At 33.0% G+C, this 72,089-nt stretch overlaps 3 protein-coding genes across 3 annotated transcripts; 1 reads left to right on the forward strand and 2 right to left on the reverse strand.

Moving 5' to 3' along the window:
* Positions 1-4,195: 4,195 nt before the first annotated feature.
* LOC120077339 (putative F-box protein At1g53370) lies at positions 4,196-4,687 on the reverse strand. Its single transcript, XM_039031221.1, has one exon. The coding sequence runs from the start codon at positions 4,685-4,687 to the stop codon at positions 4,196-4,198; it is 492 nt and encodes a 163-aa protein (XP_038887149.1).
* Positions 4,688-11,765: 7,078 nt separating this feature from the next.
* Positions 11,766-28,296, forward strand: LOC120077818 (phospholipase A-2-activating protein). The gene is made up of 22 exons (XM_039031880.1): positions 11,766-11,925; positions 12,103-12,425; positions 12,781-12,884; positions 13,944-14,012; positions 14,975-15,035; positions 17,082-17,221; positions 18,060-18,249; positions 18,498-18,559; positions 19,011-19,099; positions 19,999-20,071; positions 20,694-20,753; positions 22,924-23,070; positions 23,161-23,199; positions 23,361-23,398; positions 24,166-24,252; positions 24,474-24,639; positions 24,763-24,837; positions 25,576-25,712; positions 26,179-26,255; positions 27,293-27,362; positions 27,522-27,587; positions 27,809-28,296. Exons 1-22 carry the CDS (start codon positions 11,866-11,868, stop codon positions 27,947-27,949), a joined length of 2,274 nt encoding a protein of 757 aa, XP_038887808.1. The 5' UTR covers positions 11,766-11,865; the 3' UTR covers positions 27,950-28,296.
* Positions 28,297-28,835: 539 nt separating this feature from the next.
* LOC120077820 (transcription termination factor MTEF1, chloroplastic) lies at positions 28,836-29,912 on the reverse strand. The gene has a single exon (XM_039031881.1). The coding sequence runs from the start codon at positions 29,793-29,795 to the stop codon at positions 28,950-28,952; it is 846 nt and encodes a 281-aa protein (XP_038887809.1). The 5' UTR covers positions 29,796-29,912; the 3' UTR covers positions 28,836-28,949.
* Positions 29,913-72,089: the final 42,177 nt, after the last annotated feature.

Below are 72,089 nucleotides of genomic sequence, written 5' to 3' on the forward strand. Positions count from 1 at the left end.
ATAGGTTTTGTTTCAATTAAACAGTTGCATTTATGTTTCTGCCAGTTTAATTGTGATTGATTTTCAAGTGAAAAGTGGAGTTGTCAACTCATTTCGAGATTTATGTATATGATCTTTTGTCACTTCCTTTATCTCTTTCAGTTTCAGAGTCATGACACAGACTCGATTTCCCTCTCTCTGTCTCTCTATTGTCTCCTTTTCCACCGGTTTGCAATACAATCACAAACTAGACCATAAATCTCATCTTCTTTCTCATAGTCAAGGTCTTGGTTGTTTATCACTATGAGATATGTAAATTTTAAATGTGTTTTGAGTTCAAGGGTTCTAATTAGGCCTTTTCTATTTCACAAATGGTTGAAACCGATAGATTTAATTTATGTGTAGCTTTTATTTTTCTATAAATTAGGAATATGCATGAATTGAAGTGCTCTATTTAGACTAAGTTTCTTGTTTATGTTTATGCATATTATCAAATGAATTTAGTTGTTATTAGTTTTTTCTCTTAGTTTTGATAAGTTGACTTGATTAGATTGATGGATTTGTTTATTGTTTCTGCTGAGCTGTTGTGTTTTGAGGCACATTCAACAGCATAATGAATTATTAATTTTCTTGGCTCAAATCCTCCTTTACATCATTATAGAAATCACAACCGTTGTCACAATTGTGGAGTTCTTATGAACAATGGCTAACTACAGAGAAGAGTAATCCACTTTTATGACCTTCTAACAAAGTTTTAATTTGTACGTATATCTAGTGGTTATTTTATTTTTTATTTTAATATAATTTTACTTGAACTTTTTATTACTTAATATATTTTGTAGGTTGATGAAGGACTATCAATGTGTGCGATGTTTGGATCAAAGCACAACTAAGTTGGAATTATTTTAGATTTTTTATATCGACATATTTTGTAATTTATAAAATTCTTGTTTTGTTTCATCTCCAAGTCAATAGTACTTATTATTATATCTCTTTTTTGTTAGGATATATGAGTATTGTATGAATGCTTATTTATATATATACATTTTGATTATATTTATTTTGTGGGTTATGTATATTTATTTATTTGACTAATAATGTGTGCAATGTATGAAATACAATAATAGCATTATGAACATATTTGAGAAGTTATTTAAAATATGCAATAATAACATTCATTAAAGCTATAAAAAGTTTGCAAGGCTTATCATTGCTTTCATTAAATATAAATGATCCTAGTTGCAAATAAATTTATAATAAATTCTTTAAAATAAAATTAAAAAAAAAACTATTATAGACAAATGACAACCATATATTTTTGTTATAAAAGTATTTTTATAGCTTTTTAAAAAATATATTATTCATTTAACAAAGTTCATGTGATATTCGAAGCTATTATTTATAGCATTTACAAAATGCTATCAAAGGAAACTTTTAATAGCATGTAACAATATGCTATAATAAGTTTGACTTTTTTTTTTTTTTTGAATAAAACTCTATAATAGACCTATTATATCGTTTTTTTCGAAATTATCATATATCTTTTTTCCTGCCGTGATTATTGGTTAAATGAGAATGGGAGTATCAATATAGGAAAAAAAATGAGAGTATTTTTTTTAATTAGCCATTTTTCAACTCAAGATAACTTCAAATAAATTTACCACTATACTATCGAAAGGAGCATTTCTAAACTTTTTTTTAGGGTTAAGAATATTAGTGTAACTTTTGAAAGTTCAAATAATTTTGAAAGTTCAAATAATTTTGAAATGAGGTATTAACTATTTTCGTCCATATATCAACGACAACAATATTTTTTACTTTTCTAAAATTTAGAAGTACTATTGAAACTTTTGGAAGTTTAAGGGTATCTTTTAAACAAATACTAATGATTCCATTAAAAAATTAACAGTGGGTATTATTGATTTTTTTTTGTTGAAAGTTTAGGGGTTTTCTACACAAAGCATAAAGTTTAAGGATATTATTTTCTATAATTTAGCCAAAGCAAAAATTATACATATGAACCCTTTTCCTAAATTTTGCAAATAGATTTGGAAAGATTTTCACAAATTGTACCTGGGCAAAATGTCATTAAACAATATTGTACTTTTGGTCAAAAGTACATTCAACTTTCAAAAGTTTAAATTCATAGACTTTTTAAAAAGAGATTTTTTTTTTTTTTAAAAAAAAAGAACTCAATTTTGAGTGAAAACTGTTAGTATTTTGTTTTAAAAATACTCTTAAACTTAAGAAATAAAATAGAAAATATAAAAATAAAAATATTCTTAGTGTTAGTATGTTGAAAATCACACATTGAAAAAGTCAAGAGACCTCACACTCTTTGAAAGATAAATAGGCTACTCCTCTCATTTTTAATTGTTTTGAGATGGAACCACATGCTATCAAATCCCATAAAGCCTAAACGGGTATTTGGTCCAATAAAAAGACATTGAGATCCAATCAAGAATGGTGAATCCAAAAGAGACACCATCTTGAGGGGCATAAATCAAGGGACTCCAGTACTATCAAATATATTAGGTAAACAAAAATTGATAATACCTCATTGCAAAAATAAATCTAAAATTTAAAAAAAAAATTAAAAATGCGCATACTATTAGTATCTTAATCAATTTGTTTGAAGTTTTCTTGAGTTTGAAAATAATCAATGTTAAAATAAATTATATAGGTATCTTCATTCTTTTCACGTAGATGCTCTCATTTTTATCATTTTTCCAATTCTTACACTAACTTTCTTAGAAATAAAAATAACAACTATAAAACTTTAAAGTCATGTTTGGTAACCATTTCATTTTTTGTTCTTGGTTTTTACAGTCTATTTTCTCTCAATTTCTTACAATGGTTTGTATTTTCTTAAGTGCAAGACTTGATTTCTTTGCCAAATTTGAAAAACAAAAACAAGTTTTTAAAAACTATTTTTTAGTTTTCAAACTTTGGCTAGGTTTTTTAAAATATTGATAAAAGTATATAACAATGCAAGAAATTTAGAGGTAGAATGCACGACTATAAATGTAATTTTCAAAAAACTAAAAACTAAGACCCTATTTGGTAACTATTATTTCGTTTTTTGTGTTTGGTTTTCCTTACAATAATTTGCATCTCTCTTAAGTACTACAATTGAATTCTTATCCATATTCCAAGAATAAAAACAACTTTTTGAATACTACTTTTTTTTCTCAAAATATGGCTTGATTTTTTAAATTATTAGGAAAAAATAAATAACAAATTAGGAAGAAATTTGGAGGTGGAAATAGTATTCATAGACTTAATTTTAAAAAACAAAAACAAAAAACAAAATAGTTCCGAAACGAGGTCTAATAGTTACCAAACAAGGATTAAGTTAAAACATAAAATCTCACAAAACCTCATAATCAAAATATCTCCCTAAAACATACCAAAATGATAAACAAACAAATAAAAATACATATTTGGCTATTAACACGTAATCAACTATTAATGTACAACCTTATTAAAACATTTAAGTCCTTAGATCCATTGATAATTTCATTATTCTTTTTCTTCTAAGATACCTTAACTAAAGTGCGCAGTTTGATCGATTGATTTATTTGAGACAAACAAATGCCAAACATTTAATAATAATAATAATTAAAAAAAAAAAAAAAAGGAGTTAAAGGGTATTGAAGAAAAGATGGAGAAAAAAGAGGGAAAATAGAGAAGCAAAACATATTTTTTGTGTATTTCTTTTTTAGCTTAAGAGTATTTTTCTATATACTTCTTGAACTTCATGAGTTATTCATTCTAGTGCATGCTGAAATATTGATTGAAAGAATGAAATGAAGAATAAAACAGAGAGACCAATGAAAAAGAACGATGGATTCATTCAAAACCCCTAAACTTCTTTCGTAACCTTCCTCCTTCCTGAAACTTTCGGGCACTGGAATTTGGCCGAAAGGCTCTTGGCTCATGTCAAAACATAGAATAACTTCGGCTCTTACTGCATCTTTAGATAAGGCCAACCAATAATAGAATCCTTGATAATACATCATAAACGAAGGCATCTTAAAAACACGTTTCAATTTTTCTCCATTTATCTTTCTTCAAATCCTACACTTCAACTCTAGAAGGGAGAAAAGTATTGAGATAACAATTAAACCACTTGGATTTATGCAAAACCAACATGTCGTCGTATGAAAAGGAAATCGACAACCCTAACCACCTTGAAATCCCTGGATTTGGGATCCTACCCGAATCCGACGGCATTGGTGATGGAATAGACAGCTTGTTCGGTGGAATAATCGGTTTCAATGTGAAGAATGGAGGCAGGGAGCTTGCGGATCTCTCCGGTGGTGGGGTTATAGAGAAATATATGGTTGTTGCCATGGGAGACGAGGCAAACTAAGCCTTGAGAATGGCCATGGATGCAGAGATATGGATATTCGTCCTCAACAAAACATGGAAGTTGGACATCCTCAAACTCAATGGATGAATCTTCATCGCCTCTGAGAGGATATTTCAAGAAGGAGAATCTAGTTTCCATCTTCCCAGTCTCATTGTTCTTCACAACACGCTTCACTAAAACGTTTTCGTTTCGAAGAAAACCGCAAAATTGAGGGTCGTTTATTAGAGCGTACCAGGATTTCGAGACGCATTTGAATCGAGCCAAAGACTCCGGCGGCACCCGTGACATGATCTCCACCATTACTTCGTTCGAAAGCTTTACCAAATCCGCCATTACCTCAACCTCAAGCTCAACCAACGCAAACTAGCGCCGTCCGTACTGTCTAATAATCAAATTCTTTACACAACAAATCAGCCGTTAATTATTAAACTTACTTATTGGTTTCATTTATGGAAATAAACTGTAAACTGTGTAATTAATTACAGAATCCATATTTTAAAAAGATTATTTACGTTTTCATTTTATTTCATCAATTCTAATATATTTTCATCAATTCACATAACTAATTTAAGAATGATAGTATATTTTCCTAATTTTTCGCCTTTTTTAACCCCTTTATTTCTTATTCTGAATGGGATTTCTCCTTTGTTTTCCTTTTCTCCCTTTGCCATTTTGACTTTCTATCTAATCTACATACAAATTTATTCTAAGATATTATTTTGCTAATTTGTATATCAGTGAAAGATTGTGAAACCCTACCCCAAATTCTAAACGAATGCAAACAATTTAGGAGGCGTTTGGACAATGAGTTAGTTATTATAGTCTTAGATTATTATAGTTGGATTATGATAGTTTTTGTTTGGGGTATAGATTATTTTAGTTTAGGTTATAATAGTATGTGTTTGAGATGTAAACCATTTTTGTTTGAGAAAGAAATAGTAAACATTGTAGCAAATAATTAAAAAAATGATGAATGTAAAATAGTAAAAACGGCAATAAATAATAAATATTGTAGCAAATTGGGGTTTTGAAATAGTGTTGATTGTAACTAATTGGAGGTTAGTTTTATTATGGGTTTTGAAATAGTGTTGACTATAGTTAATTGGAGGTTAGTTTTTATTATATTTTGATGATAACACTTGCCCCAAACGCCCCCTTAGAGATATATGTATAAAAGAAAATTTGAAATTTCAGACATGTAGATAAATTTAAGTAAAATTAATTTATGTAGTCAAAATAAGCCAATTAGCATCGTGCTTATACTACTAATCTTGAAGGTTGAGAATGGTCCCCAACCCATATATGGTTAAAAAAATAATCAATAAGAAAGAATTTGTGTAATTTGACAACAAAAGTAGGAATATGTATACATATAAAAGAAAATATTATAAATAGAAAAATCTCAAAAATATTTGACGCTATATATAATCTATTTGGCCCCTATATATAACCGAAGTAAAGCTTTTTAAACTTTTTCCAAGTATTACAAATCTTTTATCAAAATAAAATCCAAAAATTTAAAATCAATTATCTTCCCCAATTATCTCAATCTTGACTCCAAAAATCTAAAATTAAAAGAAATCAATCTAATTAAGGCCAAAATTAATTCTACTCAACAGTTACATCTAAACGAGCGTAATCCAAATAATGAAATCCAAAGTAAACTTAAATTTATAGAAATCAATTATATCTAAAAACATAGAATACCATCCTTTAGGGGATACTCCCAAAGTGCCTCGAGGTCGAGGATAGATCTCACGGTGTGAACATAAAGGGAGAAACGTGAAGAGGTTTAAATGAAGCATCATATACCCCAAGTATCTCCCACTGAATGTTCTATCTAGGGGTTCATTAACTTAAACCATCCGACTATTGATTTTATCGAAGTCGATTTAATTTGCTAAAAAACAACTATTGTCTTTGAAATTAAATAAGTTGAAGTCAAGTCCCATTAAACTCTTTAACGGACTATCCTCAAATTTGCATGCATGCCTCAAATCTATCTAATTCATCTTTCCAGGTAGGTTACCAGGTAGGGGTGTTTCGTTTCCATCAGCTTAAGTAACCCAGCCTAGACAGAACTCGCCTTAGACAAAAGGTCCCTTATAGATAGATTTGCTATATATTTAATCTTTTATTAGTCAATTTAATCCTATTAAACTGATCAAAAGATTAAACCTTAGGTTGCTAATCTCATTAGAACCGTGATCTTAGGTTTATCTCCACCAAATTTTAAAACTCTTCTAAAACCATGATTCAAGCCTAAGTTCACATGCATGTTTTTCTTATCGATTTTAGTTCTAATTTCCCTTATAACTCTTATAAAAGAAACAACCAAAACCATTCACATTGTTGTGCATAACTAGTTATTTATAACTCTTATAAATTTAACCTATGTGTCATGCTTCGTGCAATGTCCATTCATTACTATATATAACTCTTATATACTTGGTAATGAACTAAGCATACATGCTTCCATACACCCTTATATTATAACATTTATAATATAAAGATGATGCATGCATAATATAACTCTTATATTATATGATACATGGACATGCTCTTATGTAATTTAATCATGCTAACTACTATATCATAACTCTTAAAATATAGAGATGATGCATGACCAATGCATAACCTTAGGTGGGATTTCAATTATATGGCATACCATATGCCATATAATAAAACATACACCTTATGTACATTCATAGGACTAATGGACCAGAATGATTAGCCTCAAAATCGGAAATTAAATTCTATCTATCACATAAATCCATCGAGCAAACCGGTTCACAAGTGAACCAGGTCTTGAACCCCCCGAGCGATGTCTTCCTTGATCGTTTAGTAAATTGGGGGAGTAACCACGATCGCTTAGCTACGATCGAGTACCATTTACAATACAATGAAGCATGAGACCACTCAATCGTTTAGCGCACTAATTTAAAACAGTGAAAGTCTAAACAATCATTTAGACGACGACTATGTTGTGAGGTATGATCATCTAGACGATCGAAGAACAAACGCTTAAGTAACATGTACCCTGCGATCGTGTAGTCAATGACTAAGCGATGAAACTTGCTGAGCTACACGATCGTTTAGTGCGCGTGTGTTTACCTTGCTGCCGAGTATCCCATACTCAACGATCGCTTACCCCAATCGTTTACACAATCTAACCAACGTTTGGTCTTCTTCTTCCTCGAAGTTATTCACAATTCCTTGCTTTGAAGCTTCATCATGAGCGACTCACGCTGACTCAAACACTTTGAATTACAGACTCGATAGCAAGTTAATATGCTCAAAAACACAGGGGCCTTTACAATTAACTTTGAATGTAAAAGAATTAAATAACCAAAGGCAACCATCCCAGAAACTCCATTAATCCACATCCACAAACTTATTTAACACTTAAACATAATGCAGACATGCTTACATCTGCTAAGAATGTAAATGCTATTCTATACATCAATGGATTTGGAATATCAGAACTTGGCTCTGATACCAATTGAAGGATCTCTTATCAAAGAGAACCTATGAGTGGAAGCAAGATTGTTCTAAACTCATTGTGACAGAATTACAAGCATTCACAAAGATACAAACTAGTTATGCATCTTCTAACAAATTATGGTTAAAGAAGAAACCGCCTATAATTATCTCATAATTGTTTTATTATAAATAAATACAATAACTAACTTATCATTCAAGCCTCGAAATCAGCCCTTAAGGGAGCAATCTATCTACGCTTCGGGGAAGGAGTAAATTCTACCTTGTGTAGCTGAGTTCTCAGTTCCCCAATCAGATGAATCCCAAAGTGGTAAGTTTGAGTCGGCAATTTGGCCACTCACACTCATGCAAATCAAATGACCGCCCTCAAAGGCAAGAGTTTTCAATTCACTCAGGATTAAGGCCATGTTACCTATAGTCATCCTAGTGAAGTGAAGTCACTGTCATGAACGACGTTATACAACGAGACTAAACACTTCGTGGTCCGGTCTTATATAAACTCCTTTGTATAGGACACCCCCGCTCGCATGTCTCCACACGAATGATCAGGATCAAACCATCTGTAGCACGTCACAACACTTGTAACTATCTACAAAGCGGGTCGTATTCGTAGTGTCACCAGGATAAGGTTTCCTTCCTATATCTATATACTACAGACCATTTTGGTTATCACTTAAGACATGATTCACTTGTATATCTCCACATATATGCTTAAGTTACAACGACAACCAGGGATCTTAGTTTATTGGTTTGTAGTAAATGCAAATAAAACATCTCATGTTTCATAGATAACAGTGAAGAAAATATATCATATTATTACATCACAAGCGTTTGCTCATACAGGTGTTTACAAACTACAGGATCCTACGAGAGGTTAGGGCATCAACCCCAATAGATAGCTTAACGATTCGTCATTTATCATCTACGAGAGTTTACCAATGTGGGATTCTCTAACAGGTTGGTTCCCTCTTATTTTGAAATCTAAATTTTCACCCAATAGAATGTATGGTGTATGGTTTGAAATTTGAATTTAAGGTTTAGGATAAAAACAACACAATCTATACATTTTAATTGTGTCATTGGTAAAAATATTACAATTTTCTATTCGTTAAAGAAATATCTTGAAATCTAAAAATGAATGTTAACCTCATATATTAAATTCAAAATACACTTGAATTCTTGATTTTATAATTGGTGAAACCAATTTTTGTACATTTTATTTGATTTCTTTTCCTCAAACTTACAAAACACAAATGGTTATGTATTTTCAAAAAGAGCAATGGAATAAAAATATGATCATTCTTTAATTAAATTAAATTACAAAAACACTATCGTTGGTACTTTATTTCTAAATATATATTTGATTGTGATGTCATGAGAGAACGAGAGGATATGAGAAAATTTATTAAATACATAATAACTTTTTCTATCTTTTTGGACAACAATTTTTATTTCACATTGATTTTTCCCATATTTGAATCAAATTGATTTATATTTCAGGTATATAAAAGAGAGAGACTTGTGAAATGGCTGATTGGTCCAACCAAGAAAGGCATGGGTGTCTTTGGACATTGCTTGGATCGAGTTAAGTAAAACGTAGTTACTTAGTGATCTACCACTACCCTCACTGCACACCTTCTATATATCTTTCTCCTCCCTTTCTCTTTCTTACAACTGGTTGTTGCATGCTATCAGATCTCAAGCAATAGGAGGTTACAATTTTGGATCCTCTCATACCGTCTTTACAATGGAGTAAATGGTAATTCAAGTACATACAAAATTTGGTTTTCCCACGTTAGCCTTTCAACTTTCATGGAAGTATCACAATTTTATCGTTCAACTTTAGATTGTAATGACTTAGTTTGTAAGCTTCAATTTAATAATAAGTGTACTTTCAATTTTATAACAATTCATACCATATGATAAAGAATATTGTTAACATTGAATGATGTTTAGTGTTAATACTTAATGAAATTTCTTACCTATGTAGATTGATAAACTGATAACAACTTTATTTATAAATTATGAAGGTTAAATTATTAAATAATAGAAGTTAACGCTTAATTACGATGGATATTTTCTCCATGGGATGATCATGTTACAAAGGTTTAGTTTAAGGATCAAGGGTGCATTTGGAATACCTTTTCATGTATTCAATTTAGAAAACAAGTCATTTTCGAAAAATTTCTAGTATTTGGCAACAATCAAAATAGATTTTGTGAAAATGAGTTTATAAAATAAGTTGTTTTAGAATAAAGACTTGAAATCAACTTTTAGAAAAATGACTTTGAAATGTTTAATAGTTAATCTCTCTCTAATTTATTTTATATTATCAAAATACCCAAAAGTCATCTATCTCACTTCCACCATGTTATCCTGACTATCCTTGCTGCTGACAACCTCCAACCACCACCACCGACAGCCAAGTCCACCGACCATTATTTTAAATTATTAGTTCATAGTATTTTATAGTCAACTTTCATAGTAATTTAACATTAATAAAAACATTTTTTAGTATATAACAAATCCAAACTTGTAATAAAAACAATACTGAGAAAGAGTTGCCAAATACATGAGCGATTTTTTATTTTAAATAATTCTCTTATCAAAAGTGTTTTGTGGAATGCCTTGAATTTGTTAGCTGACACTTTGAACAACCAAGTATGGGGATCTCGTTGCCTGGTCAGTTAGTCGGGGTCCAAGGGCAGCGCGTCCTGGTTGGGGTTCGGGGGTAATACCCCCAAAACCTATTCATAATTCATATTTAGCATATTTACTTATTTGTGGTTATTTACGATTATGACTCTAAGATTTAGAGTAGTGCGCTATATAAACTCTCTAATCCTAGAGGCACCATTTGTGTATTCAGAAAACATTGTCTCTAATAATATTGTTCTCTTGCTGTCCCATGGACGTCTCTAACACACTGTAAGTGAACCACGTATATCTATATGTTGATTCTTTTTACGTCTTTTTGTATTCTTTAATTGTCAATTTCATAACATGTTTAAATGAAATGACTTTCTGGAAAACAATTTTTTTTTTTAAAGTTAATCTAAACGTGGCCTAAATTATTAATATTTTTAGTACAATTGTTACAAAATTGAAAGTATAGAAATTAGACGGTTTATTAAGAGGGTTACTTGTTTTAAAGATCAAGGACCAAAATCATTTTTTAACCTAATGGGATCAAACCAAAACCGTTTAACTTAACTTGTAATTTAATGCCAAAGTGAGCTGAGCTCAACTTATGTGTTAACGACCAAAAGTTTTGTGGTTCGAATCCCTTTCCTTATTCCAATCCCCTTCCTTAACCCTTATCGACCAAAAGCTTTGTATCAATTTAAATCCTGAATTTTTGTAAGTGTATTAATTTACACCCTTTATTATAGTTTGTTTGGAAAGTCTTGTGTAAAACTTATAATTATATCAATTAAAACTTAAACATTTATAAAAATCAATTTAGACTCTTAGTCAAAATTTTCTTTGAGAATCATATGTAGATTTACTCTAATAATCAATTTTATAAAATCGACAGTTGAAAAAGTCTATACATGTTTGAAGATTAATGCATGAATGATTTTCAAAACTAATCGTAATGAAGAGTCTAAACTAGCTTACTTATGAATTTTTTTTAATTTAATTAATTTAAATCATAAATTTCATAAGATATTAGTTAAACTAAATCTAGAAATAAATATCAACATTTATAAAAATTTAGAGTTTAAGTTGCTACAAGTATTATTTTAAGGTTTTAATTGAATCTCAAAGTTTGGATGAGTAAATGGATATTTGCCAATTTTTTTTTTTTTTTATATATATATACTTTTGTAATTTATTACTTAGAAATAAAAAGAAATGAAGAAAAAGGAAAAGCCTTCCTAAACATGGGGCAACTATATAAATAAGGGAAAGAGAGAACTGGGTTTGTGAAAAGTTATTGTGTAGTTGAAGAGACTTCTTCCTTACCAAGCCAACTCTGATTCCTCCCGCGTCCGTCTCAGGCTGCTATGGAGACGGGCTTCAATGATTACAAATTGCGGTGCGAACTCACTGGCCATGAAGACGACGTAAGAGATGAATTACTCTATTCTCTTTCACCTGTTAATTGCTTTCTCAGTTTGCAACAATGTCGAACTCCAGCATTTGCTTGCACAATCTTCTCTTAACAATGTCGATTTGATTTGAATTGCGCGTTTGTTGGAGGTAGAGTCTGACCTTAAATCTTACTGAACTTGTATAATTAGGTTCGTGGAATTTGCGTGTGTGGAAATGAAGGGATTGCCACTTCGTCGAGGGACAAAACTGTGAGGTTTTGGAATTTGGATGGACGGAAGTATGTAGAATCGAAAATCCTGCTAGGGCATACGAGTTTTGTGGGTCCTTTGGCTTGGATTTCGCCGGATGAGGAGTACCCGGAGGGTGGAATTGTGTCTGGTGGAATGGATACACTCGTCATTGTTTGGGACTTGAGGACGGGTGAGAAGGTGCAGACGCTTAAGGGCCATCAGCAGCAGGTTACTGGCATTACGATGGATAATGGTGACATTGTGTCATCCTCTGTTGACTGGTAATTTAGTTCCCTAGTTGTGATCTTCCTCTGGGTTTAGGAGTAGAATTTGCAAGGTGTTGCAAAGTGTAGCATTATAAGATTTGGTTGTTTTTTTTCAATCGTTTAGGTGAGATCTATATCAACATACTGAGTCTGAAATGTCGAGGTTCTTGCATGATTTACTTGGAAGGTGTTTTAATGTGGGTTTTAACATGCATGGATTAGCTTCTAAATTTGATTTTCACCAAAATTGAAGCTGATTTTCCATTAGTGCACAAATATTTTGGGTGTACTAGGTTTTCTGCTTAGTGTTTGTGGCCTTTTACTTACTTTATACAAGGCAAAACGTGTGATATTGGCTTCTTTACTCCAGTACTTTAAGGAGATGGAGAAATGGCCAAGTGATGGAGTTTTGGGGTGCTCATAATGCTGCAATTCAATCAGTTATAAAGCTTCCATCAGGCGAACTGGTCACAGGTACTACTTCAAATAGGGACTGGAGTTTGTTTGAGTTATAATTTAGATAAGCTTTGCCCCATTCTCCCTTTGTATATCCTGGTTTCAAATTCGTCAACGCTTCCATTACGTTTTTTTTTTTTTTTGAAAGGAAACAAAATTTTCCATTGATTTAATGAAAAGAGATTAATACTGGGATTACAATTGCAGTGCTTTCATTACAATTGAGCCTTGATCGAGCAACATTTATGTTATGTTTCGAACCATATGATATTGGTGCAATCTACATTTGACATTATTGAACTACCGTTTAGCGTTTACCTCACTTATCATCATAGTTATTATTTGTCTAAAATTGATCTTTGTTAATGATTTTGATATATATTTTAATTTGTCACAAAGATCCACAAGGAAAATAATTTTGATGGCCTTTAAAGAGAAAACATCCGAGGAATTCTTGGAATGAGTTAGTACTCTCCATCCAAGAGAGGAAGCGAGAAGGTGACCATTCTCACCTTTCCTATCTAATTGGTTCGTGCTAGGTCATTTTGTTTTTGGGATCACCCAAGATAAGAATCAAGTTGCGCCCGAAGTTTTTTGGCCGAGGGCACGTCTACTTGGGTGTCACTCATCGCTGCCAAAAAAAGATTAGAGACAAATGCTTCATCTTAGATTAAGGATCTTGGTAGATGGGTGTTTGAACTCTGAGATCGGTGGAGACAAATCTTCTTCTATTTTTTTTCTTTATTAGGGGATGTTGTAATGAACCAAAGGTTAGAAAAGTTTTTGCCAAAAAGAGAAGAGAAGAGATGACTCCCTATTGCCTCAACTATGTCCTTCGTTGGTTCTGTTACAGACTGACATTTTTTTAATGCAAGAGGGCTCTTTTGTGTGTTTACCTAAATTAGAACTGTCGAGAAGTTATTGTATTTGTCATTTGTGCTTCGGTTCTTGCATATGAAAATTCGTTTAATATAAGTTATTTACTTTATTACCTCTTTTGTATGGCCTGAGCACGTTCAAAAGTATTTGACTTCGTCTTAGGCTCTGACATATGATATTGGGTCTGTTCTTGTCTAGGTTCAAGTGATGCAACTTTGAAGCTTTGGAGAGGGAAATCATGTTTAAAGACATTTTTAGGACATACAGGTACTCCCTCCATCCCCCTCATGGGTACATGTGTATGCATTTGATTTTGAAGTTGCAAATGGTGGATTTTTTATCTTATATCATTGGGGGAGAATGGTACCCTCACTTTTTTTTCTTCCACATATGATACATTATTTTTATGGTGTTCTTAGCTTGAGTATATTGATGAAATTTGATTTTTCCGTATAAGATGTGACAAACGCCTCTTTACGTCAGGATTTTGGATTTTAAGGGGTTTAACTGCAGGAAAAATGTTATAAGGATTGCCATGGGGTATTTGATCTGATGTTTTTTTTTTAACTGGGGAAGAGACTGAGGTTTTTTATGACTAGAGATTGCTCTAAAATATGTGTTTATTTTTTTGATTCTACTTAGTTGGAGCTCTTCTTGTAAATAGTATCCCTCCTTTTTGTGGGCTTGGTTTTTTGTATGTCGTTGTGTTCTTTCATTTTTTTCTCAATGAAAGTGGTTTTTTCATTAAAAAAAACATGTGTTTATTTTTTAACCTACTTTTTTTTAGCTGACTCCACCACTCTTTCAGTTATAATGTTTAATAAATTGAACTCATGTCATGCCATTCGTCATCCACCTATAATTGACATATATTCCTTCTTATTTTGTGGAAGCAGCTATTTGTTAATTTATCTGTAATTCACTGCTTTTGTATTAGGACATGAAGCTCAACTTGAAAGATCAATTGTAGAAATGACTATTTTAATCTTGAATTTTTGGCTATTTCTTAAAGTTATATACTAAATCATGAACTCCAAAGTCTTCATAATATTTTAAGAGTTTTAAAAGATCGTGGACAAAACTATCGAGTATATTTTGTTTTTCTATGTAGCCCATGATTTTTTTGTGTCGATTGTTATATTTATACCATTCTCGTTTATACTTCTGTTAGCTGGAAAAGTTGATCATGCAAGTAACATGAGTTTATGCGTTTTGTTTACATTCTATAGATACTGTTCGAAGTTTATCAGTGATGTCCGATCTGGGAGTGCTCTCCGCATCTCACGATGGGTAAACCTATACCTATTTATCAGTGTATATTCTTATTCTTCTTTGTATTTCTTATTCTTTTTTATTGTTTTTTTTTTAAGTTATAATTTTTTTTAAATAAAGAACTTGCACCTATTTATTAATAGATTGGATAAATCAAAATCCGTCAGATTATGCTCCAATAAACAGCTAAAAAGCTGCATGTTTCAAGGATACACTATATTATTTTTTTTTATTTTTTTTTTTCTTGTCAAAATAGTATTTTCAGTCAAATGAGTTATGAAATTGAATATAAGTTTAATTACCATTTTGGTCCCTGACATGAGGACTTATTTCATTTTAGTTCCTATAACTTTCAATAAGTCCTAAAATTAGTCGTGATCTCTAGTTTGAAGTTATTTTTATTTGACACTGACAAACATATGATAAACATTTTTTTTCAAAGAAAAAACACCCGGTGAATATGTTTATCAAATTTCTAGAAGAAAGATATAAGGACTAATTTTTTTCTATAGCAAAAGTTAATCATAGATTAACAGTTGGGGACTAATTTTAAGGAAATAAAGTTATCTCTTTCAGTTCTATCCCTCTAGACTGTGAAAATTGAGGCTAAATGATAGGGTTCTGACCAAGCATACATTTATATGAAGTTTCTTCCCTTAAAGCTTAGAAAATAGCACGCCAATTGACATAAAAAATATTTTGAGTTGTCGACTTTATGATAAAAAGGACTAGTTGGGTTCGGTCCAAAAGTTTCTTAACCCAACCATGAACCCCCTAGATAATTTATGTTGCAAGTTGGTTAAGGTGAAGTTACTGTACAAAATAATTCCTTTGAGGTAGTTTGGGTTTGATTATCATGCACATTGAGGAATACAACCGTACATGGCCAATCCAAAATGCCATGTCAGCTAATCATACCCGCCTTTAGGAACTAATTTCGTTCTTTCAGAATAAGAATCATAACTTTTGATGGATATGTGAAAAGTTACAAAGTAATTCCAACCTTCAAAAAAACTAAATATTTAAACAAAAACAACTCTCCAACATGCCTTTGTAGAAATTTTTGGAATTAATTTCACAACTACCTTATATTTTATTTTTGATTGAATACAAGAAATAATTTATGTTTATATACTGAGGAAGCAAGGCTATCCAAGGTTGCTTCTCATCTAAGATATATTTATGTTTATCCAATTAGAAGAGTTTGGCATCCTAAGGAGCCTGAGAAGACTTTAGTCTTTGCTCATTGGGGATTGCTAACAATGATATATTGTGAAGAATAATATTGAGAGGAACCGTAGGATCTTGGATGTAGAGGATAGACAATCAGCTTAGTATAAAGCCCATTTTCTGGCTTCTTTGGGGTTCTTAAATGGGAAATTTCAGACTATTCCTTCAATTTAATTTTTGTTACCTGTATATAAGTTAGAAAGGACCATTCCTTTGTTCAAATAATTCATTTTTTTTTATATCCGTGAGTGTTGGAGTCAGCTTATGTGCATCTAGACTAATCTCATGGGACAACCCACCCGACCCTACAACATTTGGGTGTCAAGGAAACTCGTAGAAAATTAATTCCTAGGTAGGTGACCACCATGGATTGAACCCTTGACCTCTTGACCATTTATTGAGGTTATGTCTCCTTTTTATCACTAGGTCAACCCTTGATGGTTTGTTCAAACAATTCATTATCTCATTAATTTTGTGGATCCAAAGAGAGAGAAAAAAAAAGAAAGAAAAGAAAATAGGATCATTTTTTTGTTGTTTTGTTATTTTGATTTTTGAATTGGACACCTTATTTCACGGGCGTTTTAATAGGAAAACTTTCTCTTTGTTTCTATATTCTTGAATCATATCAAATAATTTCACTTCTTTAGTAGGAAAGAAATAGAGCAATAAATTCTATAGATTGTTGCTGAAATATTAAATGACCATAAAATGAATGATTTCTATTGCCTTCTCTGAATCTGTAGAACCTTTGGAGGAACATCTGTTATATTCTTTATATTAGAATATTGAATGAATTTAGGATATTGAATTTGATTTTCTTTTCCATTCTGGCAGTTCTATTAGGTTATGGGCTCGAAGTGGTGAAACATTGATGGAGATGGTTGGTCATACTTCCATCGTGTATTCAGTGGGTTCACATGCTTCCGGACTCATTGTTAGTGGGAGTGAAGATTGTTCAGCAAAGATATGGAAAGGTTACTACTTCTATCTATAGGAGTTTACTAGTCTTTTTTTCCTTCTTTATTTTTCCTTTCATTTTTAATAAGAAAATTTAAAAATATACTAAGGGATAAGAAAAATTCAACAAAAGGATCCCAGTAAAGCTACAAAAAAGGACTGCAATCTAAAAGAATAAAACCTAATTGATAATTCTTATCCTCTGAGCTTCGTTTAAGACCCTCCATTGTGCCCAAATTGAGTTTGTCGGTTGAACCTTTCATGTATTGATGATAAGTGTTCCTTTATATATACATACTTTTAAGTCTGTTCTATGGAGCATTTGGTTGGGAAGAAATGACTAAAGTTTCAGTGGAAAGGCAAAGGAAAGGTGAAAAAGGTGTTGAAGTTGGCTAAATTTTCTGTGATGAATTGGATTTCTTTAGATAGTGAGTTGTTTATTTCTTATAACTTGATTTTAAATATGAAAACTGTTTATTGTATTATTATTTTTTATAAACTGTTAATTTAATTGGCTAAAAACACAATAGTTCTAGATAGTGAATTTATAAACTGTTCTCTTTTTTAATAAACTTAAATCAAGGTGGAGTTTTGTAGGAATTCTTAACAGATATGTAGTTTAATGCAATATTCGATCCTTTAAGCTTTGTGATTTTTACTTTCAATTTTCAACTTATTACTTATCCATGAATAGCGTGGTCCTTGTTGGAAAAAATGATATGTTGATTTATGATTTTTAGTGTGCTATTGAAATTGCTGATGTTTGGGGTTGTTGGAATAATCCAGCATCATAGGAGTATTTCTTTTATAAAAATAGCATATTAGTATCACGAAGTTGGATTATTTGTGTTGCAGATGGAACTTGTGTCCAGAGCATTGAGCATCCTGGTTGTGTTTGGGATGCCAAGTTTTTGGAAAATGGAGATATTGTCACAGCTTGTTCAGACGGAGTAGTACGTGTGTGGACTGCAGATCAGGAAAGAATTGCAGAGCCCCAAGAATTGGAGTCATTTGCTTCCAGACTGTCTCAGTATAAGTTGAAGAGGTACCCCTGAACTGCTGCCACCACCCACCATCCACCCACACACACACACACACAAAGAGGAAGTTCCAATAATGTCAGTATATAATTTATTCTGTAGCTCTGCGTCCCGTATGATTCTCAGTATTAATATAGCGACTTATATACACCTTTAATTTATTTGTTTGTCCATCATGATGTCGTGCACTTTTATTGCTATGTTGACTGTCTGTCTTGTATTTCATAAGTTCTCTCTAATTTACTTGTGACAGGAAGAGGGTTGGAGGATTGAAACTGGAAGAATTACCTGGGATGGATGCTTTACAAATTCCAGGTCTGGTTACAATATTCCATTTTAATAAGAAACCAAGATGTTATCCAGTTCTCTACCTTTTGTCTTTTTTCCTTTAATTTCATGAATCTTTGTTGCAAAGTGGATGGGTGGGAGGTTTTTATAATTGCAAATGTGGATAATACCTGAGTTATTTTCTCCATGACTTGTTAGTTTCATGAAGTTCACTGTACTTTTGCATCGCAAGTGAATGTTCAAATTTCACATTTTGGATTATGTATTGTACATTCTTAGTGCTAGATAAAAATTTTGGTTTCATATTAAGTATACAATAGTGTAATGAATTGTTTGTACAAGCTAGAATATCTTGCTAGTTTGTAGTTAAAAAATATAGAACCAATTTCAATCCCCTTGAGCCTAAACCATTTGAGTAGTTTTGGTATTCAACGGCATTGGTAGGATTTCTAATATAATCTAATCATCCTGACATCAGGAACCAGCAATGGACAGACAAAAGTTATCAGAGAGGGAGATAATGGTGTTGCTTATTCATGGAATTTAAAGGATTACAAATGGGATAAGGTAAATTTAGTTTTGGAGTGTCTGTATTTGAGCAATGTACATCTGTTTCCTTTTGTAAACTTATTGTCCACAACTCCTCATGTCTTTGGCAAATTATGTGATTTGTGTTGTCTTATGATAGAGGAGATTCTTCTTTTCTTTTATGGAATATTTGGCTTGAGAGAAATGAGGAAATTTGTTTTTGAACATGTCACAACTTTTCATTGATTGAAAGAAAAGAGAGACTAAAGCTCAATAGATACAAAACTCCACAACTCCACAGAGGAGAAAAAGTAAATGCAATACAATTTCAAAAATTGAAGCATGAACATTAAAGATGCAACGGCAAGTAAAGCATAGTTATATGGATGACAAAAATTGAACTAACAATCGAAGAGAAAAGCTGGCCAGTTAAGACTGGTGTCCTGAGAGGAATGAGGAAATTTTTAGCGGGTTTGAGAGTTCGTGGGAGTAGTTGCAGGCTCGTGTCAAGTTTACACCTTTCTTTTAGCTTCTGTTGCCATTTGTTTAAAAATTATCCTCTTGGTTTTTTATTATTTTTTTTGGGAGCCCTTCTTTTGGCTTGTCAGGACTTTATTTTTTCTTTTGGCTCCCGTCTTGGCTGTTCCTTTGTAAGTCCTTTTTGTTTTCTTTCAGAATTTCAAAAAGCAAGCCTGTTTTATATATTTTTTATTTTTATCCTTCTTTTCTTTTTTGCTGTTCTTCAGATCGAGGAAATGAGCATTTTGTAATTATTCATTTACTTCGAATATTGCATACCCTTCTAGCAAGTCCCGTAATTATTATTTTTCAGTAAGAAGCAGGTTCTATATCTGAACTTGGTGCATATGGGCTTTTCTGGCATCTGAATTATTTTATAAAAATTGGAGCATCGTTTATGTATATTCTTTAATTTGTAGATTGGTGAAGTTGTTGATGGACCTGATGATGGCGGGAGGAAACCTGTTCTTAATGGAGTTGAATATGATTATGGTCAGCATTCTTTTAATCTACTAATATTAATTTCATTCGCAGTGATCTGAAAACATTAATTGAAAATAAGGAATTCAATAGAAAATAACATTTTATGTTTGTAGTGTTTTTGAATGTGTTTTGGCAAATTTAGTAACTAGATCCAATTTTATATGGCATTCAAAATGTGTTTGATAGTATGTTTATAAACCATAAAAATAGTCATCTAACTTAATGTTATTAATTTTGTCTAATTATTATTTTACAATACCATATAGATTATAATATGTTATATTATACATATCTTAATTTAGTTCATAGCATGTAATACTATATATATGAAAGTTTTATCTCTTATATTGTAATATTGCATTTTGAGGTTTCAAATTCATAATATAGATACACTAAAAACATAAAAACATTGTTACAAAATCTAAAACAATTTTAAAAAACAAATCTGCTAAATGAATATTTGTTGAATCCAATCGACTCGGTGAATCTGAAAACATAAAACAAAATGTGGATTGCAAATCCTAAGAAATCATCTTTAACCGCATTTTCATTTATTTCTTCAATGACACGATTCAACTTTGTCTGCCTTTACCATATTTTCATTTAACCGCTTTCTCAAATTGTTGCTCAGTATTTGATGTTGACATTGGAGATGGTGAACCTATTCGCAAACTGCCTTACAATTTAGCAGGTGATTATTATTATTTTTTCTTTTTTTGTAACTTTATTTTCCATTTATTTTGAAATAATCAATTTTGCTGTCACAATACTTAATATGGTTCAAGTTTAACTCAAATAAAATGGAATTGGAAGGCTTTCAAATTCAATAAGAGTCATGACTTTAATAAAGGACTTAGAGAGAAAGAATTCAGTCTATAGTGGTCACCTACTTAGGATTGGATATCCTACGAGTTTCCTTGGCATCCAAATATTGTAGGATTAGGCTCGTCTTGTGAGATAAGTCTGAGGTGCGTGCAAACTAGCCTAGATACTATAGATATTTAAATAATAATAAAAAAATGAAATTGGAAGGCTTTCAAATTCATGGTTGGGTGATTATCCCCCAAAATACACTTCTAAAGGTCACTGTAGGTTGAGAGAACGAGTCTAAAAAATAGAAAGCATCGTGTTCTTCAAAATTTATCTGATTCTCTTATCACAACCTTTAGCAGGGAGGAAACTGATGTAGTGAGTCAGTTTAGTAGTTTTAGTTAAATTCTTTTTAGTTTGTTCAAATACTTAATTTGTCATTAAATTCTCTACAAATAAAGGGTTAGTCAATTTACTTCACAGTGTATCTACTGATTTGTATTTTTCTTTTTCTTTTTCTTACTTTGGGAGTTGGTATCCCTCAACATTTGCTCTTCATTATATCAATGAGAAGTTTCTTATTTCAATAAATAAAGGATTAGTCTCTTGTCTTGGTTATTGAACACTTGAGAGTCGCAAGAAAATCCTTTGAGCTATATTTCTGGGACAATTCTCTCATCCATCATATAGGGTGCCCCATTTTTCGTTACTTAGATTAGCTGCCAATCCTCCTAACTCCCTTAATAAACTGCACTGATGCACTAGGAATGTACTATTGCTTGGGATAGGTGCCTTTTTTCTATATGGTAGCCTGTATTGTTGAACTCATTACCAATCGGCCTAAATTTGATAAAAAAAAGGTTGGAGGCATCACCTTATTGTTTTTTCTGACGACCAAATACCTTAACATCAATCCTTTAGACATGAAAAGATTAATTCTATTCAGTGACATGTTTTTTAGTCCTCTAAGAAGCACAGATACAAATACAAGACATGGATATGACACAACCGAACATGGACATAGTGACACAATATTTTTAAAAAATGTTAGACACGGACATAACAAAAACACGTTTATTAAAATATACATTAAAAAAGTATGTATATAATTTTTATACAAGAAGGAAATTCGTAGTCAATAATTATATGCTAAGAAGTGAGTATTTTACTCTTAAAATTTATTCAAAATCAAGTGTTCGATACGTATCTAATAAATGTCAGATCTATATTTACTTTGTACAAGTGTTTAGTGTCTAAGTGTCTAACACATGCTAGACACGGACACACTAGTTAGACTAAAGTGTATGTGCTTCTTAACTAGTCCTTATTCGATGGTTAATTATGAAGTTATATTTTCAAATTCAAACTCTAACATTAGTCTCTTTATATTTATTCAATGAAAAATTTTCCTTTCTTGTTAAAGGATAAAATGTATTCGAAATATATGACATCTTGCATCAATTATTTGACGATCATTTTTTTTGGGAGTTCAAAAATTTTTCTGACTGATGCATGAAAAGAGGACAACTTCTTATCTATTAAGTTGTGTTCACACTGCTCAGAGCCCTAACCAATGTATATGATTGTTGTTCATTGGTGACATTTTGTTGTAGCTTCACTTAGCTTTCACTGAAAAATTTTGTAGGACACCTTCTTATGACTTAGTATCCTATCCAAATTTTTGAAGTATATATGTTAAACAATAATGCTTTAGAAAAATCATGTAGATCTAGATGTGGGAGTGCGTAGTTTCTCTTTTAAAGGCTCATAGCTGTCATGTTTAGTGTTGCCTCATTTGAATTTACTCATTGTCGAGCAATTTCTAATGGGAGCAGCACTACTGAACTTCCAATGAATTATCCGAGAAATTCTGCATGCCCAAAGAAACTCTGAATTTTTGTAATAGTAGTAGGGGCAGGCCACTCCTTGATGGACTTATTTCTACCATTTGGGATTTCATGGCACTCGCCCACATGAAAACCTAAGAAAAGAAGGCAAAAGTACCGGTTATATTGATGATTAGTATTAAACTAACTATGAAACTTTTCCAGATGATCCATATACCACTGCTGATAAGTGGCTTCTCAAGGAGGATCTTCCTCTCGTCTATCGGCAACAGGTGGTCGACTTCATACTCCAAAATTCTGGAAAAAAGAATGTTGTCCTTGATCCATCCTTTCGTGATCCTTATACTGGCTGTGAGTAGCCTTCCATGACATTACTTATGTGAACCATTATCTAGTTTGAATTTGAAACTGATCTCTCTGTTTTTTTTCTTTGGGTACCAGCTAGTGCTTATGTGCCCGGTGGGCCTTCAAATGTTTCAGGTACGCACTTTTTCTAATGCCAACTGCTCCATGTTTTTTTGTAGTTTAGGAGGAGGTATAGTGTGAAGAATCAAAATCAAGTTTATATTAAATCGTTCTATCTTTGGTAATCTTTAAGAATTCTGAGCCTCTGATCTTTGCATATTCATTTTCTTTAACAGCTGAATCACGCAAACCTATTTTCAAGCATATCCCTAAGGTATGCTATTATGTCACTTGGGGATTATGATCATTTAATTTATACACCACACCTAGAAATGTTCACTTGATTGGATGCTCATCTCTCTTTGCCATTAAGGATCATCAATTGGGTGCGTTTTAAGTAAGCCTTTGTATGGCCCCAAAATCCTAATTTAAGAAAGTATGTTTCATTTTGAGAATAAAAACGCTGGAGATCACAAGAGCAGATATAAGTTATTATTATATGCTAGTTGGTGCGTAGTAATAACCCTCTTCTATTTTTTTCATCTTCACTTTTATCCATCTGGCTTATTAGCTGAGATTTCTAATTTGGTTTATTAATTCAAGTTAAATGAGGTTATTTAGGTCTATCATTTGTTCTCATGTTGTGTAGTCATTGTTTGGTTATGAATTTCAACTTAGTTCAAAACAGGTTGTTTGCGTCTTCTTGGTGGTCTGTTTCACCGGACTTTTGTAATTATGATCTGAGTCAAATTAATGCCAATTGGGATCCCTTTTTGTAACACCTCCTTATTTCGTAAATCTTCTCTTTGATTAATTAATGTTTCCCCTTTCTTTTAAAAAAGAAACAACTTAGTTCAAAATAGATCTTTTAGATAGTGATTTATCTTTATATTAACAAATTATAAAGTTCTCAAGTACATTGTACAATGTGTTGCTGGTTATAGTACTTATATCTTTAAAGTAGTTTGGCCAGTTTTTCTTGTATAGTTTACTTATTTGTTTTGTTATGTTTTTTTTCCCCTGCAAATCATTCTTTTCCAGAAAGGAGTCCTTGTGTTCGATGTTGCACAGTTTGATGGGATACTAAAAAAGATTGTTGAGTTCAACAATGCATTGCTTGCTGATTCGGTAGGCTACTTTTTATTGGCCATCTTTTTTTCTTTCTAACAACGGTGTACTAATTTGTATCAAGCGTTCTACACACATTTGCTATAACTCTCTGGCTAATCAAACACAATCTCATTACTTGAAGGCATACCTGTTCCTTCTTTAAGTATCGTTTCTTAAAAATTTTTCATGCTTATTTTATTTTATCTATTTTCTCTAATCATATTTGTTTCTTTTTGAAGGAAAAGAAGAACTATGCTTTGCAAGAACTTGAGGTTTCAAGACTCGGTGCTATTGTTAAAATTTTGAAGGATACATCACATTATCATTCTACCAAATTTGCAGATGCTGATGTTGTATTGTTATTGAATTTGCTCAGATCATGGCCTCGTGAATCATTGTTTCCGAGTAATTGTGTTCTTTTCCCCTCTCTGTCTCCTTCATACTTAGTCCATGGGGCTAAAAAAGTGATTAGTATTTAACCCATAACTTTTTATTTTAAATGCTGGTTTTTCTTATGCTGTTCTGCAGTTATTGACATACTACGGATGATTGTTCTGCACCCTGATGGAGCAATACTGCTTTTGAAGTTTATTGATTCTGATGGTAATTACATGAAGACATGGCTGCTCTGCGTTTTTCCCTCCTTTCAAAATTCGTAGTAACCCATACCAAGAATCAGATTCACTAATTAAAAATTTTCTTTTTTGATAGAACTATATTTTGAAAATTATGTCATGCATATTTTATATCCTTGTCCAGCAACTTATTTATTTAAAAATGGTGGATGAATTGGACACAGGTTCGATATCTAATTAAGGAAGAGTGAAAACTAAAAAAAAAAATGTGTACGTGAATGTATTTGGTTGTGTTTGATTTTAAAATTGCAGAAACTATTTTTGGGACCAATTATTTGATATTGAAAAATTATCAATAACTCCAAACACTTGTTACCTTAGTTTCTTATTTTTCCTTTTGGATTGGTAGGGCCTAGGGGACTGTAGTTTTGATAACATACACCATTTTGTGAATAAGAATTTCTAAAAAAAAAATATTTTAAGATTAATAGTAAAGTAACTTTAACTGAACTGTTTAATTTGTTGAAAAAGAAACTCTTTAGAACTTCTGCATTTTGAAAATGAATTTAGGAAACCGTAAACAAATACATGATTTTAAAGAATTTCCAAGCGTTTTTTTTCCTTATTTGGTCAACTTCAAGAAACTAGTTTTGCCAAACAAACCCTTATTTTGAAGAAATGATGAGAAATTTCAAGTAGGACCCCATGCGTTTTTTCCATTGTAGTATTTCTTCCTAATGATGATATTTGCCTTGAGTTTTGGCAGGTTTTCTTCTGGAACTGATTCAGAAGGTTACAACGGCTCCAGTGATTGCTGCAAATCTTTTGACAAGCATACGGCTCATAGCTAATCTATTCAAGAATTCAGGGTATTACAACTGGCTGCAGAAACATCATAGTGAGGTTTGAATTTTAAACTTAATTTTATTTTGCCTGTTTGAAATACTTGTGTAGTTTAGATATATATTTAAGATATAAGAAACAAGAGATCCTAAAAGAAAAAGGACCAAAGCCAACCAAAGAAAAGAACGACTTTAGAACAAAGGGACAAGTTGTCTACTCTCCGATGAAAAAGGGGTCTAAGAACAATCTTCTCGTGTAGTTTGTTCACTACTTCACGTTCCGATAGGTTCTGTTTTTCTTTTTTTTTTCCTTGTTTTTTTGTTGTTAAATAATAGTTTGTCTTGTTTGCCAAGTTTAAACTAATATGTGTCACTGGTTGTCAACCTTACATCTGAGACTTGGAAAGAAATGAAAACTGAAAACTCAATATTGATCATTGTGCTTCTGTGATAGATTTGTTATGCGCTTTAGTGGGGTGTTTCCTTAAATTCTGCATCTTAACTACTCATGTAAAATAATTCTGCAGATTCTTGATGCATTTTCAAGTTGTTACTCATCTGCTAATAAGGCCGTACAACTGTCTTTTTCAACACTGATTCTCAAGTAAGTCTATTTTTAAATATATATATATTTATGCTTTTTGGTTTGTTATCTTGGATCAAGTGGAACTTAAGTGATCATTAGGTTTATAGCTTATTGGGTGATCCACTTCCATTGTTTATCATGAGAAATATCCCCCTTTCTGTTTCTAATTGAAAATAATCTACGCTGGTCCCTTGCCCAAAAATGAAAATGAAATCTATTATTCAATTGAAAATAATTCAGCGTTTTAAAAGCCTAAAGGCGGCCTTGAGGCTTTTCCACTTGAAGAGGTAAGATGTAAGCCTCAAATAATGGATTAAAAACATTTTGCAAATCCTAAATCGGTATGACCAATTACAACTAAACATGATAATCATGTAAAAGTGGAAAGGAAATTCACCTCATAGTTTTCACTTAATAAAAAAATTTAAAAGGATTTATAATATCCTCATTACTACTACTACACCTACTATCATTAATAAGATTGATTTATACTATAAATTGTTTCCAATATTTTTAAAGCACAACAGTAAAGGTATTCCTAGTTCATATTGTCACAACTCAAACTTTAATACTTTTGAAGAATTTGACAAACCACTATTATTTTTTTAATCATTAAACGAGGCTTAGCACGTAGAGATTTTAAGCTTCAGGGCGTTTCTACAGAGGCATAAGCTTCTTATGGTTCAAAGAAAGCGTAAATCTTGAGGCTAAAATATAGTCTCTTTTAAAAAGTTGATATAATTACAAAGGTATGAGAAAGAGAAATGTCTCTTATTGATTATTATGATGAAACGTAAACTTCTTTTTATATTAAAAGTTGGAAATGATGTAGGATCTTGGATAGTTACGGAGAGTTTTTGAAAAACCATATTTTGATATATGTTTTGTCGTCTCTTTTATTTTTCTGATGAAACCTAGGTTTTTCATCTTCATCTTCTTCATGATCAGTTGTCATGGTTGGATTTACTATATTATTTTCCTCTTAAGTAATGCATAGGTTGATTGCTTACTATGAGTGCTCCACTCTTTCTTCTATTCTCTTGTGAACGTGTCAGTTCCGCTGTGTTGTTAATTGAGAAGAAGGATCTTGATGGTCAGGGTCAAGTTCTTTCAGCTGCATTTGAGGTACTTTTTTCTGTCACACAATTTTATATGTACATAAACCTGATTTCTTTCTGCTCTAGTTCTTAGATTTTGGTCATTTGGAACTTTGGTGTCTGACTAGTGTTCTGTGTGAACCTTTCTGGTTCCATTCATCATGATACCATAAATTGCTTTTGGCAGATTGCAGAAGAGGAAAATCTTGAAGCTGATTCAAAGTTCAGGGCCTTGGTTGCCATTGGATCTCTGGTATTTTCTTATTACTATGATACTTACATTTCCTTGTTACGATATTTACGTTGAAACCGTTTTCAGGGATCAATTCCAATTACTTTCTTCTGATTTGATTACTTTGAACCGTGTATCTGCTGAAAATTTTGCACCTGAACCTAAAGCATGATTGATATATCTGATGTCTCTTGTGTACTAATGGCCAAATTTCAAGTAATTTTGCTATATTTTTTTCATAGATGCTCGAAGGGTGTGATGATATCAAAAGAACCGCACTGGACTTCGATGTAGAGAGCATTGCCCGAAAAGCAAAGACTTCTAAAGATGCCAAGATTGCTGAAGTTGGAGCTGATATTGAACTGTTGACAAAAGAAAGATGATTTGTTCAACTGAGATTAGATCACTAGTTCTGCTTTTCACTTTTTGCCATAGTTTTGACCAATTGAGTCAATAGATGGCAACGACGGGAGATAAACTAGATAAAAAACCAAGCTCATTGAGATGCTCGTTTCAACTGTGGGTTAGAAGGCTGCTGGGACCCTTTTGTTCAAGAGTAATAGACGATTGTCTTGATGAGCCCCTCATTTTATACCCCCGTAAAATGCAAAGTTTCATAATGCTTGCTTTTTAGTGGGATATTGAAAAAGGGGATACGATAGTAAAGTTTCAAAAGTGTTTGAATTTGCTCAATAAAAAATGAAATGAAAGCCAGTTCATTCAAAGCGCACTTTCTATTCCCCTTCACTCCCCCAGTTCTGCTCCCAACCACATTCTCTCAAAAGAGGGCCATATCTCCTACTTCTTCTCTTACTTCGAGGAAGAAGTCTCCAAGTACAGTGCCAAGTAAAGTTTAAATTGGGGTATATTCTAAAATTTATAGAGAAAGAATATAAACAAAAAACAAGGAAATTATTTGTTCATACATAATTAAATTACAGAATTGCCATCAAGAATTTGTTTTTTTAAGCCAATGGTTTTGACTCTTGTTTAGAACTACTAAACTTACTCTTCACCATTAGATCAATATTTGATTATTAATGAGATAACTATCACATAACCTTCAACATTTGCCATTTAAATGGCAAAGCTATTCTTTCATCATGTATTCGATAGAAATAACAAGAACGATCATTAAAATCTCCTCTTATATGGAAAAGATTGTTATATTCTCTTCTTGTTTAGGGATCATCTTTAAAGCTGATCATTTTAAATACATTTGAAAAGGCTGACATTGGTGATATAAGTGATATATATATACATTTTACATTTATGAATTAATCCATCTTCCATAAAGGAGCCGATTCCACTGCATCATGAATTATAAATAAATGAAGAATACATATTATATTACAAATCATCATTGTGAATAATGTTTATGTTTTATTTCCATTTAGAGTAAAACCTGTTATCACTCCACAACAGCATTCTATTAAGAGGAATTCGGAGATTCCTTTGTTTCAAATGCAAATGACGAGGCATAATTCGTGCTTCCAAGCTGAACCCAAAATACTGAGGAAACCCCTTCAATTCCTCCAAATCCCTCTCCATCTCCTTCACCAAATACTCATACTTAGGCTTTAAATTCTCCTCCACACTGTAACCGAACATTGCCGGCATTCTCCCGCAAATCTTCGCCGCCTCCTCGTGCGAGAATCCGATCTCCTGCATGAATCTGATTTTGCTTCTTAGCTTCTCCACTCTAGTGTTCAGCAGGTGCGAATTCAAATTACTCGGCGATTTCAGATTCTCGATCCCTAATTGCTTCAGGAACTTATGCGTCGGCTTCAGACACAACTCGACGTCGGATAACAGAATCCTAGGGCACCGGAGGATCAGTCCGCGCGATTCTTGGACAGAAGCGGATAGATCGGCGGCGAGGAAGTGGAAGACGGGTGCAATGTCGGTGGGATCGAAGTTGGGAGTGAAGAGTTGAGGGCAGAGGAAGGCGAGTCTGGGGAAATCAGAGTCGGAGAAGCCCTTGGATTTGAGGAAATGGACGGTGGTGAGGATTTGATCGATGGCGTCGGGTGAGTGGAATCTGGTTTGGGAATCGATGATGTGGAGGGATTTGAGGTAACGGAGGTTTTGTTGATGTGGGGTGCGGAAGTTGATGAATGGAGGAGGAAGATGAAGGCGAGATCTGGTAGTGGGAGTTTTGAAGTGAGAGAAGGAAGAGACGGTGGTGAATGGAGCTGCAGCTCCAACCGCCATGGCTGGGTTTTTCATTTTCACAAGGTTTTAGCGTCAATGGCTGTGGCTTCATCGTGGCTTCCAAAGATAAAGGTAAATTAAATTATAATGATTAAACTAGTTGATTTCGTGAAAGAAAATTATTTTAAATGGCAAAAATTTCTAATTTCAAGTCATTATTAAGTTTTTTTTTTTTTTTTTTAAATGATTTATTTTTTAAATTAAATATAATGTTTTTTTTTTATAAAGATATCGTAATTAAAGGATGAGGTAGAGAATTAAATCTTTGAACCCGAGTCTGCACCCTAGTTACGCTCATGTTGGTCGTGTGTGAATTTTAAAAAATTTAAAATAGATATTTTCTAATAATTTGGATAAAATATTTTTAATAGATTTATTTTAAAAAGTAGTTAGGATTCATTTTATATCTTCTTATAATATATTACTGTTTAATTATTAATATAATATGGTTCATGTGTAATTAGTTTCCAAACTACGCCCAACAAATACACTAAATTTAAAAATAAATATATTGCAACTGAAAATCACTCAACCAAGATGTTGAATTTATCCAAAATTATGCAACAATATTTTTTCCTTGGTTCTAAACCAAAATATTAGTTTAGAAAGTGAGGGTTGGACCAATAAAAACTTTATTTAAATAATTGCATTCACGAAGAAAACCGATTTAGATTAGCGTGTGAAAAATCCCAATTAAAAATCGGATGGTACTTCCTTCCTTGATCGAATCAATCAAGGTGGGTATAAGACCCCAAGGCGACAAGTTAATACCAACACCGTCTATATGCTTGGCCATCACCTTGGAAAAAAGAGACTTAGACTTGTCGTCAAATGTCTTCCACGATTCTAATCAAATTAGGATTTCACATCTTTGTCTTCCAAGATTCTAAGGATTTCTGCAGCCATAAAACGTCGACAAGATGAAGAAAGCTAGGGCTACGTGTTGGATTCTAATATTTTAATTTTGAAACAAAAGGACAATATTAAAAAATATTTTAAAACTGTGAATTTTGATTACGTTTAATAGAAAGTATAATAAAAAAAATAAATTTTAGTTGGGATAATTAATGTAATATGATAATTTAAATTTCAAACGAAGATTTTAAAATTTGTTGTCGTAGAAGATTTGAAAATTCAAAACAAATATTAAGTTCGATACATAAATTCATAACGGCTAAAATCGCAAGATTTAAAGATGATTATCTGCTTGAAATAATCAAAAGTCTGCTGGATATATAGTTGAATTAATTATAGTCTAGATGTCGAATTAATTACACTGCAATTAAAAGAGACGATAAGGGCGTTTTAGGATTTCCAAAGTTTGACTCACGTGATCTCCATGCGTTTTGCTATAATTCAAAATTACTCCACCTTTTGCTATTTTTCTAAATGATAATATAATTTATGATCTGATTATTCCAATTTAGAGATTGCCAATTAAAGGTCCTTTTTGCCACAATTGAAGTGTAATTTTGTTGATGTATGCCCAACTAAAACAACCCAAGATGACTTCCACTTTCTTTAAGTGTGGATAATAAAAATAGCAAATTTTAAAGTTTCATTTGGAAAAATGGTAAAAAGGTTTCAAAATTATAAAAATAGTAAAAAAAATTTATATAATAGAAAATACTAATTAGTAAATGATAAAATTACTCTAAAGACAACAAAATTAAGTACAAACAAAGATACACTGCTTAAAAAACAACTCGAATACCATAAATATATTCTAATTAAACATTCTAGAACCACAAATGCACAATATCTAAATATTCCATAAGCAAAAATTAAAAATCACCCAATATGGTCTTTAATGCTTCCGGCTGCCTATAGAACGCGTGTATTTGAAGGAATTCCAACTTCAGAACGATGTGGCTATTGGAAATATGATTGTGTCTGACACCAAACTAGTTATAGAGAGTTTCGTCGTCTTCATTCTATGTGACCATTTTGCTCATAACATCTTGAAAACAAACTTTTAAACACTATCAATCTCAAAAAGTCATTGTTGAAAACAAACTTTTAAACACTATCAATCTCAAAAAGTTATGGTTGAAAACAATATTCAACGTAGAAACAAAAGTAGGAACATGTGTGCGAGCGAGAAAGGTCGGCAACCTAGCGAGGGTGGTCATCAAAAGCTAGCCAAGACGATGGAATTCAAGAAGGAGTTGCGGAACCAACGATTGCAGACATGAGATTGAGAAGGAAAAAAAAGAGATTTTAGGGATGACTAATTGAAGAAGATGAGATTCAACAACAACACATCCACCACAACAATAATAATAAACTGAACTAATACACATACACATATATATATATATATATATATATAAGTTTCAAACATTTAAAGTTTAATTTCCATTTATATTTTCCTTTTTAAGTACAACAAGTCATTTGTATGTGTTTCTATATGAAAAATTGAAAACATCAAAAACATGAAAAAATCAAATTAATTTGATAATAATATATATAAAATAATGAAAAAATATTTAGATACAATTAAATTTGTAACAAACATTAAACAAATCGAAAGTTGGTTAGATAAAATCAAATTTGATAATAAAAGATAAATTCAAATATAAGTTGTCGAGAAAAATAAGGAAGTTTTTATTTATTGTGATTAATTCGATAAGTAATTAGATAAAATCTAATTTGATAATAAAATATAAAATCAAACATAATTCGAAAGAGAAAAATCAGTAAGGGAGCTCGTTTATTTGCAGTTACAGTGTTCATAATTTCATTTTCATTTAAACTTCGACAATTATTCTGTATTTTATAATTTCAACAACCACAAAACTTGCGAAAGTAGCCTAATTCGTTGTAGAGACATAGCAAAAAGTAAAAGTGAATACTTATTTGTTTGTCAAAAAGACAAATTAATGGTATAATAATGAATAAAGGTGATTAAAAAAATACAAAAAATATAAAATTTAACTGAAATATACAATTTGTTAGATGATAATATGTATAAAATATTAAGTAAAACCTTGATCAGGATAAAATATTTTAATACGAATTTAAAATAATAAAAAATGAATAAAATAATATAAAATCTAAAGATATATTATAAATTAAAATCAAAATAGTGATAAACAAATTAAAGATTGATTAATTCTGAATATCTTCGAAAAGTAGTTAAATCAAATCAAAACATATATAAAATCGCCAATAAAATTTTAAAATGGGAGAAAAATCTAACACCTACGATTCAATTTACACTGTATTTCTATTGAGAATTGATATACGGTCTCATAGTAGACATTCCATTTACCGTGTATCTTTATTGAGAATTTATACATGGTATAGCAATTATATAGTTCTTGAAAAAGTGTTGGTCAATTATACCCGGAATAATTTGGGGATTAACAAAATATATGTGACGCATTTTTATCCAAAAAAAAAAAAAAAAAACCATTATTTTCGTTTGTTTTTAGCAAAAATCAAAAGACACATTTGATTGTACTATTTCCTCCGATTTCTCTTCTTTAATTAGTACATAATTGGAGAAGTTGGAGATGTAATAATTGTTGGTTGCTTTTTCCGTATTTAAAAAAGAAAGTCGAACAAAAAGGACAAAATAACATCCACTTTTTTTTTCTTTTTCTTTTTTTTTTTTAAAAATAATATATATTTCTATAGTGCTGAAATAAGATAATAACGTCAGGTGCTTGAATAATGTGAACCAGAAGGAACTGCTCAAATATCATCAAATTTGTCACAATAATACCTATCTCTCAAATGTAGAAATTATTCAAATATAGTAAAGAAATTAAGGGAAGATGAAGTAAATGTTGGTTTATTTTTCCTCTTTTGTGTTTTCTTCAATAATATGTTTTTTCCTCTTTTGTGATGTAATTATGAAGTGAATATGTGGTTTTCCACTTTTATTTTTTTGGTGAAGAAATCATTCTGAGATGATTCTAAATATGCAGTGGTTTGTTTGAAATGATTTTTGCAATGGATAAAAGAATAATTCCATTGTTGGAAACAAAATAACGTATGAAGTAATCTTAATGTATGACCCTTTAATTTCTTCCCTCTATAAATAATATTTGTCTCCATAAGTTTAATTTCATGCTCGTGAGTTATTTTGCATTAGAATTTTAAGCTTTCTTATCTCTTTAATTTCTTTTTGATTTCTCCCAACGTATTGTTAAGATGGCAATATTATTTCTCCAACTTCTTGCATTTTTTTGCTTAAACTTCATTGCACTTGTTTGTAGCATTATGCAACAGTATCGTTGGACAGAAATGGGGATTTTGCAAGTATAGGTGCCGCTATAACTACTGCACCAAATAATAGTAACTCTGTGTTTTACATCCACGTAAAACCTGTCGTATATAAAGAACATGTTGACTTTACAAGAGAGAAAACATTCATCACATTAATAGGGGACAATGCTACCACCACTGTCATCGTTGATAATAGGAGCAATTGCACTGATTTTGTAACCGACCAGTCTGCCACTTTCAGTAAGTTAGAGCTACATCTCCATTTTTCTTGTCTTCTTTCAATTCATTCATTTCAAATATTAATTATTATGTTGAATTTTGCAGTTGTGGGTGGAAATCATTTGTGGCACAATCTATAACTTTTCAAAATTCCGTTGGACCTGAAAATGGCCAAGCAGTTGCCCTCCTCAATGACAGAGTGAACTATACAGTATACTACAAGTGTATATTTCTTGGTTTCCAAGAAACGCTTTATGTAAATGGAGCGAATATATTTTTCAAAGATTGTGAAGTATATGAAACGGTAGATTTCATATTTGGAAATGCACATGTTTTGTTTCAGGACTGCAAGGTATATGCACGCCTACCAAATAGTACTATCACCGTGACTGCACAATCTAAAAACAATAAATATAAAAAAAGTGGCTTCTTGTTCCAAAATTGCAGAGTGATGGCCTCTCCTGAATTTGGATTAAGAGATAAACATAACTTTGATGTTTATCTTGGTTGGCCTTGGAGAGACTATTCGACGGTAGTTTTTACGTAGTCATTTCTAGACTCTATGGTCAATCCAGCAGGGTGGTTAGTTTGGTTGGCAAAATCTCCTCTAAACTTGTTATTTTATGGAGAATTCAACAATACAGGTTTAGGGGCTGATTTATCTAAACATGTCAAGTGGCCAGGTTTTCACATTATGACGAATCCATTAGATGCCAGTACTCATGTACACTGTAAAATTTTTCATTGAGGGAACTAAGTGACTACTAGAAACAGGAGTACCATTTTGTAAAACCCGAATTCTAAATTTTCTAGACAAGTATGTTTAGCCAAAGAAATGATATATTAAATATCTAATAAGTGAAAATCCATGTTATTTATAGGAGTTGTGGAAAAAGGAAAAGAAGAGCATATTAAATAGGGAAGCTCACTTATTGGTTTGGACTGAAGGCACTAATTATGGGGTGATGTGGCGGTTAATCCTTGAACTCGGGAGGCGGCAGGAAGATTAAAAGGAAGAGGAACTTCGAAAGCTTGGTTTCGGCAATCTACATGAGCAAATTTAGTGAAATCGGTGCCATTTGAAAGCTGGGAGAATCTAGTTTTCGAGGTTGTCTTGCCGAAGAAAGATTGTAGGAGAAGAAGAACAAAAAGTGAGGAATCTGCAGAAGAGGCAAAATTTCAGATTAATCAGCGCTTGAAGTGAAGATTGGAAGCTCCAGGCCAAACCATAAGGACTTTTCCGCTGAAATTTTGAGGTAAGAAAGTAACTCAATTTTAAACAAGTTTGTAGAAGGAAGTTTCTTGAAAAGAGTTTAGGATTTTGAGTTATGAATGTTTGAAATTAAAAATAGAGAGTCTGTACAGAAGCAGAAAGCTGCTTGGGAAGAACAAGAAAACAGCTCACCGTGAAGAGCGAGAGCGAGATGAGGAGGATGAGGATCTCGCTCAGGATGATAATCTCGCTGATTTTGTGATGAGGATCTCGCTCAAGAAGGAAATCTCGCTAGAAATTGGGTTGAATCTCGTTGGTATGGTGAGTATCGCTAGATTGAAGTTTATTAAAGAAATGCTTGATCTCGCTCATGAGGATCTCGCTTATGAAAATGAATTCACTCATAATAGTTGTATCGCTAGCAATGTGATTTTGTTGAGGAAAGTTCTACTAGTAAATGAACTATTTGAGGTATTTTGCTAAGAATTCTAAGGAATTTAACTGGGAATTATGTCCTTTCAGGCCAAGAAGAGCTAGGAGAGGCGTATAATCCGTTAAGAGCCCCGACGAGCTATGAGTGACTATTTGATGATTTAATGTTTTAATGATTTATAAACTATGATTTCTTTGAAGTTATTTCTCATGCTAAGTGTTTAAATGAAGTGCCAAGCAACTTATGTTTGAAGCTATTTCTCTTGCTAAGTAAAGCATGATTTCCATGGAAATTGACATGATTTAAATATGTTATCTTGTCTAAATACTTTCAGCATGTTTTAGTAACTCAATTTTTATGATGAGCTAGTATGATGGATGAGTTAGTATGATGATTTAAGTATTAAGCCTTAGTTTTAAGCTAAATGCTTATAACTAGTTATACGATGGATACTGAAGGACAATGAGAAGGTATCCTAAGGATACTGAAGGACTATAAGAAAGTATCCTAGATAAGTACTTAAGGTATGACGGTACTCAGTTATGAGCACGTGCATGTAAGTAAAACGACGTCGAGGGATTGAGCAAGGTTATTCTCATACTAAATTTTATGTGATTCCAAGCAACTTATTTCTATGATTGAAAGCATGATCAACGCATGATGTTACTAATGTGTGAGTTTTCCAAGTATGTATTCCATGTCTAACGCATGCTAATGGTTTTTACAAGCTAGTTCAACACGATTTAAGTCAACTTATTTTACAAAGTATGAAGCATAAGTAAGGGTTAAAACTAAGGTTGAATGAAGCTTGATGTACTATGTTTAAATACCTAAAATTGCCAAAGTACATGCGTGGGTATTTCTAAACATAATGAAAAGGAATATTGAAGGTAAGAAAGGTATCTGAATAAATGTACCTAAGGTTTTGATGGTACATAGAAACCTCCAGTGCACGTAGGTAGTTCTAAAGGAGAGGCCGAAGTATGGGTCTCCTAGGCCATAAACAACAAAGAGAGGCCAAAGCATGAGTTTCGTGATCGATAACAGACGTTGGGAGCTAGAGCGATGTATGCTCGTTCTCAACTAGGGAATAATGATTTTTAATGGTGTTTAAGAGTAGTTATCCATATTAATGTTTAGAGGAAGTTGCTTGAGATGCACATCGGTACATTTAAAGAAATCGACATAGGGATCTCTCCTAGCCATAGTTCAGTATGAAGAGATCGAAGTAGAGGTCTCATCTGGCCATGTCTTGGCACTGGGAATTAGAGCGATGAATGTATTTTCTCAGCTAAGATTCAGGTTTTAGATACAATGATTTTAAAGGTTTTATGTACACGTTTGCTTGGTATATTTTAGTTCCAGTATTATGTTTTCGAGTTTTCAGTTTAAACATGAGATTTATATTTTATTAAGTCACTCACTGGGCTTCTAACTCATTTTTTCAAATGTTTTCCTTTCAAGTAGTGGTTAGTTCCCAAAAGACTTTTCTGCTGCTGCTCTGCCACTCAAAGGAATAGGTTGAAGGAAGCGTATTTGAAGACCTGTATTAGTTAGTACACATGTGTCTGTCTAGAGACTAGTATTTTTGATGGGGCTCACTAAGTTGTAATATCCATGTATAAACAATGTTGCGAAACCCTGTAATGTAAATGTGTTAAGTTTTGAGTTAATATGTATGTATTCAGGGTTTGAGCAAAATTTAACAGGTAAGATAGACAGTAAGTGCCAGCAAAAGGGTTGGTAACTGCTGCAGTCACCATTCCATCCAGGTTAGGAGGGTAATTTGGTGCGGAGTGTGACAAGTTGGTATCAGAGCAAAAGATTTTGGAAAGAGAGGGGAAAAGTTTATATATATAAGTCTGAGTCCTGAGTCCTTAACATGTGTACTACTTAAGTAAAAAGAAGATGTCAAGAAAAATGGCAAGCAGAGCAAGCAGACAGACAACAGGAACCCTGACCCTACCTTTAGAAGTTCCAAGATTCAAGGGAATCCAAATTTTAGTGAACGTAAAAGTAAAGACCCGGTAAATCAGAAAACGACTTCAGATGGGGAGTCGAGGATTCCGCAGACAGGAACAGATCCTCAGTCAGAGGATATAATATTTAACAGGATCGCTAAGGGGTTGACAGAAAGTGTCAAATCAATTCTGGCAAATTCGGAAAGGAAGTACGGTATTGAGAATGACCTAATAGGTATTGATAAAGGACAGAGAGCTACAAGTCAGCATAGTGTAGGAAGGAAGAAGCCAAGACTTGTGGTTAGTATGAGTGATAGATCAAGGTTTTGGCATCCTACTGAGCTGGTAGCTAGTATGGGTAAGAAACCCTTACGTACGAATTGTGGTAAGCATCTCCGAGGAACATGTTACAGAAGGAAAAACATATGTCTCCAGTGCGGACAGGCAGGACATTTCAAGAAGGAATACCCAACCAGGTCGAAGAGTTCAGGTAGAACACAGAATGACTTTACAGACGATAGATAAGCCTAGTAGCTCAGGAGCCGAGGAAGGGATTCAAGAGAAGAAAAACGAGAAAGGAAACAAGACGACCTCAGCGGCAGGGCAGGTTTTATGAAGTGTCCTACAAGGAGGCAGAGAAGTCACCTAATGTTGTGAATGGTAAAGTAACTTTATGTACCAGTATATTTATGAAATAGTTGCTTATGGTGCTATACCTTTATTGTTATCTAGCATGTTGCACTTCTTGTAGGGAAAATTGTAGAGAGCATGTCCCTAAGTAGTTATTATTATGCTGTGGAGAGGTTGTAATAGTATAAGAGTTTTACAGGCTCTGGGGTAGTTGTTGATAATTATAGTTATGAAGTGATTTCGTTAGGTTTCCTGGAATTGGTGTCACTCTAGAGCATGGATTTCCCGAATAAATATTACAACCGTATGAATTGTTTTAAGAATAGATAATGTTCGAGAGATTCGGTAGGCAAGAGACAGTATTTGTAGGAAGCAAAGGAATGTTTCAGAAGGCTTAATAACAGTAGTGAAGGCTAGGAAGCTGCTAAGTAAAAGATGCGAAGCCTATTTAGCCCATGTGACGGTTTTGTAGGATGAGAAACTGAAACCTGAGGATGTACCAGTTGTACAAGAGTTCTTGGGTGTTTTCCCTGAAAAGTTATCAGATTTACAACCTGACAGTGAAGTTGAGTTTATTATCGATTTAATTCCAAGTACAATATCTATTTTTTAGGTACCATTAAGGATGGTGCCAGAAGAATTTAAGAAGTTGAAAGTTCAGTTACATGAATTAATAAATAAGGGTTACATCAGATCCAATGTGTCACCTTAGGAAGCGCCGATCTTCTATCAAGAAGAAAGACGGTACTCTCAGTTATGCATAGATTATAAGTAGTTGGACAAGGTGATGATCAGGAACAATTACCCATTGCCTGATATAGGTAATCTCTTTGATCAGTTAAAGGGAGCCACGATTTTCTCTAAAATAGATTTGAGATCAGGTTACCACCAGTTGAAGTTAGAGGCAGATGTTCCAAAAACTGCATTCAGGATGAGGTATGGACATTACGAGTTCCTAGTAATGCCATTTGGACTAACGAATGCCCCTACAGTATTTATGGACTTGATGAATAGGATATTCCATCCCTACTTGGATCAGTTCATGATAATCTTCGTCGATGACATATTGGTGTATTCAAGCAGTGGGGAAGATCACGGGAATCATTTGAGGATAGTTTTGCAGATGCTACGAGAGATGCGTTAGTATAGAATGCTTTTGGGCAACTAAGTCGTTGAGAGATAAGAATATGCAAGTTGAGTATGAGTGGCTCCGTACTGAAGTACACGGAAAAGGTACTGAAGCTCAGTCTTAGAAATTAAATAGCTCGATACTGAAGAACATGGAGAAGGTATCCGAGCAGCTCGATACTGAAGTAAACGGAGAAGGTATTTGAGCAGTAGTACCTAAGGTATGACGGTACTTAAACGAGAATCACATGATGAAAGAAAAGTTGTTATTGGTAGTTTCGAGATCACTCCACACTAACTATAGATTGACGTTGAGGTTATCTCTCAACTAAGGATGCAAATTATGTTTTAGGAAGTGAACAAAATGGTTCCTTCTCGATTAAGTAGTAACGCAGTAAAGAATGATAAGGACATGGAAAGGAATTGAGTAAAGGTTCTCTCTCAACTAAGGATGCAAATTATGTTTTAGGAAGTGAACAAAATGATTCCTTCCCGGTTAAGTAGTAACGCAGTAAAGAATGATAAGGAGTGAGCAGAACGGCCACTCTAGACTACTAGACTAAGGCATAGTCTAGCAAAATAAGAAAAGTACTATGTGATGTCTGATTTGTCAACAAGTGAAACCTGAAGGACAGAGGCCGACAGGATTACTCAATCCACTATTGGTACCTGAGTGGAAGTCAGAAGCCACACAGGTAAACATAGAATTTTCACTAGAAATAGAATGTATAGCAGGTTTGCTCAGAGGTTAGTGGCAAACGTGAAGTCTATTCTAGTGAATTCAGAGGAAAGGGTGTAATCTAGAGGAAGTCCTAGTCAGATTAATCCTAAGAGGAACGAAAAGATGAGCAACAGTGAGCTCGAAATGTACCAGTGATACATTGAGTATAAAAATAAGGAACAAAATGGTCAGCAGAAGACAAAAAGGAAAAGGTCCACATCTGTTGATGTTCCAGGTAATAGCTTGAAGTTTGAATTGTGACTGAGCTAGGGACTAGTACAATTAAGAAAACCTTATGTATACAGTATGGTAAGCCATAGTTGGGAAATGTTATAGTAGAAAATATGTTTTCTCCCAAGTATGGATAGAAAGGACATTCTAAGAAGAGTGCCCTTGATTAGGTCGAGAAGTCTAGTTGACCTAAATATTGATTTTACAGCTAGCAATTAATTCAAAGGTGTGACAACTGGAAAAGAATTATCCAGTGGTATTGCTGAGAAATGGAAAAGGACCACCCTAGTAATAAATGAATACTATGACTCGGTGGAGAATGGAAGAGTCACCAGAGGATGTGACAAATACAGTGAACTATGATGACCAAGTTGTTCATACGTACTAGTATTATTTACCATGAACAAAGTTAATATCAGAGTAGCGCAGCGAAAGAGTAGTAAAAAAAAAAAAGAGAAAATAAGAAAGAAAAGAAGAGGCTTGTAAAGTTTACGACCAAAGGATGTAATAAAACTCTAGTTATAAATAATTCCGAGCAAATTTCGGGGACGAAATTTCTTTTAAAGGGGAGGTAAATGTAAAACCCAAATTCTAAATTTCCTAGACAAGTATGTTTAGCCAAAGGAATGATATATTAAATATCTAATAAGTGAAAATCCATGTTATTTATAGGAGTTGTGGAAAAGAAAAAGAAGAACATATTAAATAGGGAAGCTCACTTATTGGTTTGGGATGGAGGCACTAATTATGGGGTGACGTGGCGGTTAATTCTTGAACTCGAGAGGCGACAGGAAGATTAAAAGGAAGAGGAATTTCGAAAACTTGGTTTCGGCAATCTACATGAGCAAATTTAGTGAAATCGGTGCCATTTGAAAGCTGAGAGAATCTAGTTTTCGAAATTGTCTTACTGAAGAAAGATTGCAGGAGAAAAAACACAAAAAGTGAGGAATTTGCAGAAGAGGCAGGCTCTCAGATTAATCAGGGCTCGAGGTGAAGATTGAAAGCTTCAGGCCAAACCATAAAAACTTTTCGGTTGAAATTTTGACGTAAGAAATTTAACTCAATTTTAAACAAGATTGTAGAAGAAAGTTTCTTAAAAAGAGTTCAGGATTTTGAGTTATGAATGTTTGAAGTTGAAATAGAGAGTCTGTGCAGAAGCAGACAGCTGCTTGGGAAGAACAAGCAAACAGCTCACCGGGAAGAGTGAGAGTGAGATGAGGAGGATGAGGATCTCACTTAGGATGATAATCTAGCTGATTTTGTGATGAGGATCTCACTCAAGAAGGAAATCTCGCTAGAAATTGGGCTAAATCTCGTTGGTATGGTGAGTATCGCTAGATTGAAGTTTGTTAAAGAAATGCTTGATCTTGCTCATGAGGATGAATTCATTCATAATGGTTGTCTCGCTAGCAATGTGATTTTGTTGAGGAAATTTCTACTAGTAAATCAACTATTTGAGGTATTCTGCTAAGAATTTTAAGGAATTTGTTGGGAATTATGTCCTTTCAGGCCAAGAAGAGCTAGGAGAGGCGTATAACCCGTTAAGAGCCCCGACGAGCTGTGAGTGACTATTTGATGATTTAATGTTTTAATGATTTAGAAACTATGATTTCTTTGAAGTTATTTCTCATGCTAAGTGTTTAAATGAAGTGCCAAGCAACTTATGTTTAAAGCTATTTCTCATGTTAAATAAAGCATAATTTCCATGGAAATTGTCATGATTTAAATATGTTATCTTGTCCAAATACTTTCAGCATGTTTTAGTAACTCAATTTTTATGATGAACTAGTATGATGGATGAGCTAGTATGATGATTTGAGTATTAAGCCTTAGTTTTCAGCTAAATGCTTATAACTAGTTATACGACGGATACTAAAGGACAATGAGAAGGTATCTTAAGGATACTGAAGGACAATGAGAAAGTATCCTAGATAAGTACCTAAGGTATGACGGTACTCAGTTTTGAACACGTGCACGTAAGTAATACGACGTCGAGGGATTGAGCAAGGTTATTCTCATGCTAAATTTTATGTGATTCCAAGCAACTTATTTCTATGATTGAAAGTATGATCAACGCATGATGTTACTAATATGTGAGTTTTCCAAGTATGTATTCCATTTCTAACGCATACTAATGGTTTTTATAATCTAGTTCAACACGATTTAAGCCAACTTATTTTACAAAGTATGAAGCATGCGTTAGGGTTAAAACTAAGGTTGAATGAAGCTTGATGTACTATGTTTAAATACCTAAGATTGCCAAAGTACATGTGTAGGTATTCCTAAACATAATGAAAAGGAATATTGAAGGTAAGAAAGATATCTGAATAAATGTACCTAAGGTGTACATAGAAACCTCCACGTGCACGTAGGTAGTTCTGAAGGAGAGGCCGAAGTATGGGTCTCCTAGGCCATAAACCAGCAAAGAGAGGCCAAAACATGAGTGTCGTGGTTGATAACAGACGTTGGGAGCTACAGTGATGTATGCTCGTTCTCAACTAGGGAATAATGATGTTTAATGGTGTTTAAGAGTAGTTATCCATGTTAATGTTTAGAGGAAGTTGCTCGAGATGCCCATCGGTATATTTAAAGAAATCGACATAGGGATCTCTCCTAGCCATAGTTCAGTATGAAGAGATCGAAGTAGAGGTCTCATCTGGCCATGGCTTGGCACTGGAAATTAGAGCAATGAATATTCATTCTCAGCTAAGATTCAGGTTTCAGATACAATGGTTTTAAAGGTTTTATGTACATGTTTGCTTGGGATATTTTAGTTCTAGTATTATGTTTTTGAGCTTTCAGTTTAAGCATTAGATTTATGTTTTATTAAGTCACTCACTGGGCTTTTAGCTCATGTTTTCAAATGTTTTGCTTTCAGGTAGCGGTCAGTTCCCAAAAGACTTTTCTGCTGCTGCTCTGCCACTCAAAGGAACAGGTTGAAGGAAGCGTATTTGAAGACCTGTATTAGTTAGTACACATGTGTTTGTCTAGAGACTAGTATTCTTAATAGGGATCACTAAGTTGTAATATCCATGTATAAATAATGCTGCGAAACCCTGTAATGTAAATGTGTTAAGTTTTGAGTTAATATGTATGTACTCAGGGTTGAGCAAAATTTAACAGGTAAGATAGGCAGTAAGTGCCAGCAAAAGGGTGGGTAACTGCTGCAGTCACCATCCATCCAGGTTAGGAGGGTAATCTTGTGCGGGGTGTGACACATTTAGACCAGATTTGTAGTTTAAATTTGCGGGCTGCGACTATGTACTGCTTTGGTATATTTAAATATATTTGTCAATACTTGGTTCAATAATGTTGTTTTAATTTCTAGATTATTTCTCATTGTTCATAAAAAAGTATGAGAGTGAAATCATGATTAACGTAATTATTTTTTGGATTCTTTAGGACTGAATCATTACAAGTAAAATAGTAGTTTGAGTGTCCGTTTCATTCTCCACGAGGAATAAAATCTACTAACCAAATTCTTAAGCCGAATCAATTTTATCTAACCAACAAATTAAATAAGGTTTGGGTGAAATTTACACTATGCTTCCTCTCAAAATTAAATAAAATCTACTAACCAAATTCTTAAGACTATTTGATCTTTTATTTGTTGTTTAATTGAACGATGTTTTCCTCTCAAAATGACTAGAAATGTAGGGTAACTAATTGAAAAATTTCTTCACTTAGTACTAATTATACTTTCATTTGGAAAAATAGTAAAACATGGGATTGTTTTGAATTATAAGCAAAAAACGTGAATAAAAACACGTTTAGTATATAACAAACTATAGTAATATTGCAAATTTTCAACCGTTATTTTTAAATATTTCCAACAATCGAAATTGGAAAAAATCTCCACTACAAATGTCTCAACATTTAAATCAATCTATCTCTAGAATTCACTTACTCGGATTGTTAATGATATTGATTAACAAGGATACAGATTGTTGTCTGATTACTATTTGATTATATCAAAAAGTAGTTATGTAAGTATGTTTAGAAATATGAGCGATACACTAAAATGACCAAAACCTAAGAGATTTCCCAAAAAATTTCAAACATCCAAAACCCTAAATTCATTTTCTAAAATTATTCTTCTTTTTAATTTTTCACCTCCATTCGTTGAGAGAGCTACTAATATCCATTAGATCACTTTGATTATTCTTGCTTTCACTCCTTCAAATTCCTCTTCTGTATTCTTTCATGGCATCTAAGAGTAATGAGCGGCCTTCTTCTATCACCAATGGCAATGACGATGGCAATTTAGGAATGTCAAAAACTCCATTCATGTTGCCTTTGTTAAAAATTTAAAACCGTTCCTATTCGTTTCTATGGCCAATTAGGCATGTCCAGGGGCTTCTAGGAGAGTTTACCCTTCCCTCTCCAATTCTCAAATGGAGTAATCAACCAATAATACCATCTTTTTGTTGGTTCCAGTTGAAGAAAGGCTAAAGCTGCTCCAAAATTCCCTTTCTTTAGATCACCATGGGAGAGAGATCAAGACCGAGAGAATGAGGGAGATGAAAACCGAGAGAAGAGGGGGAAGTAAACTTGAAACTGTTGGAAGCATTGATGAGATCACTCTAAAATTCACTTCAAATCTCACAAACATCGAAGAGAAGAAAGTTGTTCTCTTATAACACTCGAGAACACACAAGAGAAGAATATTGTTATCTTGAAATTCACTTTCTTTATAACCTCAATTTACATCCATTGATTTGATTTGCTTGATTACAAATGAGGGAAATGAACCATTTACATAGTACTCAAGAGACATATCCCAAAAGACACAAAATAAATGAAGTACATGTGTACATATCATTCATGTATTTGGACAATTGCATGTAATTAGATGTGCATGGATTTAGAATATAGAAATACATGTATTGGAAATGTATTGTTGGGCTTTAATTCGAATTTGCAGGCCCAAAACAACTTGGAGAAGTCTGATCCAATTGATTAAGTGTAGTAGGTAGAATGAAAAGCAGGTAGAAAACCACGTTGATGACACTAGCTACTACAAAACTAGACTTTAATGTCGGTTTAAAACTGATATTATAGGGGTACAATGTCGTTTGAAAATCGACAACAAAGATCATGTCATAAAAGGTATTTAATGTCATTTTAAAACTGATATTATAGATGGTCAAGATTTCAATGCTAATTATCTTCAATGTCTGTTTTCATCCGATATTGAATACTATCTTCAATGTCGGTTTCAACCAACATTGAACATCATCTTTAATGTCGGTTTTCATTTACTTTTTATTGATAACTGTTTGTTATGAAATGTTTGTCATAGTTTTTTACTGAAAAAAAAGATGCTTATGCACGTGATAATATTTCTTTGTTAATTGTACATGCACAAAACAAATTCCTAATTACTTCACAAAACCCGCAATAAGTCATAAAAGAGGAATTCAATGATAATTTAACTCCAAAACAAAGATAAAATATTTTTCATCTAAATCAACTCCATATGGTTTCGACAAAAAATCCCTACATATCAATGTATATATATTATACATTGAACAAGTATAGTATACATACTAAGTTATACACAAGAATAGAATTCGAAATAAGTGAACTACAAAATGGATAAAATGACTAAAAATAAGTTGCTGATAAACGAGGAGTGTCCTAATGATTCCTTCAACGATATTAATTCTTGGCCTACAAAATAGATAAAACGACAATTTGAACAAATAAGTAAAACACATCATAATATTAGTCTTTGTGAGCAATAATAAAAAAAAAATAGTGACCCAAACTAAACAACATTAGTTTAATTCTTGGCCTAAGTAATTTGGATTAAAATGCCATAAGGTTTGAGAATAGAGATGGAAAAATTCCCCACGGGATCGACTTCCCGCCCCAAATCCTCGGTTTGACCAAGAATGGGGTAAAACTGGGAACCCTAATCAGGGATGGGGAGGGTATCCCCGCTTCGTCCCCTCCTGACCCCGACCCCGCCCCGATTAGTTTTTTAATATATTTTTCTATATATATATATAAAGTAATTTAAACTTTTTATTTAGCCTAATTTTTCATTTAGCCCATTCTAGTCCAACTTGTCCAAATCCAAACCAAAGAGATTTTTAGGATTTTGTTTTTTAAAAAAACTCTCCATGGAGAAATAAAAGGGTAAAAAGGGAATGAATCCCTATGCGGACCTGTTTCCCCGATGGGGAATCCCCGCCCCCATCCCCGCCTTCAAATGGTGGAGACAGGGACGAGGAACTCCACCCCGCCCATGCCCATACCCCGTTGACAACCCTAATCTAGTGGATATGAATTCATCTTTATCATTCTGAATCACAGTCTTACCAACTTTCTTATGAACAACTCACATAGGGCTCATCCAAGAACGGTCAGAAATAACATAAATAATCAATGCATTCAAAAGTTTTCCTTTTTAACCACATCCTTCATGGTGGGATTTAGTCTTCTCTGATGTTCTATTGAAGGAGTAAAGAAATCTTCCATCAGTATTCTATGCATATAGATTGATGGACTAATCCCCTTAAGATCCTCAATAGACCAACCAGTAGCAAATTTATTGTCCCTTAAGATTCTCAATGATTTCTCTTCTTCACGTTCATTCAGATCAGTAGAACTAATAATAGGAAAAGAAGAAGAATCGTCTAAGAATGCATAGTTCACATGAGTAGGGAATTATTTCAACTCCACAACAGATTTCTCTATCTCACTCACAACATACCAAGACTCAAGAGGCATGGGCTTATATCTTTTGTTACAAACTTGTAGACTATCTAACCATTTAGCATACAGAGAAATGTCATCCAAACATGTGCTAGCATCAACATAACCAAAATCTACAATGCTCTGTTCTAAATAATCTCTAGCAAGTAAGACGTTATCATGTTCCTCAATAGTCCTATCAATCACATCTATCATATTGCAAGAACTAACCTCATCATGATGTTTCAACAACCTATAAATATTAAAGGCTACCTTTTTAACATTCATTCTCAGATTAATTCAACTTTTTGGACATAAATTAAAGCTCTTCCAGTGTCTTAGAATGAACGCCCCAAGATGGTAGAAATTTCAGAATTCTTCTCCATGTCTAGTACCACAAAATCTACAGGAAAAATAAACTTGCCAACTTAACTAAAATATCTTGAACAATACCTCTAGGATATGTCAAATATTTGTCAGCTAGCTATAAAGAGATCATAGTGGGTCGCACTTTTCTAACATTGAGCTTCCTGAAAATAAATAAAGGCATCAAATTAATGGAAGCACCAAGATCACACAAAGATCTAGCAAGAGTCAATGAACCAATAGTGCAAGAGATAATAAAACTTCCTGGATCTTTGTGCTTTTATGGCAACTTTTTATGTAGCACAACACTACACTTTCTAGTCAGACCAATCATCTCATATTTCTTAAATCTATTCTTCTTTGACTGAATATCTTTCATGAATTTCACATATTTAAACATTTTTTCTAAAGCTTCTAAGAATGGAATATTAATATGCACTTTCTTAAAATTCTCTAGAAACTTGAAAAATTGCTCATCTAAGTTCTTTTTCTGGAACCTTTGTGGATAGGGAATATTATTAGACACAAAAGGTACAGGGTTAAAAGACATACCTGAAGATGATTCTGGTTCACTTACATTCTACTTTGGTTGCTCTTCTTTAGCAACTTCCTCAGGTTCCTGTATTTCACTAGGTACATCATTGAGCTCTTCCACTTCTTGTTCAAGTGGATCATCATCCTTGTCATCTATCAAACGAGTGACAAGCTTTTTTTCACTCCTTAATGGTAGGGCCTTACATTCATTTTTTGGATTGTTCTTAGGACAACTTGGGAATTTGCCTTTTAGCATTGTTTAAAGGGAAGTGGAAATTTGACTAAGATACACCTCCTTGTTCTTAATTTCCTTCCCATGAGCCTGAATTGTGTTCTCAAAAGTTATAGTTTTCTTTCTAGACTCCATCACAAATTTTAACACTCCATCACAAAGTTATAGTTGATGAATCTGCAATAGAGAAATCAGGGGGTGCCTGCAAAATATTCTTATTATTAGCATTGGAAAAATTCTCATGGTTTATTAAGCTATGAGGATAATGAGTAGGAATTTATTGGTGGTCTCTATAATGTCCTCTATCAACATAATTGACAGTCTCACTCTCTTGTGTTTCTCAAATTTGTTGAGATTCAGCTACCATGGCTACTTGAGAAGCTATTAATGGTAAATTCAGTGATTGACCTCTATAACGTCCTCTATCAACATAATTGACAGTCTCACTCTCAGTAGTAGTTTTTCCAAAGAATGATCCCCAAATAGTAGCATCTAGGATGAATTTAGTATTAGAAGAATTGAATTTATAACCAATTCGGATATCCATGCTATGGACATCTCCTCAATAGGTCCTTGTATCTTTTCCAACATTCATATATATGTTCATTAGGGTGTTGAGAGAAATCTACACTCTCAAATCTCAATTTAGAGGATTTGGTGGGTGGAAAGTACTTGTTCAAAAAGACTTGAGCTAGTTCATCCCTTGTTCCAATGCTCTCTGGTGGAATTGTTTCAAGTCAATCCTTAGCTCGACCCTACAAAGACAAAGGAAATAATCTCATTCTTATGGCATCGTTACAAACTCCATTAATTTTTACCGTCCCACAATTGTTGAAGAATGATCTTAGATGCTTATGAAGATCTTCAGTAGGGCATCCTTTAAAAGCAATGTCCTTCGCCATTTGAATCAACCCCAGTTTCAACTCAAAGTTTTTTTCATTTATAGATGCATTCACGATCATAGGATGGACTATGGAAAAGAGTCGTTGGAAATACTCTCTAATAGCGTTCTTCGCTTCCTCGACCATCTCTTCTTCTTATTCCTTTTCTTGCGTGTCCCTAAGATTTCTCCTAAACGTACGTTCAATCTTGGGATCAAGAGGTAGAAAAGTAGTGCCTTTATCACGGGTCCTACACTAGAGAAAACTCCAACAAGATTACTACCAAAATAGGTCTTAATCTAAAATTTATCCAATTCTTGAATCTAAGCACACACCATTATTTGATCCTTGTCAATAGCGCTAAAAACTTGACGCGGTCAAGTTATAGTATTTAAAATGACGTGAAAGGCCTAGTATCGGCCTCAAGGATCAATGAAGAATTGCTACTTATCTATTTAGAACAGTGTCGTTTTTAGCAAAGGAATTGGAAAAATAGATTTGAGTGATTTTTTATTCAATTGTGAGAAAACTAAATAACGAGAAAATCTGAATGTAGATGTCAGAATAAAAGAGAGTTTTAGGATGTTGATTTCATGACAAACTTCATTAGATGATATTTAGATTAGACATGGAATTATGCAAAACAATTTACCTATGTCTAGAAACTAATATCCGAATTATTAACTTTCGAAAAAAATTCTTTCTTATGCATTCCTAAATGGTAACTAACATTGTGATATCAAATTAAGACTCATGACATTAAACATTGTCGTCAACAATTTTTACTATCTTCCTAACTACGCATGTGATAGGTTAATAGAAATTCAATGTTATAAGTCTGATTAAACATGCAACCTACCGAATTGAACATTTAATCTAACATTCATTGATGACCAATCAATACAAATTAATGACAATAACATTAAAAGATAAAGTGTTCTACAATTCCACGAAATCTCTAAATATTAAACTAAATCCAAAGGTAAATCTGTCAACACTATAAAGCAAGAGAGTTTAGCCACTCATATTTCTCAAAAACACATTTGTATACAAAATTGATAACATGCAAGTAGAGAAAAGTAAACAACCAGAGAAAATCTCGTCCATAATGCTCCTCCTTTGGTAGAAATCATCACTATTCTTTTTGTTAGCACGTCAAAAATTTGAACTGTCTTCCATAATAATTCTTCATGCTCCACTATTTTGGGCAAAAACTCACTCTTTTAGGTATGAGTTTTGGTTAAATTTTGTCCCTCTTGTGTTTGGAGACATCCATGTTGGGTTATATGTCCTAAAACTCGTAGATAGTAAGTAAGTGTTATCCATTGACCATCATTAATATAGAGTTATTGATGTTGATTCAATAATGTTATTGATTGTGTTGTATTCTATTTTGTCTTAATAACCCTAAATCCAATACACTAACATCAAAAGATGCCTTAGAGTCTTGAACTATATGTGGAGACATATATGGATCAATATTCAAGATACAACCTAAAGGGTCTATAGTATAGGGATAAGGTTGGGTACCTTATCCGGGTAACACTATGGATACACCCCACTATGTATTTGATACAAGCACAATGATCCAATGCATTCGTATATGTGACACGCGAGTGGGGGTAACCTATGTAATGAGTTTGCATAAGATTGGACTGTGGAATAGTAACTATGAAATAGTAACCACTAGATGTAGCATCGTTAACTAGTTAGGTTCCTGTTTAAATAGGATGACCTAGGCAACTTAGTCTTAGTCATGAATATATTATGAACTCCTGTTCACTGAGGATTATCCTTTGATTTGTATGGGTGAGCGTGACCAGTTCGCCGACTCAATATGCCTACCATTTTGGGGACAAGGCCAAGTGGAGAGCTAGGAACATAATAATAAAAGATGGAGTTCACTATTTCTTGCCTTTAGGGTAAGTAGATGAGTGTTTCCTTAAATGGTGTTTCTAGAACTTGAACAAATAGCCCTACCCTCTTATTGGCCTGAGAGGGTTTTTGTTTATTTATTGGACCATAAATAGGTTGTTGATTTGAGACCATTAGTACTTAAGGAGTCAGAGGTAACCCAAAACCATTGGAACACTCGTGTAGAACTAACTTATTGTTATTGGTCTATATCCGTAGACACAGAAATATATTTGTAGTGAGAAGAGTGCAGGTGTGGGTCTTTAGTAGAGTGTACCCACAATTAACGAATATTGATTAACTTGGTTAATGAGTTTAGCCAATTAATCTCATATCATTTGAGCTTCTGATTTACAATCCCATTGTTAGCTCACTAAAGGATAGTAAATAGGGACATTTTGAGTTGTTCAAATCAATTTGAGTAAATTATATATTAATATGATTAATATGTAATTGATTATGGATATGATCTATAATTCAAATTAAGTCTGAAAGAAACATTTGAATAAGATCCAAATAATTAATCAAGTGAATTAGATTCGTAAAGAATTGATTAATAGAGAGGTATTGCACATATACAGATGATGCTTATGGTAATTAAATATATATAGGTTAAATTAGATTTAATGTATAAATAGATATTTAATTAATGTGCTAATTAATTAAGTATGTATTATTTAATTTGATGGAGTTAGCATGCAATTAGCGAAAGAATTCAGGATCATTTAGCACTCTAATTCATCAATTTTAGCAAGTAAGTATATTCATCAAATAAAGTAGGGTTTCAGAATACATACCTTTGAAGAACTTTTTTAATCTTCAAATTGAGCTTGAATCTCCTCAGCAAAACATTGTAGACCATCACTTGATATTCCCTACAATTCTCTAGGACCTTAGATTGAATTTTGGGATCCAAAATGAGTTGAAATTAAAGAAAATTTTGATGAGGAGAAGGGCTGGTTCTTCAAAGTTGAAGAACACTCTTCAACAATGACACCAACAACATTCTGCTTGCATTCAAATTGATCAAGAAGTTGACACCACCTCCTATTGATTTTGAGTGGAATTTTATGTGTTTTAGTCAAAAGTGGGATAAACCCACTCACAATTGAAAAAATTGATTTTAAATCAATTTTATTAAAAAACAGCTTTTACAAATTTTAATTTAAATTTCCAAAATAAAACTTATTTTATTATTTTATTATTTAAATTTTCATAAAATTCAATTTTGAAATTTTAAATAAAATTTGATTAATCAATTAAAAATTTTAGTTGATTAATAATTTAATATCCAATTTAAATATATAAAACACCAATTCCACAATCAGAATCTCTATTCATGTAATTAATATTTAAATCAAATTTAATTATCTCTAATTTCATTTAATTCGATAATTAAACATGTAATTATATCATATATAATTATTAATTTCTTTAATTTGAATTTGACATTTCAAATTTAAACTCATCACTCTAATCAAAGGTTTAATCTATTTGTGAGCTAGTAGGGAGACATAATGAACCTACATGGGCTCCAACGATTCGAGATTAATTGGCTAAACTCTTTAAACCAAATTAATCAATATTCATTAACTATCGAGTCACTCCACTAAAGTCCAGTAGTTGCATTCCCCTCACTGTAGATGTATTTCTGTCCACTTGATTTAACCATAATTAGTAAGTTGACCCTTTATAGTTTGTTTGTAATAACGGCTGGGTCACATACTATTTTACCCCCAAGATTACATCTTGCTTCTTAAGTTCCATTGATCCTCTAATGAATAATTGATTTATGATCCAATCACCAAACCGAGTCCCTCTCGGGCCAGTGAGAGGATAGGGCCTCTTGTTCAAGACCTGAAATCAGTACTTAAGAGAACAACCTTTCTGCTATCCCTAAAAAGTAGGTAGGAGTATTACACCCTATGTCCTTAACTATCTACCCGGTCTTACCCCTAAAATGGGAGTCTTATTGAGCCGACGCTATTGAGCCAACCCTCATATGCAAATCTAAGGATAATCATGAATAAACAAGAGTCCATAGTTAGCTCAGGATTAAGGTCGGGTTACTTAGGTCATCGATTTAAAATATTTAGTCTTAAACAATAAACAACGTTATAAAGTAAGAGTGACTTATTTCTTGCTTCGGTATTATACAAACTCTTTGCATAGGATGCCTCCACTTACATGTCTCCATATGAATTATTCAAGATCACATCGTTTGTACTAAATACAAAGTGAGTCGCATCCGATAGTGTTATCAGAATAAGATACCCAACCTTATTCGTATACTATAGACCGTTTTGGATATTTACTCGAACTTGATCCATCTTTATGTCTCCATATACTCATGTAATAGTCATGGATCTTAGTTATTGGATTTAGTCTTTACAAGTGCAATTTACATATTCAATAACAGTTTTACTGAACAAATGGTCAATAACATCTTTATTGCAAATAGAATATGTTTAATATTACAAACCGTGAGTTTTCAGGACATACAACCCAACATAATTGTGCTAATTAATTAAATAAATGTTATTTAATTAATTGTGCACAAGGGAAAAACCTCTCTACTCTCTATAACTCCTGACTCTCTTCCAATAGTTGGATACCACCTATCTTTCTATTGGAATCCTTGAAAATAACGAGGTTACTTTCATGGTCATATTCAAGATTGTTCAAGAAAACGTTTGTATTCAAGATCGTTGGAGGAGTTGTTCGTTGGAACTTCGAGAGGATCGTTCTTGGAACTTGGGAATCTACAAAGGTGAGAATAGTTCTAACTTTTTCCTACAACATGCTATTTACATGTTTATTCTATACATATTGAGTTTTACTTAAGTGTTTTATTTATGTAAAAATCGATTCGCGAGATACAAGGCGCTCACAATGCTTCTGATGTAAGATCTGATCCCTTCAATCTAAATATATAGAAGATGCAAAATTAGGGCATAAAATATTCCCAAAAATTACAGATTTTTTAATTATGGAAAGGCAATATCATAATGCTCAATTGTAACCTAGCGATGCTAGCTTTTGGTTGTCATAGCGTAAGACTATGCTGCTTGTAGCAACACTCCTTGTTACGCTTCCTCGAATGCGCGTGATTCTTGTCCTCACAAGTCATAGTGTAGCAATGCTATGCTAAGGCATAACAACGCTCCAATTAGGGTAGCTACTACTTTTAGAGTAACGAGGCAACGTCGCAACGCTTGCATTATGCTGCCCTGCCTTTAATTTCTTTGACATTTTCCTCTCTTCTCTTCACTCTCTTTGATCCATTGCTTGGTTTTGACTTCTAGAGGCATAATTTGATCCTTTTTGGCTCCTTTTGAGTATAATTCTATTTTCGAATATAAAACCTAAAAATCACTAGCAAACACATCAATTCTTATAAAATCATATTAAAAGCCATCCTAAATCTAAGGCAAATTATGCATATTTTGAGTGGGTTTCATTTACAAAGCTCATAATCTTGAAAATTATAAAATTTATCATTATTGGACATAGAATTTGAATGAAATCAAGCAAAACGGCCAAAAGAGTAAAAGCTGCAGCCTTGAATGCATTGATCAGCTCAGCTCCTAATCTTGAATACAAAAAAGCACCACGCGACGAAGAGATAGAAGATGATAAACGCATGGGTAGTGAAAGTTAAATCAAAAGATGCAAGTGGGCAACTGATTTGATACAGTAGCAGCAAAACCAATGAACCAGTGATGCGGGTAGCTGGCGTAGTAGGGGATGGAATTAAATGCAAAGGGAGCAAGAGATTGAAACCTGCAGCTTGACACTTTCAATTCCAGTTTTCATTACATTCTTATTGTCAACTTCATTTGTATTAAGTTTGTAGAGATTGAAAAACTATTTCTTCTTAATATGAATACACTTCCTTCCATATCCTATCCATCCATGTCTCTTTTCATCAACATGAGAAACTAAATTCTTAATGGGTTGCGAAAGATAAACTGATATTTTACTAAGTTGTGCATAAGTATGCATTCATCTTGTTTAAGCATGCAAAATGAGTTACTGAGATAAAATTGAGAGATTGGTCTGAGTAGGAAACAATCAAATACTTGAGAAAGTACAAGATTGTGGAGCTCGTTAAACAAGGATAAAAGTGACCTTAGAGATAAAATTAACATTTTGCATTAAAAAAACTCATAGCATGCCTCCTAGAAATAGGGAATGTGGCTTAAAACACTCAAAGGTGAAGTTCATTACTTTAAGAGTTTATCACATGAACGCATGACTTATGCACTATTTAGAAAGATGTTAATGGACCTTTATAAAACCTTGTCTAATCATTGATATTTTATCCATTCTTAACGTGTGCTGCTTCTATCAATTCTATAAGTAACCCATTAGTTAGTGAACATTACTTTCATTGCATACTTGAAAAGCAAACCACTGCATGAAGATTAAACAATCATTTCATCACCTTTTACATACATTCCTGTGATCGAACTCGGATCTCATGGAGAGTGCTTTGATTAGGCTTGCACTTGGTTCTAGTTAGAGAAAACATTGCGTCTAGAGTAACATGTTCATCTTAATTAAGATTTAGGGCGACAAAAGAATATTCATCACATCAAACAAAATGCAACACTCACATAAAGACATACATATAAAATCTTAACCTAAATTTGACTTTGGCCTAGTCAAAGTCAAAATTTTCTTCTTCTCCTCATTCAATTCAAATCTTTCAATAAATCTCTCAAATTAATTCAAACAGAATGAAATTAAGAAGTCAAATTTAGAAAACGTAAGATAATACGAGAGTTAAAAATTCAAATCAAAATTTGAAGATCGAAAATTCTTTAAATATAAATTTGAAGAATTTTCAAATTAAGAACTGAGATTTATGCCAATATATTCGCACAGAAAGATGAAGTTAATTCACGTTGACTATCGGAATGTGAAATCGATAGAGCCCGAGTTGTGAATTTGATGAATTTGATGAATTAACCGAGTTGTTGGATTAATTATAGTGCAATTAAAGGAGCTATTCGGGGCATCTACAGTGAAATTAAATGCATCTTTGTCCTTCATGATCCTAATAGTGTTAGAAGTATTGCAACCATCATGATATATGGTTAAACAAGAAGTACTATATTCAAAATAGCAAAAAGTTTAGATTGGATCAAATCGACAAAATGATCCACATTTATGTTTGTAGCGACAAAAATTTCAACCGTTTGGAAGTCATGATAGTTATTCTTTCGTCCCACATACCATTGAACAGAATCCTTAATCGTTGATTGCCTTTAGTAGTAGGAGAGTTTAAGAATAATAAAGAGTCAATGAACACTTAATTAAGAGTTGACTATGGTCATTTTGTAGTCTAATTTTAATGAAATATGAGGCCGATCTCATTGATAAAGACAAGTAATTATGAACTAAATACTATATTTCATGTTTAAAACGAAATTATAGTAAATATAATGATAAAGCCAAATTTAAAAATAAAAAGAACCAGCGAGAAACGAGATAGATCTATCCTTTTCCATGTTTCAAACAAAATTCTATTAAAGATAATGTTAAAAATAATTTACAAATTATTTAAAAAGAAAATTATAATAAAGATATTGACTGAAAAAAACAATCTTAAAATTGTACGATTTAGTTAGTAAACAAAAAAAGAGATTTACGAAAAGTGATATAATATGCAAAATTTAAGTTCAAAATTTGAAGATAGTTCTCTAGATATGAATTTGGAGGGTTTTCAAACTAAAAGTCGAACTTAATGCCAAAATATCTGCCTGACCATTAAAGACAACCGACATTAAAGACCTTTTATAATACTATCTTTAATGTCCCTTGTCAACCGACATTAGAACCCTTTAATATCCAGATTTTTTGTAGTGTGGAAAAAAGAAATCTATCCACGCTAAATATTTGAAAACAAACCGAAACAACCAAAATTGTGTCTTTGATGAATTGGTTACAATATAATTAATGAAATTGTTGGATTAGTTATTGTGCAATTAAATGAGCTAAGGGCATTTTTTGATTGATCAAATATGAATACACGTGCATCCCATACATTTTGTTATAATTCAAAACAATTTCATGTTAGTTATTTTTCCAAATGAAAGTGTAATTAGTGTTATAGGACTAAATTTTTCATTATTTTATTCGATCTAATGGTCACGATGAAAACACATGGAAACATTGGAATTTTCCAACTCATGTTTTCAATTGTAATTTGGTACACATGTCAACGTTAACTAGTCTTAAATCTGATTATTTGTAATTTAGTCATTAATATGAGAAGTGAAGTGACAATTTGTGATTGATTCAAAATTTTTATTCAATAAACGTATTTAATTTTGGATGAACATTTCATATTCCAAATAAGTCGAGCTTTTATATATAGTAATGAAATCTATGGTTGAATCTCTCTTATATAAAATAAGCTAAAAACTTAACTTTAAATAAGTCCAGCTTTTATATTTAATAATGTAAATTTTTCAACCTCAAAGATTAAAAATCAAGAGAGAGAACGAGAAAAGTAACGTATGGCGACCTACAACAATCCAAATCTATTTCAAAATATTAATTAGGTTTCCTTTCTTACAAATACGATTACTGGCTTTCCAGACAAGGGTTTAGAGAATACATGAATAGTTCTAGTATTATTTATACCTAAGAAACCAGTCAAATTAATTAAATACTATGATGGAGAAAAAACTTTGGCATATTTTTGTTTTACTTATTTTTAGTTGTTTATGTCTCATTCCTCAAATCGATCTAGCTATAGCCTTGAATGATTTTGTCAAACACTAGAAGAAATTCGGACTTTAATATAGGTTGAAAAAAGTGAAATTGAATATATAATGTCGGTTTTAAAAAAAACGAATCTTTAATGTCTGTTTTAAACCGACATTGAAGATGGGCTTTAATGTCAGTTTAAAACCGACATTAAAGGTGTAATTTTTATTTTTTTCCTTATTTTATTAAATAATGAAACCCTATATCCGATTTTTGTGCGCCACCTCCTTCTCTCTTACGCCCAAATCCTATCTCGCTCGCCCGTCCTTCACCCTTCTTCGCTCGTCCGCCGATCTCCTTCACGCCGTGCCCGTGTCCGTCGATCTCATTCACGCCCATGTCCGTGAATCTGTTTGGCAAATATAAAATATAGAAAACAGAGGGAGTCAGAGGAACAACAACATTCTACTAAGATTTCTAAGTTTTTTGTTGAACAGCCCCATCATCATTATCCTCATTCTTCTGTTCTTCCTTTGTTTGTACCTACTGATTCCTCCAAAACTTCCAACATCTTGTCAGCATTTCCTGATTCAACTTCTTCTACATTACCCAGTGAGCCTTTTCACTTCTTTATTTCTCTGAATTAAATCATATTTTCTCAACTAATTTATCCTGATATATTTTGGTTGGTTTGATTACATATTTTTCATATTTGTCAACTACTTGTGATGATTTAATACATCACAAGTAGTTTATTAGTCAAATCATTTTTGGACAATATTTACAGAAACTTAGATACTAATGTCTGCATGAAGTTATAACTGCATGAGAAGTTATAAGTTTACCAAATAAACGACAAGTATCTAAGTTTCTAAGTTTAATGCTTTTCTCATCACAAGTACTAATTTCTGATTTAATACATCTCAACAATAAACGGCATCTGCATAATGAATTAAATCATTTTTCATGTTTACAGAAACTTAGATACTCATCGCCTAATGGTATGTTTTGGACAATGTTTCATATTTGCCAACTACTTGTGATGTATGCCCACTGGCTAGACCAAAAGCATTTGTCTTTTGCATCAAATAAACATGTTGTTGCTTATGTTTTTGAACTAATACATTGTGATGTTTGAGGACTACATCATGTTACTTCTCATGCTAGTTATCGTTGTTTTGTATTCATTGTTATCTTTTCTTGAAGTATTTATAGAAAAAGTCTAACTCTAAGGACACAGTTTTTTGTGATATTTGTTTGGATTGATGGAATTTTGAACTTTGCTGAGTTTTTGTTTTTTGGCTTTTCTTTTCATCGATAGGAATTGAGTCCTTGATATTGACTCATACAAAACACGATCTAAACCAAATTCTTTCTTACCTCCGGAGTGTGCAGATAAACATGTTATTGCTTATGTTTTTGAACTAATAGATTGTGATAGGCCTGCCCCTATAGTTTGAGTAAACCCGACTTTGTTGAGGAGATAGCTCGAAACCAAATTCTTTCTTATCTCCGGAGTGTGCAGAACGTCCTTCAACGTGAGGGTCTTCCTAGAGGTAAACTTCAGTTCCACCTCGTCGATTCCAGCAACTTTCGTGGAGTGGTGATCTCCCAACAGAATATTCTTATCCTTAGTTTCGGTATAAGTTTTAAATAGACTAAGGTTGTTATAGACATGGCGCGTCATGCCAGTGTCTATCCACTACCCTTTACAACCACCGATCACATTTACTTCTGTGATCATGGTGACTAACGGTTCTTCTGTCAGATTCACCTGACCAGCAGGACGACGTCTGTTCCTACAGTTCCTAGCTATGTGCCCAGGTTTATTACAATTAAAGAAAAGGAACTGTACCGTTTCTCCTGAAGGGAGCTTCTATTTTTTCTGTTGGTTCTGGTTGCTAAAGCCACGGTTGTGACCTTTCCTCTTTGTCCCCTTAGGTTTTTGGTCAGGTTTTACCACGGTAGAGGAGGGTTTCCTAGGTACTACATTCACCTCCTCCCTCTAGTCCTGCTTCCGGGCTTCCTCCTCGATCCTTAGCAGGCTTATAAGACTTTCCAAGGAGAACTCATTGGTCTTATGCCTCAAAGTGTTCTTAAAGTCTTTCCACAAGGGGGGCAGTTTATTAATAATAACAACAACTTGGAATTGTTCGTCTAGAGGCATACCTTCAGTAATTATCTCGTGGGCTATCTTCTAGAGTTCATGGGATTGGGCCTCCACAGATTTGTCATCCGTCATCTGGAACTTGAGATAATGGCTAATTACATATTTCTTCGATCCGGCCTCCTCGGTGTCATACTTCTTTTGCAAGGCATCCCATACCTCCTTTGCTATCTTCATTGTACTGTAGTAGCCATACAAATCATCAGTCAAACCATTTAAAATGAAATTCTTACATAGAAAGTCTTTCTCCTCCCAGTCAGCAGCTTCTTTTATCTGTAGTTGATTCTTCTAAAGAGACGATCTGCTTAACGTTGGTACAAGTTTCGGAAACTTTCTTGATGGTGAGAAAGAACAACATCTTTTGCTTCCACCACTTGAAGTTAGCTCCTTCAAACTGAAATGGACGGTTGAGGTTAGATATCTTATTATTGCTACTGAAGGCCATTGAAGATGTGGAAACGGCAGGACCTTCAGAACGACGAACTGTAAATCGTCAAGACATGGCGGTCAAACGAAGAGCAAAACCTGTAAAACAGAAACTTGTTATAGGCTGAGTCGCGGAGCTCGCTCTCTTTAAGACATTTCGCGACTCTGCCCAAGTGTGCAAACATGTCTAAAAATTGCCACGTCGTCCCCAGGATAAAACAGCCAAATAAAAACCGATCGGAAATGCACCGTTTCTGACCGGAACGTACATCCTTTCTAAACTCACTGCTCGGAAAGCTAAGATGAAGAAAGAGAGGAAATTGAAGTGGGAATTTATAAAATGAATTCTCTGTTTCACGAACTGCTGAAGGCCTCGCCTTTTATGGCCTTCAACATCGAAACGGATTGTTTTAAAATTAATCAACGGATCGTTTTAAAAATTAATCAATGGACCATTTTAAAAATGATCAACGGACCGTTTTAAAAATAATCAATGGACCGTTTTAAATATAATCAATGGACCATTTTAAATATAATCAATGGACCGTTTTAAATATAAATTTACACCCAACATGAACTTCTACTATATCATTTGATTGTTATCTGATTCACTTATTGGGTATAGTATCACTTAGCAATCTACCAAATTTGTGTGCATAATATATTGGGTTTATTATTAGCAATCACTTATTGAATATCACTTAACAACCTATCACAATGATATACTAAGTAGTTTGTGAAGAGAGATCATGATACCGACTACAAAATTAAAAGCATTAGTTGGTTCGAAATGTTGCAAAGTACATGTTTGTGATTAATGTTTATTTAGTATTGATACATCATTGATATACAAAAAAAATTATTAAATCAATCAACTAATATACCTAAAACTACTAAAAATTTCATTGCTGTACTCATATGAAAAAGATAACAAAAATATTTTTGATATACACAATAGAGTTGTTCAAACATATGCATATTTACATGTTTTTCTATTATGGTCTACGTGTTTACAATGACTACACTCCGTATGCTTTGCCAATTCACCAATGGAAGGAATCCTTTACTTCCAAGGTCTTCCTACTTGACGGTAAACAATCGGAGGCAATATAGCATCATTCACCTTTATAATACAAGTACTAAATAATCATATAACAATTGAATAGAAATCACAAAGTACTTAATAGCTAATGAAAATCACATGACAATCAGATAACAATAAAATATCAATCAGATAGCAGTCACATAACAATCAAATAGAAATCATAAAGTACTTAATATCTAATGAAATTCACATGACAATCAGATAGTAATCAGATAGCAATCACATAATAATCAATAGAAATTGTAAAGTACTTAATATTTGATGAAAATCACATGACAATCATATAGATATCAGATAGCAATCACATGACAATCAAATAGATTTCAGACATGAATCAAATATCAATCATGTAACCATATTTGATTTTCTATACTTAAACAATTCACTTGTGCTTCTATTATTTCTTAATTCACTCGTGCTTCGATTTCCCAAACTTCCAGGCTAAACAAAAGTTGTGTCAGTTAAGAAAAGGAACATGTTCATAACATCTCATAAGCAAAGAGAAGAAAAAGAGATCGATTAATTTTTGCATACAAACTCCAGCATCTACCAAAAAGAACATCATATGGTTACTTCCACCCACAAGTTTGATTAAAAATCCCCCTAAAGTAGCTGGAGAAATTTCAGCAAAACATAAAAAAGTACCACTAGGAGTACCCACAAGATAGCACCATCAACGCTTTCAAAAACACAATCGCTTCCTCAGAACTAATCACAACGAATCAATTCGCATAGAAACAAATATAAACGAAAAAAATAAAAATTGAAACCCAATGGAAGAAACCTTTCAATTATTAATTCTAACCTGTTCGTTGTTGAGTGTATGAGGGAAAGCTCTATTCGACCACTACATTATTGATGATCATAGAAAAACACCATAAAATTACTAGTGAGATAATGATTCTTCAATCCCCTCGTTCCACTGTAATTACATATTGTTCCATAAGTTTCACTGATCCTCTAATGAACAATTAGTTTGTGGTCCAACCATTAAACCGAATCCCTCTTGGGCCAATAAGAGGGTGGGGCTCTTTGTTCAAGACCCAGAGTCAGCACTTAAAAAGAACAACCTATATATTATCCTTAAAATCGGGTAGGAGTGAGTTCCATCTTGCAGGACTATGTCTCTAGCTATTCTACCCAGTCTTACCCATACAGATTAATGGATAATCTTGAATAAATAGGAGTTCATAGTTAGCTCAAGATTAAGATCGAGTTACCTAGTTCATCGTATTGAAATAGTCAGTCTTAATAGTAAATGGTGTTATAAAGTAAAAAGTGACTATTTCTCGTTCCGATCTTATGCAAACTCATATCATAGGACATCCCCACTAGCATGTCTTCACATAAATGATTCAGGATCATATCGTTTTTGTTAAATACAAAGTGGGTCGCATCCGTAGTGTCTCTAGGATAAGGTACTCACCCTTATCCCTATATTATAGATCATTTTGGCTATTACTTGAACTTGATCCACTTTTATATCTCCACATAGAGTTCAAGTATTCATGCTATCGCTAGAGATTCTTAATTTATTGGATTTAGGGTTTTTAAATGTAATTCATATATTCAATAACATCTTTACTGAATAAACCTCAATAACAACATTATTGTAAAATAGAATTGTTTATAAACCATGAGTTTTAGGACATAAAACCCAACAAACTCCCACTTGGACTAAAACTCCAGTGGGTTCATTTACATATCATTTACATAAAACCCAACAAACATCCACGTGAAAAATATAAATACAATAAACTAGGGCATCACATACTCATGGCTTCTTTCATTTGCCTTAAATTTATATAACTCGTAGTCCTAGACTCACTAGATGACCCCCAAATTTTGAAGTGACATAAACTACCTTTACACCCTCTCCAAAACTCATATTATGTTTCAGAAATACTTTTTGAATGAACCATGTTCAAAATGTATACAACAGTTTCTACTGCATATCTTCAAAACGAATCAGGCAATTGAGCATAGCTCATCATTGAACGAACCATGTCTAACAGGGTTCAATTTCTCCTTTCTAATACAACATCCTGCTGAGGCGTATCAGATGCTGAGAGTTGAGATTGGATTCTATGTTCTATCAAATAATCCTTAAATCTCAAGTCCATATATACTTCACCTCGATCTGATCGAAGCGTTTTAATTGTTTTACCTAATAGGTTCTTAAGCTCTGCCTTATACTCCTTTTGAACCTTTTAAAGGCTTCAGACTTGTGATGCATTAGATAAACATAGCCATAATTTAACTAATCATCAATAAAACTGATGAAATATTCATACCCTCCTCGTGCTTTGACATTCATCAGACCACAAAGATCTAAATGCACGAGTTTTAAAGGTTCTTTGGCTCTAAGACCTTTTCCTGTAAAAGATATTTTGTTCATCTTACCCTCAAGACGGGACTTACATGGAGGGAAAGAGCTATCTTCTAACTGACTTAGGAGTCCGATATTAACCAATCTCCCAATCCTATTGAGATAAATGTGGCCAAGTCTCAAGTGCCAAAGATAAGTACTGGGAGAAACCTGTTGCCTTTTATTTTGAGTTTAAGTTGTTTTAAACATCTCAGTATTTAAAATAGCTTTTGCCTTGGTTAGTCTTAACACATATAAGTTATTTTCAAGTTTTGCATAAAAAATTTGAATACCTCTTAAGCTAACAAACACTTCTTTAACTTTAAAAAAACACTTTGTACATTTGTTCTAATAAACAAAAGATAAATATTAGATTCCTTCTCATATTAGGAACTAAAAGTAAATTTTGTACTAAAATGAATCTATCCCCCAAAAGATAACTTTAAGTCTCCCACTGCTTGAGCCGAGACTACTTCTCTCATTTCAACTTTGAGAGTTGTCTTGTTTTCACTAAGCTACCGCTAGGAAATAGTTTCTTGATAACAAATACAAATATGGTTAGTGGCCCCTGAATCTAGTACCCAGATAGAGTTATCATTTTCCACTAAGCATGTTTCAACAATGAATGAATCATATTCACCTTGTTTTACTTCTTCAGCTTTCTTCTTAACAAATTATTTTGGACGGTTACGTTTCTAGGTCACATCTTCATTGTAGTGAAACACTTTCCTTTGCCTGCAGCTTTTTCATTGCCTTTACGGGTTTTATAAGCCTTACCTTTTCCTTCTCCCTTTTTTTTTATTTGAATACTCTTATTATTTGAAGTGGAAGGTCCAGACTTAGTTTTTGATGATGATGCATTTTGGAACTTCTTTGAGGTAACAACATTTGTTTCCCTTTATTGTCCCATAGTCTTCATAAGAGAATGGTATGTTTGGAGCTCATTTAAAAGAGTAGTAAAATTGTACTCAATCTTGTTCATCATCTCATTTGTGTGAAACTCTAGGAAAATATTTAGAAGAGACTCCATAATGAAACTAGACTCCATAATGAAACTAATCTGACCTTTCTCATCAATGACAATATCGTTTTTACATCTAATACATTGAAGTCGACCATCATAACCAGAACATGTTCTCTAACAGAAGTTCCTTGCTTCATGCGGGAGTTGTAAAAATATTTGAGAGCATCATGTCTAACAGATGAGGATGGTTGTCCAAACATTTCCTGCAACGAATCCATGATCTCCTTAACGGTGACCATGCTCTCGTGTTTCTTAGTCAGAACATCAGATATGCTCGCTAAGATATATACTCGTGCCTTATCATTGGCCCTAATCCATCTGTCATAAGATTTTTGAACATTTCGGTTTGTTGACGAGTCGTGATTTGGAGGACATTCCTCTGTTAAAACGAACCTAAGATCATCGAGTACTAGTATCATGTTTAAATTTGATATCCAAGTTGCATAGTTGTCTCTATTTAAGTTTTCAGAAGCGAGTAGTTGAATTGAAAAATAAACAAGTTCTATTAGTGAATTGCTTAAATCCAATCAGATTTTAGAAAAATTAATAATGTACCCATATAATTTATTAATTTTGCAACGATACTTCAGTGAGTCAGAATAACCGCTATCGAGGGTAGTCAATAACTCCTTCACTGAACCAAGACATTCTTGACTAAACACTAATACTAGAATAACTCTTGTTCTTATAGCATTTAGTTATCACTCGTTTGGTCAAGAACTTACTAATACTTAGTAATTCTTGTAAGTGTATCCCCTCATTTTCAGATCCTAGAGGTTTGTCCTACTGAATGAAAAGACAGTGCTGAGAATGGACCTAAAAGACCTTGTTCATTTCTGAAGTTTGCGTTGTTCCGACCCCATGTGACGGCTTTCCAAATAGGTGGTCACTCTAGGACGACATGTAGGAAGAACATGAGGATCTCACAGTACAACCTAATGGAGGAGACTGTAGGATGTGTTGACACACTTTCTTCTCCCACTTACTATGAACAACTTCCCCTATTCACCTTGTTATTTACCCATGCAAATACTTTCCGAATGGAGGCCACGCCCAGGGCAAAACGAAGCGAAGCATGGATCCTAATGACTATGAACTTTTCTTTCTAACTTGTGTTTTTTCTTCTTTTAGTGCATAATGAAAAATGCATTAATAATTTTTATTTTAAGAAATGTATTAATAACTTAAGTTAGGGTACAAAATGTGTTTGAAAAAAACCTTAGGTTAGGTGCAACAACTTCCTTAATTCATGCAGAAGAAACCGGTAAAAGCCAACATAAAATAATGTTCTATTTTGGAGCCCTTTCAAAACTTCTAATCTTGTGTTTAACATGTTCCAAACTTACAATAATTTTATTTATAAGTTTTTTTAACATATTCAAAATCTTTAAATATTAGTCCATGGGGAAAAAGTACTTTTTTAGCTCGTTTTCTAGAATAGGTGCATTTGCTTCCTAATATTTTAAATGGTAGGAGTGGTTACAAATAATATGGTAGTTGGAGCACCAATATCATTCTCCACAAGAAATCTACTAATTACCAAATTACTAATCCTCAATTTTATCAGGCCAACCAATTAAATAAGGATTAGGTCAAATGTACTTGGGCTTTGAGTTAAACTAGTCTAAAACTAACAAGAAACAAAGAGTAAATTCAGTCTTTGGAGATTCTAGAGCAATGGTTTAAATGTCTAGGCAAAATATCTTGCAACATGCTTCTTTACTTATCAGAAGCATCATGGTAGTATGAACTATTATTGTTGCTCATCAATATTGTTAGATACAAATGTCGAAAGTTACTTATAGTACTTAATAAGGTTATTGTCTAGCTAATTGGTCCCTTGAAATACTAATTAAAGCATTTGGTTACTTTATAGGGTAAATGTTTTAAATGAAAAAATTACTGAAAATATTTTTAATTATAGAAAAATGTTATTGTTTATCAATGATAGACAGTGACATTTTTCAGCTATATTTATAAATTAGGTTGCTCATTTTATTATCATAAAAAATAATCCAAAAAATATAATTTTAGAAGTTTTTAAACATGAAAAACACACACATTAAGTTACTTTATATATATTTTTAGAAGTTACACGCACATTCAAAGGATTTTGTATTATTCTTTATTAGTCTTTAGTTCGATTTAAGTGTGTTTCTAAATCTTGGTACACCCTAATTAATCACTCCAAATTTAGTGGTTCTCTTCATAATTGAAATGTTAATTTGCTGAAGTATTTTATAATGAATAATGGGAAATGTGATATTAGATTCCTCTTCTTGAAATATATCTTCCCAGCGGATGATTATACATCTCTTGACTTGGAGGATGAGGTCAAATCAGGGATTTAAATCAAGTCTACAGTTGGGGATGGGGAGGGAATCCACACCCCGTCCCCAAGCCTGAACTTGACTCTATACACCCCCACGACATTCAAATTTCATAAACATCAATGAACACACAAAAAACTCAAACTTTCCCCCTAAAACAATCTAAACCAAACTCGACCCATCCCCGACAATATGTTCAAACTTCATAAACATCCATAAACACACAAAAATTCTAAGTTTAATAGAAAAACGAGTATAACTAAACTCTACCCACCCTTCATGACATTCCCGACGCTCATAAAATTAAAAAAAAAAAAAACACACAAAAACCCTACAAGTTCAACTCCAAAATGATTATAACTGAACTCTACCCACCCCCCAACATTCAAACTTCATTAATATCAACGAACACACAACAAACTCAAACTTTCCCCCCAAAACAATCTAAACCAAACTTGACCCATCCCCCACAACATGTTCAAACTTCATAAACATCCATAAACACACAAAAACTCCAAGTTCAATGGTAAAACGAGCAAAACAAGTATAACCAAACTCTATCCACCCCCATGACATTCCTGATGCTAATAGACAAACACATAATAACTGCAAAAAACACATCAAAATCCAGTTGCTTGGCTACCATAACTGCAGGATAGCCAACCATTCTTTATCATAAAACTACTAGTAAGACATAACTACTTTGTTACCATAACTGTAGGATAGCATCATATTAGACAACTAAATAATGAAGTAATCATACCTAATTCGGTGGCCCTCCTCTCTATGATCGTATCATGTTTTCAATTATTTTTTTTTTCATTTCTTCCATTTGTCTTGCATGATCCTCTCTCATTTGTTTTTTAACGTCTTCAAGTTCCTTAATCCTCGATTGAGGCTGTTCAAAATTGACTCTCAATTCCCTTACCTCCCTATCTGTTCCTCGAGTAGATAATGAACTCGATGACCTGCTACCCCTTCTTGACTTAGGTTTAAGGCCCCAACCTACGCCTTTTGAATATCTGGGTCATTTATCCAAAATCGTCTCACAGATTTCATCCCCTATTAGTGGTTGGAAATCTTCTAGATTGGGGTTGGATTGTAATTCTAACATTTGATTTTGGACATATTAATTCAATGTGTAAGTACGAGCAATTGAACTTAGAAGTGAAAAACAAGACAAAAGTAAAACAAAAATGGTTACATGTGCATTTTCAGCTGCCTGATTCACGAACTTGCCACCTTTAGAGTGTGTTTCCCTAAATAGGTAAACACGTCCCATTTCTCGACCTTCCTTTTCCTATAGCTCTGATTGAATTTGCAAGAACGACTTTAATCTGCCTACGTGGTCAAACGGTAATTTCTCTCTATTCTTCCTGTTCGTCTCTAAAATTTCCTACATTCAAACAAAGAAAAAAATAAAAAGATATTTTATAATAGTAAATAAAGTAAATGATACGCGCCTTAAATTATTCTAACCTGAAACGCTTCACTCTCGAAGTGGTCACACAAAAAAATACCAATCTTCTAGTCTATTCTTAAGTCAGCTAGGCAAATCGGCACGTGCTTGTTGAGGATTGCTACATTTCTTGTAATGTCTATGCAAATCTGCTCTAAATTCTTTGAAGGAGTTTTGCATTTTATTTTCTATAAAATAATTGAGTGGTTGACTGGATAAATCAAGCATGAAATGAGGCTATAAAAGAATAAAGGAATAATTAGCATATATGATGTTCATGACTCTTAGCCTACAATTGACTCTAAAAGAATAAACTTATAACTTACCAACAATTGACTATTAGTCAATTCTATAAACTTGTTTGGAACCTCAGCAAAAGTACGACATCGTACTGGAAATGCAGATCTAACGGCGATACCAATCGCATTACTAAATCGTACTGAATGTTGAGAAATTAGCTTCATCTCCTCCTAATTTATCACGATTGGAATTCTCCCATGTTTTTTGACGTATTTTTCCAACTCGATGTTCTGCAAATGCTCGCATTTCCTCTGAGTGGATGCTGAGCTACTATCTAAGGAATAAAAAACTTAAAACAGTTTAGGATGTATTTCAATCAACTGAATATATTTCAAAATATACTAACCTAAAGTGTCACTCATAGAAGATCCCGTGTTGCCTAGATATATCTCTTACTCCTGGAATAAACAAAAAAGACAAAACAGTATAAAATTAATATGAAATACGTGTAAATAGAGAAAGAGAATTGAGTAGATACATGATTACTCATCATCATCATCTCAATCAAATTATTCATCAACACTTGTACTGTTATTGGGAGATAATTGTTCTCATCATCATTTATGAAGTCATCACCGTTTATGAAGTCATCATCGCCATGTCAAATAATTTGTCTTTCCACAACTATAGGATCAACGCAACTCTGTATAAAGTAACCATCTACACTTTAGCATAAAAACACGTCTTCTGTTCGCATATTGGAAATCTAATATTTTGTATATGACACCGTAGAAATTGTTATCCACACTTTGGTTCCCACTGATCTCCCTGACCACTAGAACTCCACTATTTTTTGTAGCTCAATGATTATCACGCTCTACAGTGTGAAATCTTACCCCATTAACAATGCATCCATTGTAAGAGCGCACTCTAGACAAAGGTCCCATTGTAAGTGAAAAGAGATCATCGAAGAGATCTTCTCTCTCGTGTCATTGCAGAACCTGATAATTAATTATACATTAAAAATTACTGTAAAAAATGAATTACCTCTCAATTTCCAATACTATGTATACATATCATCTGAACCAATCTGGAAATTTGTGTTGATGTCTAATATATAAATCAGAGGCGCTTTGAGCTTCACAACGAATTAACCTCAAGTGTTGCCTAGAAAATTGATCATTTGAAAGTTATATCAAAGAATTTATCTTAGAACTTAGAAATTTATAAAGTTTGAAACGTATTTTCTATAATCTGTTATTTCTTTACAATTGCTGAATGTACCAATGTGCGATACGTTTTTCCTCCGCCGATAGTGTCCGTAAAGTTGATGCCTCTAATGGTCATACCCTCTGCCTAAGTAATTCAAATTCATCAAATATCTCATAATCAAGAATGTTATTATCATTTCGTTCATCTCTATTGAATCTCATTCCAATCCCACTTAGATATCGTGAGCAAAAGTTCCATGATTCAATCATTACATATGCTTCCGCTGTAGACTCCTCAAGACATGTTTTGTTCCGTACAAATTGTTTTAATGTTCGTAAACTTCTTTTAATAGGATACATCCAACTGTAACTTACTAGACCCACCACTTTGTTTTCATATGGTAGATGAACAGCAAGGTATACTATTACATCGAAGAAGGCATGCGAGAATATTTTCTCCAACTTACAAAGTATGACTATGATGTCTACTTGTAATCTGTTCAAATCACTTACACTATAGACCCTTCAGGACATGTTTTGTTATGTACAAATTGTTTTAATGTCCGTAAACTTCTTTTAATAGGATACATCCAACTGTAACTAACCAGACCCACCACTTTGATTTCATATGGTAGATGAACAACAAGGTATACCATTACATCGAAGAAGGCAGGCGGGAATATTTTCTCTAATTTACAAAGTATGACTATGATGTCTACTTGTAATCTGTTCAAATCACTTACACATATTGTTTTTGCACATAAGTCATGAAAGCATGTACACAATTCAACAATAGAAGTGGATACGTTCTTCGATAGGTATGCTCGAATACCAATAGGGAGTAGTCTATGAAGCAACACATGACAATCGTGTGTTTGCAGTCCTGATATTTTTCCATCTTTCTCATTCACACATCGTGATATGTTAGACACATCAGAAAATTTTACTAATTTCAAATACTTACAAAACGAAATCCATTCACTATTAGTTAATTTGTACACTGCATGTGGTTTTACAAATCTATTATCGACCTGTATCAAGTATAGGTTCTTTCTTATCTTCAAATCTTGTAAGTCTAATCGAGCGCTCGTTGTATCCTTTATCTTTCCTTCAATATTTAATACTGTGTCCACCAAATTATCGCATATGTTTTTTCAATATGCATTACATCCAATTTATGTTGTAACAATAGTCTAGACCAATATGGAAGTTGGAAAAAAAATACTTTTCTTAGTCCAGTTTATAATTCGTTTTCTTTTTTTATCTTGTTTCAATGGATGTTTGCTAAGCACATAAAAGTTCAACATATTTATTTGTTGTAAGATCTCTTCTCCATTCATTACGACTGGAGGAGGTCCATGTTCAATTTTTCCATCATGTTGCCTACTTCCGCACCAACTATGATTCTCTGGAAGATAATATCGATGTCCTATAAATGATATTTTCCCTTTTATCTTGAAGGACGAATTATCTTTTTTGCATATGGGACATGTTGGATAACCTTTTGTACTCCACCCAGATAGGTCACCGTACGCAAGGAAGTCATTAATAGTCCATAATAAGGTGGCATATAGTTGAAAAAACTCACCAGCACAGAACCATAAGTTCGCACACCAATAGTCCATAACTCTTTCAACTCTTCAATCAATGGCTACAAGTAAACATTAATTTCCTTTCTAGGAGATTTTGGACCAGGTATGAGCAAAGACATGAAGAAGTTTGTTTCTTTTATGTATTTTCAAGGGGGGAAAATTATAAGAAATTATCACCACATGCCACATACTATAAGAAGTATTCATATTTCCAAACGGATTGAACCTATCTAAAGTTAATCTCAAACAAACATTTCAGGGATCTA

The sequence above is a fragment of the Benincasa hispida genome, chromosome 5, assembly GCF_009727055.1.
Source record: "Benincasa hispida cultivar B227 chromosome 5, ASM972705v1, whole genome shotgun sequence".
In the NCBI taxonomy this organism is placed as follows: Eukaryota; Viridiplantae; Streptophyta; class Magnoliopsida; order Cucurbitales; family Cucurbitaceae; genus Benincasa; species Benincasa hispida.

Coding starts and splice junctions, on each gene's coding strand:
- LOC120077339 (XM_039031221.1), bottom strand. CDS start 4,687: ATGGCGGATTTGGTAAAGCTTTCGAACGAAGTAATGGTGGAGATCATG.
- LOC120077818 (XM_039031880.1), top strand. CDS start 11,866: ATGGAGACGGGCTTCAATGATTACAAATTGCGGTGCGAACTCACTGGC. Junction 26,256..27,292: donor TTTTCAACACTGATTCTCAA/GTAAGTCTATTT, acceptor TGAACGTGTCAG/TTCCGCTGTGTTGTTAATTG. Junction 27,588..27,808: donor TGGTTGCCATTGGATCTCTG/GTATTTTCTTAT, acceptor TTTTTTTCATAG/ATGCTCGAAGGGTGTGATGA.
- LOC120077820 (XM_039031881.1), bottom strand. CDS start 29,795: ATGAAAAACCCAGCCATGGCGGTTGGAGCTGCAGCTCCATTCACCACC.